The sequence below is a fragment of the Nicotiana sylvestris genome, chromosome 7 (assembly GCF_000393655.2).
Source record: "Nicotiana sylvestris chromosome 7, ASM39365v2, whole genome shotgun sequence".
Taxonomy (NCBI): Eukaryota; Viridiplantae; Streptophyta; class Magnoliopsida; order Solanales; family Solanaceae; genus Nicotiana; species Nicotiana sylvestris.
In genome coordinates, this window is record NC_091063.1 from 1,128,592 (window position 1) to 1,200,680 (window position 72,089).

The 72,089-nt window shown below is 35.9% G+C and overlaps 2 protein-coding genes across 3 annotated transcripts; one reads left to right on the forward strand and one right to left on the reverse strand.

Annotated features, from left to right (window-relative positions):
- Positions 1-38,562: 38,562 nt before the first annotated feature.
- LOC138872508 (uncharacterized) lies at positions 38,563-40,274 on the forward strand. The gene is made up of 4 exons (XM_070150666.1): positions 38,563-38,849; positions 39,276-39,522; positions 39,572-39,721; positions 39,936-40,274. Exons 1-4 carry the CDS (start codon positions 38,563-38,565, stop codon positions 40,272-40,274), a joined length of 1,023 nt encoding a protein of 340 aa, XP_070006767.1.
- A 5,218-nt stretch (positions 40,275-45,492) lies between these two features.
- LOC104239171 (uncharacterized) lies at positions 45,493-60,457 on the reverse strand. 2 transcript variants are annotated; one of them, XR_011400829.1, is made up of 17 exons: positions 60,203-60,456; positions 60,069-60,118; positions 59,910-59,970; positions 55,590-55,685; positions 55,339-55,488; positions 53,262-53,393; positions 51,624-51,751; positions 50,587-50,629; positions 50,120-50,203; positions 49,306-49,347; positions 48,782-48,852; positions 47,404-47,457; positions 47,197-47,302; positions 47,023-47,091; positions 46,496-46,563; positions 46,028-46,171; positions 45,493-45,874 (listed from the first exon to the last, which is right to left on the reverse strand). XR_011400829.1 is itself a non-coding variant. In XM_009793728.2 (16 exons), exons 1-16 carry the CDS (start codon positions 60,356-60,358, stop codon positions 45,743-45,745), a joined length of 1,518 nt encoding a protein of 505 aa, XP_009792030.1. In that variant the 5' UTR covers positions 60,359-60,457; the 3' UTR covers positions 45,493-45,742. The 2 variants fall into 2 exon arrangements, 1 of the variants encoding a protein (XP_009792030.1); XM_009793728.2 differs by lacking the exon at positions 46,496-46,563 and having other exon boundaries at positions 60,203-60,457.
- Positions 60,458-72,089: the final 11,632 nt, after the last annotated feature.

The window sequence follows — 72,089 nt, forward strand, 5'->3', positions numbered from 1 at the left end:
GCTTCCTTAGTTACATCTATAACAAAAAATAAATATAATGTTAATTGTAAAGCACAACATACAATAACAATAAAACAAAAATTTGAGGAAAAATAAGTGACAACTTTAAATTAAAAGTAACATAAGTAGATAAGATGAAAGGAGATGTGTGTGGGTGTGTTAAGTATACCTTCTTGCTTCATGATCTCAAACATTAGATTGATCACAACTCAAGAGGAAAATATTTTTTCTTGAAGAACTGAAAAGTGAAATTCAACTTTATTTCTTTTTATAGTGAAATTTGTAGGAGACCAACAACTATTCTAATAGTTTGAACGCACGGTACGCCAAAACGAAAAACAAAAGAATGAAGTTGTCTCATATCATCCCTTAGCAATGGCAGACCACATAAGGTCATCGCAAAAGTGCCTGGCTTGACAAACAAATATTACTTATGCTATTTGCTAGCACAAAACTATAAAAAAATATAATTTGTTATTCTAACCAAAAAAGCTTTTCGAATACTGAATTAGTTTGAAAAAATTATAATTTTATTTACATAAATAATTCAAAGTAGAGAAAAAAAAGAAGAAAAATTGAGAGACTAACCTGAAGGTTCGTATAGTATTACAAGGTTAGAATCCGAATATATAGCATTCTATGTAGCCTTATATGGAATGGATCTTGATCACAATATTATTTTACCATATATGTCGATTGATTGTTAGTCAATTATTCACTTTCATGTATTAAACGTGAAACCTAAAATATGAATTAATTTTTCCATATTAATATTTGTCTTCAAAATCTAAACAAATTAAAAGTAATAAATGAAGTAAATAATACGAAAATTTAATTACCTTTACATCGAAGGCACGCATAATCTTAATATTCTTATGTAGCAATACTTATTATAATTTTCAAATTTCAATACGAATATACCAAAATGTTACCTTTGAATTCAAATAATTTACTAAAATGTTATACATGCACCACTAGATTATCTCAATCAAAATTTAGACTCATACATCTATATATTTTCATATATATAAGTTTTGAATGATATTTACCTTCCCATTTGAATTTAACTTTTCTATCTTTCAATTTTAATTTAAACTATAATAATTGGTTAAGAAACAATTATTTTCTTAAAAAGATATCATTGAGTTAGAATTGCCCTTTAATTACGCTATCGGTAAGGTTTAAAAGCCTGCTAAGTGCCAAATATGGATAAATATTTAGCTTTTAAATCAAAATTTAAACTTTATTTTCATGTTAAGAAATTAATATATCAATTATGAAATCTGATAAAAACCATGAATATTGTTTGGCATATAATATTATCTTTTATATGGTAACATATTTGAATTGCAATATTCTAATTTCCATATAAGGAATAATATAATTTGAATATTCTTTGTCATATAATATTATTTCGTTATGATCAATGTAGACTCATATATCCATATATAGTATGTACAAATTTTAAATGATATTTACCTTTCCATTCTAATTTAAATAAACGGTTAAGAAATAATTATTTTAAAAAGAGATATATCATTGTATTTGAATTACCCTATAATTATGGTATTGCTAGTGTTTAAAAAGCCTACTTAAATGATAATTACAAATAAGTATGATTAGCTTTAGATTCAAAATAAATTTATTTTTAGTTAAGAATTTAATATATTAATCTGATAAAAATCAGGAACATTGCTTGGCACATAATATTATCCCTTATATGGTAATATTTAAGTTGTAAATATCCTAACTATTTCTATAAAAGAAATAATATATATATATATTGAATGATAATTACGTTCCCATTCGAATTCAAATTCAAATTAAATGGGATATTTGGTTAAGAAACAATTCTTTTCCAAAACGATATCAGTGAGTTTAAATTACTCTATAGTTACGGTAATGTTATGATTTAAAAGCCTGCTACGAGCTAAATATGGATAAATACATTTAGCTTTTCAATTGCTCCGTAATTATGGTATAGGTAAGGTTATTTTTGTTATGAAATTAATGTATCAATTATAGAATCTAATAAAAATTATCAATATTATTGGTCATAAATATCAATAATCATTCCTTTGAACGTGGAATTTTTGTTTATTTCTCCAATCAAATCAACCACCAAGATATCATTGAGTTTGAATTGTCTTTTAATTACGCTATTGGTAAGGTTTAAAAGCATGCCAAGAGCTAAATATAGATAAATATAATTAGCTTTTAAATCAAAATTTAAACTTTATTTTTTTGCTAAGAAATTAATATATCAATTATAAAATCTGATAAAAACCATGAATATTGTTTGGCATATAATATTATCTTTTATATGGTAATATATTTGGATTGCAATATTTATCTTTCCATTATAATTTAAATATTCGGTTAAGAAATAATTCTTAAAAAAAGAAGAAGATATCATTACGTCTGAATTACACTATAATAGTATAGTTACGGTATTGCTAGTGTTTAAAGGCCTACTAAATGCTAACTACAAATAAGTATGATTAGCTTTAGATTCAAAATATAAATCTCAATAATATATATATATATATATTAGACTTGTCTAAGATGTAATTAGTTATGTCTAAGATCTATTTTATCCAACTACTTTAATTAATTATGTTTCCATTTATAATTCCAAATTATCATTGTTGTCTTAAAATTGTCATGTGGCTTTATTTTAGCTTGCCACTTGGCTTAACCACATTGCAAACTACCCTCCTTTTAATATAATTAGTATAGTATTAGTACCCGCGCGATGCGCGGACACAAATCATGTTAAATTTTGATGTTGGTTAGTTGAATCATGTGCAAATAACCTTAAAATATAAACCTCTCAGATAAAATTATATAACATTAGATATTAATTATGAAGTAGGATATGAAATTATTGTTCAAATCTCGTAGTGCATAACCTATTTTATTTTTTATTTATAGCAACCTAACTACTTGATTTTAGTACTTGCACTTCGTTTTGCTGTCAGTATCAAAGAATACTAAACTTATCATATTGCGATCTGTCTTGTTTGAGCACATTAGATCATATTATTTTAACAAACTTCTTATTATCACTTTGTTTTTATCTAAAAGTTAAATATGTCTTGTTCATCACATTATTTTTACGCAAATACTTTTTTCTTTTATTTTTTTGTTATAGTTATTGTATTATTTATTATTTAATATTATTTTACTATCATATAATTTTTTATTATCTTAATTAATATCTTGCTTATTATTCTTTTAATAGTCTTTAATAATTATAAATGTTTTATTCTTGAAATTTGTATATTTTCATGCATTGATTTTTTTTAATCATTTAAATTTATTGTAATATTTTTAAATATAATTTAATTTTTTAATTTATTTATTTTTAAATTAATTTAATGTATAAGTATCCTCACACTATCTCTATTTTTTTAATACATTCTCTTCCCTACTATAAATTTTAATTATTTTTATATTAATTTTTCACCTTTAACCAAAATAATATCATATTTTATTTTAATACATATATTTGATGATTATGTTACAAATATATTGAGTTCTCTTACAATTATTTTTGTATTAGATGCAGTTAAATTTTTTTTTTAGCTTTAAGATACAAATTTAATTTTTAATTTTCATTAGTAAAATTACCTATATTAGAAAGTTATTTATATTTTTAAAATTTTATTTTAATCATAGAAAAATAAGTTCTTAATTGTTTGAACATATTATATATATATATATATATATATATATGTTGTAATATGTTTATTGTCATTTTATTTCTTTACGTAATGTTTTTAAAAATAAAAACTTATGAAATAAAAAAAATCTCATCTCAAATTCAAATAATTCTTATTATTCTATTTTCTAAATTGGACCGCATTTTTAAAATATTATGTTATATATTCAAACTTAAACTAACTGCACTCAATTCAGATATTAATCATAGGAAAATATTTTCTTTATTGTTTGAACACATTAGATGTTAATGTTGTAGTAATATTTTCATTATTATTTTATTTCTTACATAAATTTTCTTTCTTTTTTAGATTTAATACAAATTTAATCTTTAATTTTTATTAGTAAAATTACCTATATTAGAAATTTATTTTCTATTTTAATATTTTTTCATAAATAAGACTTCAATTTCGTGATATTATCCATAGTTTGGACATTCTAATCGTAGTTTTAGCAAATTTCTAATTTCAAATTCAAATAGCCTTTCCCTTTCATTTCTAATAGTAATTTCTTAATAATTTTTCTAATTTTTAATCTAATATATAGTCTTATTACGTTTTATATGGCTTTTCATTCACTTGTAACTATTTTTAATATCATTATAAACTATTATTCTTTAATATAATATAGATAAATATATAATTTTCTAATCATAAAATTAATATTTATTTTATTTTAAAAATATTGCTCGAAAATTTTAAAATTATTTAAATTTTAATAAGATTTTAAGCATTGTATATTTAATTTATTTTATTTTCTAAGCTTATAATTTATAAATATCTCATATTATCTCTAATTTATTTCTATTATTCAATATTTTTAGTTTTTGATTTTATCTATTAGACTTGAGTTACGTGGACTTATCCATATTATGAATTTTCTTATCATAATATAAAAAACTTTCTCATCTCAAATTTAAATAAGTTTTACCCTTCCTCTCTATGATAAAAAATCTGAATTTTTATTTTTTCTATATTTATTATTTATTTTTAATATTATATTATTCAATACCTAATATTATTACATTGTCATGTGGATTTTTATTAGTTTGTTTGAATTTAATATCTATTTCTACCACATTCATTCTAATATAATATAGATAAAACATAAAAAACTTTCTCAAATTCAAATAAGTTTTATTATTCTATTTTCTATATTTGACTACATTTTCAAAAAATTATGTTATACTTTCAAACTTAAACTTACTACACTTAATTCAAATATTAATACAAAAAATATTTTCTTAATTATTTGAACACATTATATCTGAATGTTGTAGTAATATTTATGTATAAAATATTTATTTGCCCGATTTATCAATATTAATATGACTTTATTATTCTTATTTTTAAAATATTTTTTTACTGATTATTTAAGTTTTTTCTTACCTTATAAACAATTTATATACTTTATGTAAGATCTTATTTTGCTGCTTGAATTTATTTAATTTTAAAACTCCATATATCTTTAATAACTTAAGTAAATTTTAATTTTATTCATATTTTAACTTACTCCAATGTATAAATAGTCATAGGTTATCTCAATTACATATTTCTATATTTTTTCCGATTAAAATTTTTAATTAATTTTTACCTCCATATCTCTAGCTAAATATAGAAAAAAATCTATGGGTGAATCAATATAGATATAAATATACTTATAAATATAAATTTAAATGTAGATATATAGATTAAATTTGTCTAAGATCTATTTAGATTAAGTATAAGATTCATTAAACTACTTCCATCAATTATGTTTCCATTTATAATTCAAATTTTTAATGTTGTCTTAAAATTGCTAAGTGACTTCTTTTTAGCTTGCCACTTGGCTTAACCACATGCTTCACTACTCTCCTTTTATAATTTATATACTTTATGTAAGATCTTATTTTGCTGCTTGAATTTATTTTTAATTTTTAAACTCAATATATCTTTAATAACTTAAGTAAATTTTAATTTTATTTATATTTTAACTTACTCCAATGTATAAATAGTCATAGATTATCTCAATTACATCTTTCTATATTTTTTTATTTTTTCCGATTAGAATTTTAATTGATTTTTACCTCTATATCTCTAGCTAAATATAGAAAAAATCTATGGGTGAATCAATATAGATATAAATATACTTATAAATATAAATTTAAATGTAGATATATAGATTAAATTTGTCTAAGATCTATTTAGATTAAGTATAAGATTCATTAAACTACTTCCATCAATTATGTTTCCATTTATAATTCAAATTTTTAATGTTGTCTTAAAATTGCCAAGTGGCTTCTTTTTAGCTTGCCACTTGGCTTAACCACATGCTTCACTACTCTCCTTTTATAATTTATATACTTTATGTAAGATCTTATTTTACTGCTTGAATTTTTTTTAATTTTTAAACTCAATATATCTTTAATAACTTAAGTAAATTTTAATTTTATTTATATTTTAACTTACTCCAATGTATAAATAGTCATAGGTTATCTCAATTACATCTTTCTATATTTTTTAATTTTTTCCGATTAGAATATTTAATTAATTTTTACCTCTATATCTCTAGCTAAATATAGAAAAAATCTATGGGTGAATCAATATAGATATAAATATACTTATAAATATAAATTTAAATGTAGATATATAGATTAAATTTGTCTAATATATATTTAGATTAAGTATAAGATTCATTAAACTACTTTCATTAATTATGTTTCCATTTATAATTCAAATTTTTAATGTTGTCTTAAAATTGTCAAGTGGCTTCTTTTTAGCTTGCCACTTGGATTAACCACATGTTTCACTACTCTCCTTTTAATATAATAAGACTCTAGCTAAATATAGAAAAAAATCTATGGGTGAATCAATATAGATATAAATATAATTATAAATATAAATTTAAATGTAGATATATAGATTAAATTTGTCTAAGATCTATTTAGATTAAGTATAAGATTCATTAAACTACTTCCATTAATTATGTTTCCATTTATATTTTAAATTTTTAATGTTGTCTTAAAATTGCCAAGTGGTTTCTTTTTAGCTTGCCACTTGGCTTAACCACATGCTTCACTACTCTCCTTTTAATATAATAGATATATCTTTAATAACTTAAGTAAATTTTAATTTTACTTTATATTTTAACTTACTCCAATGTATAAATAGTCATAGGTTATCTCAATTACGTCTTTCTATATATTTTTTTTCCGATTAGAATTTTTAATTAATTTTTACTTCCATATATCTAGCTAAATATATAAAAGTATCTATGGGTGAATCAATATATATATAAATATACTTATAAATCAGAATTCAGAATGAATTAAAAAAAAACAGTCTCAGATGAAAGCTTTGAATTTGAAAGGTTGACCAAGAGTTGACTTATTTGTATACGAGTTTGGAACGGAATTCTTATGATATGGTTAGCTTCGTTGAGTGATTTATGACTTAGGAGCGTGATCGAAATTGGTTTTGGAGGTCCGGTGTAGAATTAGGCTTGAATTGGCGAAGTTAGTATTTTGGCGAATTCCGGTTGATAGGTGAGATTTCAATTCGAGGGTCGGAATGGAATTCTGAGAGTTGTTGTAGCTTCGTTATGTCATTTGTGATGAGTGTGCAAAATTTCAGGTCATTCGGACGTGGTTTGGTTGGATTTTTAATCGAAAACGTATTTCGGAAGTTTTAGAAAACTTATTCTTGAATTCGATGTGAATTGATGGATTTGGCGTTGTTGGAGGTGTTTTGATTATTGGAACAAGTTCGAATAAGGTATTGGGTCATGTTGGTGTTTTTGGTTGAGGTCCCGGGGGCCTCGGGGTGATGTCAGATGGTTAACGGGAAGATTTTTGGATTTAGAGGTTTCAGGAAAATTTGCTGCTTCTAGTGTTTTCGCACCTGCGGTTTGGGAACCGCAGGTGCGGTGCCGCACGTGCGAGGGGAAGAGCCGTAGATGCGAAGTTTGGGCTGGGGAGAAGTTTCCGCAGAAGCGGTCGAGGTGGCCGCATCTGCGAAGCCGCAGATGCGGAAGTTCAGTCGCAGAAACGACTTTTGAAATTTTAATGAGAAACCGCAGAAGCGGTTGGTTGGACCGCAAATGCGGTACCGCAGGTGCAGTAATGGGGTCACAGATGCGAAAACCCTTGGGCAGAATGTACATATGTTTTCCTTCGCGATTTTTGAAGGGTTTAGCCATTTTTGCACTCGGAATTTGGAGCTTTGGGCGATTTTGAAGAGAGGAATCAAAGAGACTTCGTGGAGGTAAGGATTTTGGACTTAAAACACATTCCTATGGTAGAATTTCATGAATTAAGGCTGTAATTAATGGGTTTAAAGGGCTAAAAATGGAGGATTAGGGCTTGAGTTTAAGAGACATTTAATGGAGGATTTGAGGGGTCATTTGAACTCCGATTTTGATGTTGTTGATATGTATGAACTCGTGGGGAGACGAGGAATCTAATGATGTAAAAATTTCTGAGTTTCGAAAAGTGGTCCCGGGGCTCGGGTTTTGCTAATTTTGGGATTTTTGATATTTTTCGATTGTTTTCGCTTGGGCTTTGTTCCCTTAGCATATTGTGACGTATTCGTTCTGGTTTTGGTCAGATTCGACGCGTGAGGAGGCCAATTTGAGGGGCAAAGGCATCGCGAGCTAGAGATTTCGCCGGTTCGAGGTGAGTAATGATTGTAAATGATATCCTGAGGGTTTGAAACCCCGGATTCGCACATCGTAGTGCTATATTGAGGCGATACACGCGCTTGATGATGAGCGTGGGGTCGTTTACTATTGGGGATTGCGACTTGGTCCGTCCCGATTGACGCTTTTATCGCGTATTTGATTGAAACTTATTTGTTATCATCGTTATTTGGACTGATTGCCATATTTGGGCTTCGAACCAACTATTTGAACCCTCCGGGGATTTTTATCACTTTTTCCTTACTGTTTTGACCTACTAATTGAACTCAGTCATACTGTTTTCCACTGTTTTACAACTCAGCCATTTTTACTCAGTTTTGAAACTAAAATGATATAGTAAATGATGTTTTGGGTTGAGAACTACTGTTTTTACTAATGCTTGAAGGGCTTATATGATTTTTGGACTGAGTATGGTCGAGGGCCAGATTTGAGGATACTAAGGGATCGGGCTACGCGCCGCAGTAGTGTTATACTGATACTGATATGAGGCCGAGAGCTTAGATTTTGATGCCACGATATGGCTTGATATTGTGCTTGGGCTGTAAGGGCCCCTCCCGGAGTCTGCACACCCCCAGTGAGCGTCGTCGATAAGATATATGGATCGGGCTGCACGCCGCAACGATATATGGATCGAGCTGCATGCCGCAGCGGTGCTGGTACTGTTCTATGTGTTTACTTTATTTCATTTGTCTGCCATTATCTATTGTTTGTGCTACTTCATGGGATATTTTTCTGATTGCCTAGCATTATCTGTTAATTGAGTGTTGTGCCCGAGGGGTGAATTTTCGTGCTTATCTGCACTATTTGTTTTGCACTCATTTGCGTAACCGTTGAAAAAGGTCATTTTTAAAAAAGGATTAAACTGAGCTAAGATGTTTTTCCAAGGATTTCACAGTTTCACTGCTTTTACTCAAAGGGTTTTAGACTGCTCTATACAGCATAATGGTTTGCTTTACTTGATTTCTTACTGCTCAGTTATTATTTACCTTTATTACTCACTGAGTTGGAGTACTCACTTTACTCCCTGCACCTCGTGTGCAGATGCAGGTATTTGTTCACCCGGTAGCGGGTTTTGAGCTAGTCGGATGCTATGTTATCGGAGTTTAGTGAGGTGACTGCCAGCGTTCGCAGAACCGCATTTCGTCCTTTTGTTTATCAGTCCTATTTTATATGTTTTAGGCCTTACAGTTGTATTTATACTCTAATAGATGCTCGTGACTTGTGACACCCCGGTTTGAGCTGTGTTTGAGTTGTATTCCGCACTTAATAAAGAAAACTTTTGTTTAGATTGTGGTTATTTAATTATGCTAAAACTGTTTATTAATATTAACTATTCTGAAGAGGCTAAATGGGTTGGTTGACTGGCCTTGTCTTCACGAGAGGCGCCATCACAATCGGATCGGGGTCTGGGTCGTGACAATTAATTTTTACCTCCATATCTCTAGCTAAATATAGAAAAAAATTTATGGGTGAATCAATATAGATATAAATATACTTATAAATATAAATTTAAATATGGATATATAGATTAAATTTGTCTAAGATCTATTTAGATTAAGTATAAGATTCATTAAATTTTTAATGTTGTCTTAAAATTGCCAAGTGACTTCGTTTTAGCTTGCCACTTGGCTTAACCACATGCTTCACTACTCTCCTTTTATATATATATATATATATATATATATATATATATATATATATATATATATATATATATATATATTAGACTTGTCTAAGATCTATTTTATCCAACTACTTTAATTAATTATGTTTCCATTTATAATTCTGAATTATCATTGTTGTCTAAAAATTGCTATGTGACTTCATTTTAGCTTGCCACTTGGCTTAACCATATTGCAAACTACCCTCCTTTTAATATAACTACTATTAGTACCCGCGCGATGCGCAGACACAAATCATGTCGGATTGTGATTTGGATTATTTGAATTATGTATAAATAACTTTAAAATACAAACCTTCTAGATAAAATTTATAGATAATCATTAGATATTAATTAAGAAGCAAGACATGAAACCATTTCGCAAATCTCATATTGGATAACCTGTTTTCTTTTTCTATATTTATATAATCCAATAGGTTAATTTTAGTACTTAAATTTCATTTCATTATCAATATTAAAAATTACTAACTATGTCATGTGGTGATTTGTCTCGTTTAAACATATTAAATTATATTATTTTAATAAAATTCTCAGTATTAGTTTATTTTTTTTGTCTAAAGCTTAAATAAGTCTTATTCTTTTAAATTTTACACAATTGTTTTTGTTCTTTGCTTATAATTATTAAATTATTTATTATTTAATATTATTATACTTTCATTTGAGTTTTTCGGCTTATTAATTGACTTAATATTTTGCTTATTATCCTTTTAATAATTATCGATAAATATTATTTTTTATTCTTGAAATTTAAAATATTTTACGCTTTTATCCTCTTACTCGAAACTATTTTACTATTTAAATCTATAAATAATATTTTGGAATATTATTCAATTATTTAATTTATTTTATTTTAAATTAATTTAATATATTCTCACGTTATATCTATTTTATTTTCTTTATACAATCTCTTCCCTACTAAGAAATTTTTAATTAATATTTTACCTGTAATCAAAATAATATCATATTTGACTTTAAGTTGTAACTTTGATTAGTATAAAATATTAATATATAAGTTCCTTGATTATTATATTCCAAATCTATTAAGTTTTTTTATATTTATTTTTTGTATTACATGCAATAAAAAAATCTCTTTTAGTTTCAAGATACAAAATTTGACTTTTAATTTTAGTCAATAAAATTACTTATATTAGATATTTATTTTATATTTTTAAAATTTTAATTCTTATCTAGTAAGACTTTAATTTTTGGTGGTCATATCCATAGTTTGAGCATTCTCATCATCAATTTAAGAACTTTCTAATATTAAGCAAAATAGTCTTTTCCTTTCATTTCTAATATTTAATTTTTAATTATTTTTTTACTTTTGCTATTATGTTATCAAATATATGATATTATCACAGTTTTATACGACTTTTAATTAATTTGCCACTTTATTTAGTATTATTATCAATTACTATCCTTTAATATAATATAGATAAATTTAGAAATATTTTAATCTTAAAATAAATATCTATTTTATTTTAAAAATATTGCTTGAATTCTTAATTTTTTTAAATTTATCAATAGTATTTTTAAGTATTTTATTTCACTTTATTTTATTTTCTAAACTAATTCTTAGCATAAATATTCTCACACTATTTTTAATATTTTTAAGTTCTTATTTTATCTGTTAGACATAAGTTGTGTGGTATTATCCACAATATCATCTTTCTTATCTTAATAGATAAATAACAACTTTCTCATCTCAAATTTAAATAATTTTTATCATTTTTCTTTATGATGAAAGTTTTGATTAATTTCTCTCTATTTATTCCTTATTTTTGCTATTCTATTATTCAATACATAATATTATTACATTGTTATGTGGCTTTCATTAGCTTGTTTAATTTAATATCTATTTCTACCACACTTATTTTATTATTAATCATAAAAGTTAATTTCTTATTTGTTTGAACACATTATATCTAATGATAATATTTTCACTATCATTTTATTTCTCTATGTACTATTTCTAAAAATAATAAAATTATGAAATGAAAGAAAGCAGATCAAGTGGTTAGTTAATAATTATATTTGGAAAGCTATCAAAATTTATTTAGTATAAGAATGTGAGTCAATTTTAATTGATTTCTACCATAAATTAAATTTGATCAAATCTAAGTTGTTTTAATCCTTATTAAATTTGTCTAAAAATCTATTTAGATTATGTCTTAAAAATACTAAGTAAAAATATTTCTATTTAGATTATTTCTCTATGTACTATTTCTAAGTGACATTTTCTGAATATGCCACTTGGCTTAATGTCATGCCTCACGATATTCCTTTTAATATAATATATATATATATATATATATATATATAATATTTAAGTTTTTTCTTATCTTATAAATAAATTTATACTTTATGTAAGATCTTATTTTACTGCTAGAATTTTTTTAATTTTTGAAGTCAATTAATCTTTAATATCTTAAGTAAGTTTTATTTTATATTTAAACTTGCTTCAAAGTATAAATAGTCATAGGTTATCTCAATTTACGTCTTTCTATATTTTTTATTTTTTTCTATTTTAGTTTTTTAATTAATTTTTTACCTCCATATTTCTAGCTAATTTAGAAGAAAATCTATGAGTGGATCAATATATATATATATATATATATATATATATATATATATATATATATATGTATGTATGTATGTATGTATGTATGTATGTATGTATGTATAAAGAGAGAGAGATTAGATTTGTCTAAGATATATTTGGATTATGTATAAGATTCATTAAACTACTTCCTTTAATTATGTTTCCATTTATAATTTCTAATAATTAATGTTGTCCTACAATTGCCAAGTGGCTTCATTTTAACTTGCCACTTGGCTTAACCACAATGCATACTACTCTCCTTTTAATATAATATAGATATTGATATAGATATAGATTTGTGAGCCAACTTTTCTTTTGGATTGTTTATCTTGTCCCGAACTCTTCTGCCGTCAAAATTTGAATTAAAAAATGGAACAAAAATCTCTTGAATTTTTTTTATAGTTTTTTGTGTTATTTTATGACTAAAATAACAGACGTAATAAACCATAGAAGGAGATCTCCCGAAAGATTTTGTACCACTAGTGATCTCGTAATATCTTTTGTTGGTAATTAAAATAATATTATTAATCACCAGTAATACGTACAAAACAAAGGCAACCTACAATGTTACACTTATCGTGACTATCCTATGACGCCAACAACCTTATCTACTAAAAACATCAAAACTCCTACAAAGAACAAATAAACTCAAACAACTTTCTGTTACCCCTAACTCTAACGCACATAGAGATTTTCAGATCATGCATCATTGTTTCCATGTTTGTAGCTCTATTCTGAAACACTTGAGTATTCCTTTCGATCCAAATGTCATACATTACAACAACAAAGCAGGCTTTAACTAAAGTTCCTTGAGAGGTCCTCCTTCTTGCTTTCTTTTTGAACCCACTGCCCCTCTAATTCCTATGGCATAATGTTCCTTTGCCATTTCAACCATCTTAATATTTTGCCTAAAAGTTCTTGAAAAAGTACACTCAAAGAATAAGTGTAGAGAAATTTCAGTCTGGAACTTGCACAGAACACAATCACCATCAAGCCTCATGCCTCATCTAAGTAGGACATTCTTAGTTCTCAATTTTTCCAGTAAAGTCAACCATAATATAAAGACATGTTTAGGATATGCATCATTGTGACAAACTGGGTTCTTCTAAGGGACATTATCAACCTCCCCTCAGAGTGCACTATAAGCAGCTTTTATATGAAATTTTCCTTTTCGTCAGTTGAGGGCATGCTCCTAGAGTTTGATAGTTCTTTCTCTTGTTCAATATTTTCCTCACCATTCAAGAAGCTTGTTTCGGTACCTCCATATATAGTAGATATGGTTTGCTTCTTTATATAATACGTATGTGCCCAGGTAATCCATAACTTCTCTTTATTCTGACTCAAAGCTCATAGAAGTTTACACACAACAACTTGATTCCATATTGCAAACTAAAAAGATTAAGCCCTTGCTGCTCCTCTAGGTAAACAAACCTTCTTCCATACGACTAGGGCCCTCCTGGATATGGTAGCCTGACCTGTCCACAAATGGCTTTTACAAGTTGCTTCAATTAATTTGATAACCTTTTGTTGAAGCAGAAATAGTTGAGACCAATATGCTTGGATGCCAAATACTACAACTCTAATCAACTGCAATCTCCCATCATATGACAACCATTTGCCCATCCATGAAGAAATTTTGGTTGTTATCTTATCTACCAAGGATTTACACTGGATGATTATCAGTCTTTTTGTTGACAAAGGGACTCCAAGATACTTAAAAGGAAGCTCCCCAAGTTCATATCCCAACAAATTCAGTATGCTTTCTTTGGTATCCACATCTACTCCACCAAAGTAAATTTAACTCTTCCTTAGATTAGCTTTCAATCCTGAAGCCTTAGAAAAGAATCCAAACCTATCTCTAAAAAGCTGCACAGATTTAGTTTCATCCCAAGCAAACATTAGCAAATCATCTGCGAAGCAAAGATGAGTAATCCCTAGTTTTTGGCATCTAGGGTGAAAATTAAACTCAAATTCGTCTTTTAAAGTTCCAAACACCTATTGAAAATATTTCATAAGCAGAACAAAAATATACGGAGACATCGGTTCACCTTGTATGGGTCACTCTCTTGGCCTTTATTGTATTAGACAGTCCTCCATTAATCAATTAAAAATAACATAAAATGCTGATGATGATGACCACAATATATTAATAAATATAAAAATAGTGTACCACCATTCTTAATAGAAGTAAGTGTGACATAGCTTAATTGTTAAAAGAAGAAAAGGTGTAATGACATCATATGTGATTTACATTTTGTAATGCATGTAGATTTATAAGGAAATTCGATTCACGCCTTAGTTCGTTTAAAAGTAGTTGATAACAATTAAGTAATCAATCTATGTTCATACAAAAGTTAAAAGAAAAGCTACAAACATCATCTTCACACAATAAGCTGCTTAAGATAATAATCTCCTATCCTAATTGTAATTGTCTACTTCTGACTTGACATGGTTATTAAGAACCTTCTCTCGTTATCCTATCATTATTTGCAGGACCACTGAAAACTTAAATGAGACTGATAAGGTACCGTCCAAAATGCAAAGTCACGACGTTCCATGGCAAAGACGATGAGCTTATCCTCACCAAATCGCAACTTTAATATACAATCTAGAATTCCTCACTTTAATAAAAAAATTCTCCAAGAGGTTTTCACTATAATTTTAAATATTGTATATATGACTGCCCTACTCCACAATGGTTTGTGTTTTGGATTCTCTTTTTGCTATGGGGTAGCAAATTGTAAAGTGTTACTTCACTTGCATAGATGCTGAAATGGTCATATTGCAGGAGTGAAAAGACGAGAGAAAGGGTCAAGGTTTGACGGTACCAAATTATGTTGAGTTTAGTTTTTCTGAAAAGACTAAAAAGCCTCACATTCTAAGGTTATAATACATTGTTAGAGCGTGTAGGAAAAATAATAAGTGGAACAACAGTAAGCTAAGCAAAAATATATGTGTGTATAGGAGAAGAATACTGCAATTTTTATTTTTGCGACGATTTATTTAGACATTGAAAAATAAAGAACCAGAGGGGATAATGTTCTACAGATAAACTTCAATTATTTCTTCTGCAAGAGTTAAAGATCTTCACCTAGCAGTCGACTGATGTGCTATGAACTAAGGCAGATATCTCATACATTAGACATTACCAAGGATAAACGTCCTTAATTAGTAATATGAGTCCTCGTTAATTCTGGAAAAGTAATTAAGCAAGCCCAACTATTATTTCAAAAACTAGAGGTATGTTTGGTATGAAGGAAAATAATTTTCCAGAAAATGAGTGATTTTATCACTTATTTTTGTAACGACCCGATTGGTCATTTTAAGTATCGCAGTCCTGTTTTCCCATTTACTGAATATTTTATGCTCAGTTATAATTATGTGACTTGTCGGGGAGGTTTCAGAATGAATTGAAATACTTAGTTTTAAGATTTTAAATCTTAAGCTGGAATAATTGACTGAATAAAGAATTATGTGTAATCGACCCAAAATAGAATTTTGATGGTTTCAATAGCTCTGTATGGTGATTTTAGACTTAAACGTGTGTCCGAATAATTATTTTGAGATTCGTAGTTAAAATTGACTTGAAATGGCGAATATAGGAAATGAAAGGTTTGGAAGTTTGACCGGGAGTTGACTTTATTGATAACGGGCTCGAAATTCAGTTATGGAAATTTTGTAAGTCTATAATATCATTTATGACTTGTGTGCAAAATTTTATGACTTGTATGCAAAATTTGAGGTCAATCGGACTTGATTTGATAGGTTTCGGTATCTAAGGTAGAAGTTGAAATTCGTTAGTATTCGTTAAGCTTGAATTGGGGTGCGATTCATGTTTTGAGTTTTGTTTAATATGATTTGAGGCATCAAATAAGTTCGTATGATGTTTTTAGACTTATTGGTATTTTTAGTTAAGGTCCCGAAGGCCTCGGGTGGATTCCGGATGGTTAACAGATCAAAATTTGGACTTAAACAACTGCTAAATTTTTTGCCTTTTGGTGCAATCGCACATGCAGAATTTGGCTCGCAGGTGCGAGCTCGCAGAAGCGAGATGGACATCGGAGAAGCGGGCTGGAGCAGTATGGGCAGTGGTCGCAGGTGCGAGGAAAATTCCGCACCTAAATGAGTGTAGATACGGACGAGAGATCGCAGAAACGCATGTGTCCGCAGAAGCGGAAGAGTGATCGCAGAAGCAGAGGCAGGACCTCGTGGGTGAACCACAAAAGCAGGAAATGGCTCACACCTACGAGACCGCATATGCGATCAATTTTGTCTCATATGCGAAACCACTGAGCAGAGTACAAAACAGAGGGGTTCCGACATTTTTATCATTTTTGGACTTTCAACACGGGTTGGGGCGATTTTTAGCGAAAATTCACGGGAAAACTTGAGGTAAGTCACTTATGATCATTGTTAGTCAATAATATTGAATTATCATTGAGTATTCCGACTAGATTGCGCATTTTTGAGGTGTAATTAGAAAATTTGTGCCTAGGGATTTGAAAATAAGATTTGAGGATTTGAAGGTCGAGTTGATGTCGGAATTTTGTAAAATTGGTATGGTTAGACTCGCGGTTGAATGGACGTTCATATTTTATAACTTTTATCGGGTTTCAAGACGTGGGACCTACTATTAATTTTTGAGTTGAATACGGCGGCTACTAGATTTTGGAGATTTGTGTGTTGGAGACTATTGAGGTAGCTGCTTTGACATCCGCAGACCTTGAATCTCTTTTCTTTCAGTTATTTATACTGTTCTATATTTTCAGACAATGTTTTTATTAATCAGACTACGTTATCATTTAGATACTCATGTACTCAGTGACACCGAATTTTGGAAGTGTAATTGTATCAGTATTTGTGGAATTTTTTATTAAATCTAATTATTATGTTTTCAAACTTAAAAGATTATTGTGATTTATTGAGGTTATCAGCTTACCTAGTATTGAGATAGGCGTCATCACAACATACGAATTTTGGGTTGTGATAAGTTGGTATCAGAGCCTAGATTACATATTCTCACGATTCATGGGCAGGTTTAGTAGAATCTTGCGGATCGGTACGAAGACGTCTGTACTTATCTTCGAGAGGCTGTCGAATCCTTAGGAAAATTTCTCTTTCTTGTATTATTACCGTGCAAATTTGTTGTTTTCGGAAACTAAAATTTTGATATTCTATTCTCTCATAAATGGTGAGGACACGTACTTCTGGATCGGACGACCACCCACCAGTACCACTAGTTAGGGCCACGAGAGGCCGAGTGTCACGACCCAAACCGATGGGCCGCAATGGGCACCCGGTACCTTACCCAATCGAGTACCAACGTAACATATTTTCTTATCATACCATCATGGGTAAATGGGCCAAAAGGACCGTCATGAGATAACAAGAATAAAACATAAGGGAATACTAGACATATGACGACCCAACATGATATAGAAACTTATACAGGTGACATACAAGCCAATAAGGTCGACATGATCTTTTGTAAACTCAAAACATAGGCCGACAAGGCCATACAAGTGTCCATATACATGACATAAGTCTACAAGCCTCTAAGATTACATAAACGTCATAAAGGCCGGGACATAGGCCTGCTATACTAATCAATACATGTCCAAAGTATACTGACCACATAGGCAACTCCGGAGCTAGTGGAGTGCATCAACACCTTCCGCTGAGCTAATAGCCTGCTAGGAGGATTCTCAACCTATCTATCGAGACCTGCGGGCATGAAACGCAACGTCCCCGGGTAAAAGGAACATCAGTACAAATAAAGTACCGAGTATGTAAAGCATGAAAGAAGTATATAAAGACATAAAAGAAACATGGAATAAAGAACTCAACCTGACTGTCTGAATAGGTCTGTGAATCATGAAACATATATAATGTCATGCATATGTATATAAATGTAATATCATGCATAGATATCTGTGTACATAGCATCATCAAGTCTCTAAGGGCATCCCATCATATCATATCGGCCTCTGTGGGCGAAATCATCAACGTATACCAGCTGATCAGATGGCGGTGCGTATATAACGCCATAAACTTTCTCCATACCCCATATATATATACTATACACATATATAATGCTATCTAGTCGTGAGTTAATGTACATGTATAAATGAATAAAATTCATAATAAAGTAAGTCAATAAGATCTCGGAATGTCATGAGACCCATGAACAGACGATATGTTAGTAGGACACATGGGAAATCAAGAACATAGGCAACCCTACTACTTCAAAGAATAGAATCATTTGTGAAAGTTGCATACTTTCTCATTTCGTTGTATCATATGGATCATGCCAAAAGGAAAGAAGGGATAACCTTAACATACCTCAAGTCTTCAATGCAACTTAACAACAAGATTACACAACAACTAGCGCGCCAACCCTATAACAAAGAAAAACATGTACAACTTAGATGGCGCTAGTATATCACATATCTTAAACGATAACATGATTCTAATATAAAACGGGCAACATTTCCCCTGATTTTACTTCTCCCTCAAGCCTACTTGTAACGACTCGACCGGTCGTTTTAAGCTCTAGTGCGCCATTCAGCAGTTTGAGACTATGAGCAGCTTCATTTCAGGTATTATGACTTGTACGCTGCCAGAATTGAATTTCGGGTAGTTCAGAGTTGATTTGGAAAGAGAATTCTCATTTCGGAAGCTTTAAGTTGAAAGAATTAGCTAAGATTGGATTTTTGAGTAAACGACCTTGGAATTGGGATTTGAAGGTTCCAGCAGGTTTGTATGATGATTTCGGACTTGGGCGTATGTCCGGATCGGGTTTTGAAAGACTCGAGAACGTTTTGGCGCCTATTGTGGAAGTTAGCATTTTGGAGTAATTTCATAAGTTTGGGTTGAAGTGCATTTCAGGGTTATTAATGTTCGTTTGGGATTCCGAGTCTGAGAATAGCTCTGTATGGTGATTCTGGAATTGGGAGTGCGATCGGAAGTGAATTCAGAGGTCCGTAGGTCATTTTGATGTCATTTGGCTAAAGATAGAAATTTGAAGAATTTTGAGAAGTTTGACCGAGAGTTTGACTTTTTGATATCAGGGCCAGATTCCAATTCTGAAAGTTGGAGCAGGTCCATAATATCGAATATGACTTATGTGCAAAATTTGAGGTCAATCGGACATGATTTGACGGGTTTCGGCATCGAATGTAAAAGTTTGAAATTTCAAAGTTCATAAAGTTTGGATTGGAGTACGATTCATGATTTCGGCGTTGTTTGATGTGATTTGAAGCCTCGAGCGAGTTCGTATCATGTTTTGGGACATGTTGGTATAATTGGTTAAAGTCCCAAGGGCCTCGGGTGGATTTCGGAAGGCTAACAGATTGATTTCGGAAATTTGAAGCTGCTGAAAATCTGCTGCTTTTTCTACTGAAGCTGCTGTTTTGGACAACAATGGTGCAATCGAGGAAGCTACTTTGGAAGCTTATATCTTGAAATCTATAAGGAATATGAAAATTTGCAAAACATAAAAGAAGTTGCCCTTGCATTCTAGTTTCCAGAAAGTTAAACCATTCATGATTTGAATATTTTATCAGAAAGTTATGATCGATTGAAGATGGTTGGTGGAGCAGTTTCGACAGAATTTTCTGATGCATGGAGCCGATTTTAGAAGCTCATATCTCGGAATATATAAAGATTTATATGGTGTACAACCTATCAAATAAAAGATCTTCGAATCTAGTTTCTAAATCTTCAAACCGTTTATCATTTGGATATTTTCACAAGGAGTTATGGGCGTTTTAACAGAAGGTGTACAGCAGGGGAAAATGGTAATAAAATGTACAACCTGCACTGCGCAAGGTACAACTCAACGAAGCCTGGGCAGATTGTTTTAAACACGAGTTTTGGCCCATTTCTTTCATTTGGCTTGGACGATTTTGGAGAGCTCAAGGAGGGATTTTCATCAAGTAACACTAGGTAAGTGATTTCTTCCTATTTTTGAGTTAAATATGTGATCTTACATGGATATAGACATGGAAAATTAGTATAAATTTTGAATTTTTGGGGAAGACCTAGAATTTGAAATTTTGGTCTTTTACCTTGAATTTGAGCATGAAAATTTGAGCAAATTATATATTTGAGTTAGTAAAGCTATGGGTAGAATTTATCTTCGAGAAATTTTGGAATTCGGGCACGTGGGCCCGAGGGCATTTTGGTCAACTTTTCGAGCGGAGTTGGAAACTTATATAATTTGACTTGTTACAAGTATTAGAGTGAATTTTTATTGGTTTGCACGTTATTTGAATAGTTTTGGGGCGTTGTGCATCAATTGGAGTTGTTGGAAGTGCTTGGAAGCCGGTTATTGAAATTTCGGAGCAAGGTGAGTCTCCTTTCTAACCTTGTAAGAGGGAATTATCCCCATGGGTGAAATAATTGGTTATGTGCTCCTATTTGACTACGCCACATGTATGATTCGCGAGCGGGGTAATAGATACATCTATGGTTCGCGCCGTTCGACCCTCGGTAGTGCACATTTTACATTTATGTTGGATCGGGCCGTACGACCTCGGCATGATTTGCATATGCTTGTATTGCTTGCCTTGAGAGTTATTGATATTGATATTTTCTCTCCCCGACTTGAGATAATTGTTAATTAATAGATTATGAATACAGAGATTTTTAATAAAAAGGAACTCTTACCTGTTTCGTGACTTATTTGAATTTACTGTTGTTCTTAATAAATACATGATTCATCGCATTAATAATATTATTATTGGACTACTAGCAAGAGTCGAAGTCGACCTCTCGTCTCTACTTCTTCGAGATTAGACGGGATACTCATTGGGTACACGTTGTTTTCGTACTCATATTACACTTGTTGTGCATTGTTGTTGCACAGGTTCATATGTGGCTAGTGGCTTAGTGGCATAGCGGCATGGTTGATGTGGAGACTTAGGTGAGCTGCAATTATCAAAATGACCCGCAGCCAGCAGAGTCTCCTTCAGACTATTGTACTGTATTTTCATTTCTGTCCACTTTTATTCCGGACAGTTACTGTATTTTACATCATTCCCTAGTAAATGCTCATGCACTTGTGACATCGGGTTCTGGGATGCTTATGGGGTATCTTGTATTAACTGTTTAGCATTCATATTCGATTTGAAACGATTATCTTTTACTGGTAAAATTGAAGGAAAATCATAGTTTTCAAAATTATTAAAATGAGAATTTAATTAAGTATTTTGGTTGGCTTGCCTGACAGTGGTGTCCGGCGCCATCACGACCCTTAGTGGATTTTGGGTCGTGACAACATGGTATCAGAGCACTAGGTTCCCTTAGGTCTCACGAGTCATGAGCGAGTCTAGTAGAGTCTTACGGATCGGTACGGAGACGTCTGTACTTATCTTTGAGAGGCTACAGGGCTGTTAGGAGCACTTCCCTTCTTGATTCCTCATTGTGCGATTTGATTCCTTGGGGCTTATGCCCTTGTTTTCTTCCTACTCAATCTTATGCGACGTGAACCGCTTGTTATAAATCGAGAATAGAAGAATTGTAATGGTACTACCGATGTGGAGCGGGATGTTTCTCCCGGTATAGTTGATTTGGGCTATTGTTGTCGCCTTGTGGAAGGCTATCTTGTCATTTCAGTAAGTAATAGTATTCCCGAGAGCTTTGAGTCTATGCGCAGATTTCTACGATTGCTCATGATCGGTTGTCGCACAGTATGGGCGTGTTGGTAAAGTTTTTGCCTATATGTTAGGGCAATGAAAGATTTGGAAGGGAGTTCTCTCAGTGCATGATTCTGAGGTTCGATATTTCATTTCCGGTGGGGAAAAATCAATTGGCCTATGAATGTCTTGATTTGGATCGATGGAGTAACGAGACTTGGTGTTTTCAAGTATGGTGGAATTTTCATCTGCGACATGGTATCGTCATCCTCGATTGAATATGTTAAGTTTGCCGGTGTTATGGTCTTCTGCAATTCGCATTTGGGGTAAGATATTGTGAAATAATATTGGAAAAAACGACTATTAAATATTGTGGGGTGCGGTGGTTCAGTGTTTAATGTGTATTTCTAATGTTGACGGCTCGAGAACAATGATCTTCAGAATGGTTTAAAGTTAGTAGCGATTGGTGGGTTCAAGTGTTACGAAGATAGATTTTATTTAAGGCAATAACCGAGCAACAAAGGATGAGGAAGGACGTGTGGAAAGTGTCATGCGATGATTAAACCTCTAGAAGACCAGGTGCAAGAAGTGGAGGTCGAGTAGTTACTTAAGGAAGTGAGTCTGCCCAAAGTGGGAGAGAGGCAAAGCAGTATGTGGATTCAGTGGCTGGGTCTACCGACTTGATTTGAAATATCGGCTATTATACGGTAGGAGATTTGATATGGCGGAAAGGAGTTGCTTGATATGAAGGAGGTTACAACATAACTTTGAATTGGAGGATATTGTCGCACATTTAGTTGATTTCCACGAGGAGTGAATGGACTTATGCAGCTGGTGAATGAGCACGGGCTTAGGTGGGTCATCTCCTGTAAGCATATCAGCAGTCGCATGGGTGGCGAAGCCTCTACGAAGAATCCTACTGGCTATCTGGTAAAGGTGTCGGACATGTGAACATGGTTAATGATTCAAAGTATTCATAAATGGTGTTATAGAAAGATTTCAAGAACTCGACAGGATGGTTGTGCTAGATCTATGTCAATATGAGATAAAGAATACTGGTGAATTCTAGATATTGTGTATCAGTGGCTTCAAGCTAAGTGGGAGAGTCCCACCGTCTATGATTGGGTTGCATGGTTAACTACTTGCGAGATTTTTGGTTATTAGCATATTGATTGGTTATTTCAGCTACGGTAAAGGAACATAAGAAATTGTTAAATGTATGCTATGATTGGCCTTATTGGCTCATGTTCAGACTTGGGAAAGGATTCAGGAATTATGCCTTGAATAAATGCAGGTTTCAAGGGAAGTGATTCTGCCGGGTACTTCGCCGAGAGGGTATTCATATGCTAGAAGATTCATAGAGTTGATTATATTCGGGGCCAAGTCAGAGTGGGTGGCTCTCAACAACAGTCCTAGTGGATTCAAAGGGTAAAACGTGGTGCCTAATGATTTCGAGCCTATAGGTACGATTAAGAATCAAGCGTGTGTAGTAGCTTATGAGAAGAGGCCCAGAATGTTCTATGATGTTTTACTTGCAACTTAGCATTTGGAAGGTACGAAATGGTTCGTGGGATTTGAGACAGCATGGTCTCATGATTCAAGGTCACTCAGGATGAGTGCAAATGGAGTATGTTATGTGTTGAATGGAGTTATTGTTATTTCTAATGCAATCAAGGATAAATTGGGAGAAGATAGATTGGTTAGCCATAGTTGAATTGGCATATTGGTGGTAGTGATCAGTTCCTTCAGCGTAATCAAGTTATGCGAATGATTTGTGATGGTACGTGCGAGGCTTGTCGGCCGCCGTAATTGATGTTACTTAGAAGAATTCTACTGTTATGGTCTGTTATGTGTAGGCAGATCCCGGAATGGCCATGGTGGTTTAGGCCACTACTTGGAGATTTGCATATTCTACGGTTATGAGAATTCACCTGAGTGTTGCTATGGTTCTCCTGAAGTGAGTGAAGTAAAAAGTTTTTACATGATGAAGTATTAATCTATTAGTGGTATGGAATTTGAAGTGAGGATCAAGGTTGCAGTTCGGTGATGACGAGGATGTCACGAGCTCGGATGAGCAGGAAAGAAGTTTCGACGTTTAAAGTAAGTTGGTATTTCTTCAGCGTCACCTGAGATCAGTGTTTTGTGAAAAGGGCTTTGCATCATGGCTAAGGATTCTTGATCGCTTTTCAGCATTAGTGCGGATGATGTTACGGAAGGTTGTGGGAGTGTGCCCCACATGAAGGTTGTATAAGTGTGGCGTGTAGTCACTTGATTGATTGAAGAGTTAAACCAAGTATGAAGATTGTGGTGATGTTGTTAAATTGAGAATTGATGCTTGGAGGGCACTCGGTTTATTGGGTTGTGGATTGTGGAGGATTACTCCAGTTATGATGGTTGTTCTTATGTGTTATGAGAAAAAGGGGAGTTATTATGGACCTTTGAAAGGTTATTAACCTAGTTCAGTGCGATCAGAACCAGCTTGAGGTCTTTGGATGGATTTAAATGTGAATATGGGCCTTATATCAGGCCGAATATGTTCATTTTAGCATAGCGCTCCTTATGGAGGAGTATTTAGACATGGGGTGTTATTTCGTCGTCGGCTTTTTCATGTAATGCTACATTGTGCCGTGTGAGTTGTGAACGACTCGATAATTTTCTTATGTATTGAGGTTCCGCGTAGCGATGGTTATACGTGAGCAGGATGTCTCTTTAGTTTTAGAACATATATCGCACCTCAGTTGTGCTTGAGTTTTGTAGCCTATGTCACTATATGTCTCCCTAGAGGTGTATTATGCACTTAGCGTGCTTGTGACCGATATTCGGTATTTTGTTGTAATGAGCAATTTAGCTCGATGTATATCTCCTTATGTGAATTCTAAGTGTGGATCGGGTGGCACGCCGCCATGGGTATGTTATTTAGATCGGGTTGCACGTCGCAACAGTGTGATGTTGAGTACAATTTTCTATATGCTATTTTTGTATGCCTTGTTTCCTATTTTCTAAGGAAAGTCCATATTAGTGTGTGAGTTGAGCAGTTCCTTCCAAAGTTCGTTTTCCTTTTGTCACATTCGAGTTCATAGCCTATTGGCACATTGTGGCATCATATGAGACTTTTGATCATGTCTAGGGTGGCTTATTGCCTGAGCGGTTCATACTGGGTGAGACGAGATCATTGGATTTAGGATCAGTGCAATCTGATTATATGAAGTATATTAAGGAGCTAAGACCATTATTTGGTTCAGAATGAGGTAATGGTTCTTGTCAGGAGTATAGACCCAATGATTTGTTGATTCGACAGTTGGGTATGAATTTCTACACACCTCTTCCGTCTTGGCGGTATTGTAAGAGTTAGAGCAAAACCTATGTAGGTCATGAGGTGCAATGGGAGCATCAGATTCGTGGAATTTCGACTAATTAAATCAGAGAATGTTATTGTGGTCCTATGAGTAAAGTGGTGCAAGGTGTGAATTCAGCTAAGGTATGCAGTCATGTTTTGGTGTTGCGGGTAGTTATTGATACGGTAAGCGTATGTGGGAACAGGCCTGGCAGAGAATTCTGAATGTATGAATCAGGCTCTAAGGCTTATTTGCTTAAGTGAAAAAGGATATCTTCAGATTGATCGAGCTAGGGTGCCCAACTAAGTTGTGGTAGCACGGGTAGGTGCTCGAGGTGTTAAACAGTGATTTCGGACAACCCCAACACAATTCTTAGCACGTTCGAGGACGAACATATGTTTAAGTGGGAGAGAATGTAACGACCCGACCGATCGTTTTAAGCTCTAGCGCACCATTCAGCAATTTGAGGCCATGAGTAGCTTCATTTCAGGTATTATGACTTGTATGCGTTGTCGGAATTGAATTTCGGGGAGTTCGGAGTTGATTTGGAAAGAGAATTCTCATTTCGGAAGCTTTAAGTTGAAAGAATTAGCTAAGTTTGGATTTTTGAGCAAACGACCTCGGAATCAGGATTCGAAGGTTCTAGCAGGTTCGTATGATGATTTCGGACTTGGTCGTATGTCCGTATCGAGTTTTGGAAGACCCAGGAACGTTTTTGCGCCTATTGTGGAAGTTAGCATTTTGGAGTAATTTCATAAGTTTAGGTTGAACTGAATTTCAGGGTTATCAATGTCCGTTTGGGATTCTGAGTCTGAGAATAGCTCCGAATGGTGATTCTGGAGTTGAGAGCGCGATCGGAAGTGAATTCAGAGGTCCGTAGGTCATTTTGATGTCATTTGACTAAAGATAGAAATTTGAAGGTTTTTGAGAAGTTTGACCGAGAGTTTGACCTTTCGATATCGGGGTCGGATTCCAATTCCAAAAGTTGGTGCAGGTCCGTAATATCGAATATGACTTATGTGCAAAATTTGAGGTCAATCGGACATGATTTGACGGGTTTCGGCATCTAATGTAGAAGTTTGAAATTTCAAAGTTCATAAAGTTTGGATTGGAGTACGATTCATGATTTCGACGTTGTTTGATGTGATTTGAGGCCTCGAATGAGTTCGTATCATGTTTTGGGACATGTTGGTATAATATGTTGAAGTCCCAAGGGTCTCGGGTGGATTTCGGAAGGCTAACGGATCGATTTCAGAAATTTGAAGCTGCTGAAAATCTGTTGCTTTTTCTGCTGCAGCTGCTGTTTTGGACAGCAATGGTGCAATCGAGGAGGCTACTTTGGAAGCTTATATCTTGAAATCTATAAGGAATATGAGATTTTGCAAAACATATATGTTGTTGCTCTTACATTCTAGTTTCTAGAAAGTTAAACCATTCATGATTTGGACATTTTATCAGAAAGTTATGATCGATTGAAGATGGTTGGTGGAGCAATTTTGACAGAATTTTCTGATGCATGGAGCCAATTTTAGAAGCTCATATCTCGGAATATATAAAGAGTTATATGGTGTACAACCTATCAAATGAAAGATCTTCGAGTCTAGTTTCTAAATCTTCAAACTGTTTGTCATTTGAATATTTCCACAAGGGGTTATGGGCATTTTAATAGAAGTTGTACAGTAGGGGAAAATGGTAATAGGATGTAAAACCTGCACAACGCAAAGTACAACTCGACGAAGCCTGGGCAAACTGTTTTAAACACGAGTTTTGGCCCATTGCTTTCATTTCTTTCATTTGGCTTGGACGATTTTGGAGATCTCAAGGAGGGTTTTTCACCAAGCAACACTAGGTAAGTGATTTCTTCCTATTTTTGAGTTAAAAAAATGTGATCTTACATGGATTTAGACATGAAAAATTAGTATAAATTTGGGATTTTCGGGGAAGACCTAGAATTTGAAATTTTGGACTTTTACCTTGAATTTGAGCATGAAAATTTGAGCAAATTGTATATTTGAGTTAGTAAAGCTGTGGGTAGAATTTATCTTCGAGAAATTTCGGAATTCGGGCACGTGGGCCCGAGGGCATTTTGGTCAACTTTTCGAGCGGAGTTGGGAACTTATATAATTTGAATTGTTACAAGTATTAGAGTGAATTTTTATTGGTTTGCCCGTTGTTTGAATAGTTTTGGGGCGTTGTGAATCAATTGGAGTCGTTGGAACGACTTGGATGCCGGTTATGGAAATTTCGGAGCAAGATGAGTCTCCTTTCTAACCTTGTAAGAGGGAATTGTCCCCATAGTTAAAATAATTGGTTATGTGCTCCTATTTGTGGGGGCTACGTACACACGAGGTGATGAGAGTCCGTGCGTAGCTACTAATATGTGTAAGTCCGGGTAGTCTAGGACCCAAAAACATGCTACACTTGGAATATCTGAAATCTTATTGGCAGTTGAATTGCTTAAATCCAATCGAATTGGTAAATGAATTTCTAAAAGGATTAAACTTCATTTTCTTAAAAAATTAAAAAAGAATTGGCTTTTATTTGGATAAATGTTCCCCGATAAATTCTTAATTGGCTGTTTGAGTATGTATTTCTATGTGTACCTGCGTCACATGTATAATTTGCGAGCGGGGTAATAGATGCATCTATGGTTCACGTCGTTCGACCGTCAGCAATGCACATTTTATATTTATGTTGGATCGGGCCGTACGACCTAGGCATGATTTGTGCATGCTTGTATTGCTTGCCTTGAGAGTTATTGTTATTGATATTTGCTCTCCCCGACTTGAGATAATTGTTAATTAATGGATTATGGATTCAGAGATTTTTAATAAAAAGAAACTCTTACATGTTTCGTGACTTATTTGGATTTACTGTTGTTCTTAATAAATCCTTGATTCATCGCATTAATAATATTACTATTGGACTACTAGCAAGTGTCGAAGTCGACATCTCGTCTCTACTTATTCGAGATTAGATGTGATACTCATTGAGTACACGTTGTTTTCATACTCATACTACACTTGTTGTGCATTTTTGTTGCACAGGTTCATATGTGGCTAGTGGCTTAGTGGCATAGCGGCATTGTTGATGTGGAGACTTAGGTGAGCTACAATTATCGAGATGACCCGCAGCCAGCAGAGTCTCCTTCAGAGTATTGTACTGTATTTTCATTTCTATCCACTTGTATTCCAAACAATTATTGTATTTTACATCATTCCCTAGTAAATGCTCATGCACTTATGACATCGGGTTCTGGATGATTATGGGTATCTTGTATTAACTGCTTAACATTCATATTCGATTTGAAACGATTATCTTTTACTGGTAAAATTGAAGGAAAATCATAGTTTTCAAAATTATTAAAACGAGAATTTAATTAAGTATTTTGGTTGGCTTGCCTGACAACGGTGTCCGGCGCCATCACGACTCTTAGTGGATTTTGGGTCGTGACACTACTATAGGTAAGATACAAACATAATATAATCTGCAACTCAGAAACAACCCAACTACAATTTGGGACCTTCAATACAATAAAAACCCCAAATATACCATAACACAACCAATCAACAAGTAGTCAATAGCCTGAAATTGCAACGACGAGCGACCAACCTACTACCCTACCACATGTGGAATTTCTCCATGCCCTTAATCCTTCCAAACTCCATAAATTATCAGCACAATAGTCCAACACGAGTGGACTACAAAACATCCCATTAAAAGTGAAATAAATCAAACTCACGGCTTTCGATCACCGTCCAATGAGTTCTAACTATTAGGAAACAAATTTATCAACCTTCTTTGATATTCAAAAGCTTAAATACAAAAAGTAGGAATTTTTTGAACTATGAAGTATCTTCCAAAACTCAAACTACATAGAAAAAGAGAGGCAGTATAATGATACTTACGTTGTAGGGATCGTTCTAATGTTATCGCTTCTTGATTTCGTGAAAGGGATGTTGATCTTGCTTGGAATTTCTTGGAAAAGACTTAGATAGCTTAAGAGTATTTTTGTGTAAGTTTTCTGTGTGTAATTACGAGATATATAAGGGAAAAGAACACTTATAAGCCCACCGCCTCAATTCTCCAAGCGGGTGGGTAAGTTGCCTGCTTGGCAGCTTGAGCGGTGCAAATTTAGACATTTGTATCTCTCTACTCCAACTTCGTATTGACAAACGGTTTGCAACATTGGAAACAAGACACATGGGGCTTTAATTCCATATAAATATCTCCGTGTAAATCTCAATATATTGTGAGAAAAACGGCCTCACAACCTGGCCTATAAACCTGCAAGTTTCTCCGAAGTGCGGCGATATGACTTGGCAACCCTACTTTAAACATACATATTTCTCTACCCCGATGTCATATGAATAAATGGCTTGGACCATTGAAAACTAGGTTTTAGGACCTTCATTTTATTTAAGATATTTCCCAAAATAACATCATAAAGCTTACGAATTTAATTTCTCAAAACGACTCGTTACCAGGCAAATCTTAACTCAATTTTTCCCGTAAATTAAATCCGATTTTTTCCAAACTTTATATTTATATATAAAAATCATATATATGTATAAAATAAAAGCAATGCAGTAAAATGTAAACAAGAAGATATAGAGAGAATGGAGAAGTATTTTCTTCTTTCACTTTGGTGTAATTTTTTATTGCAATTACATGGCCTTTTATAGGCATAAAAAGTAAAGATGATGGACATAAAATATGAAATTTAATCTTTAAGTTATTCACAACATAGGCATCCAATGTAGTATCCAAAGTAGTATCCAATGTACAAACTATTCATAACACTCCCCGTTGGATGTCCATGTAAGATAATGTGCCTCATTTAAAACTTACAAAAAAAATATTGGGATGTACATAGTTATTTATAATATGCATTGCTTGCTGCCTCATTAAAAACCTTACCTGGAAAACCCAGTGGGACAAAACCTTGGTTAAGGAAAAGAGTGCAGCGTTTAGTTACTCCCTATGATGAAAAATCACTTAATGTCTCGAAGACGACGCATTCCAATCTTATATATCAGCTTTTCAAATATTGAGGTTGGTAATGCCTTAGTGAACAGATCAACCAAATTATCACTTGAACGAACTTGTTGTACATCTATTTCACCATTCTTCTGAAGATCATGAGTGAAAAAGAATTTCGGTGAAATGTGTTTTGTTCTATCTCCTTTGATATATCCTCCTTTCAATTGAGCTATGCATGCAGCATTGTCTTCATACAATATTGTTGGAATATTCTCTTTCGAAGAAAGACCACATGTTTGCTGAATGTGTTGAGTTATAGATCTTAACCAAATGCATTCTCGACTTGCTTCGTGAATGGCTATTATCTCTGCATGATTTGAAGAAGTAGCAACCATAGTTTGTTTTGTCGAACGCCATGATATGGCTGTACCTCCACTTGTAAATAAATAGCCTGTCTGAGATCGACCTTTGTGTGGATCAGACAAATATCCTGCATCTGCATAACCAATCAATGATGGCTTGGATTCATTTGAATAAAATAAACCCATATCAATGGTCCCTTGGAGGTATCTGAATATATGTTTAATACCATTCCAGTGTCTTTGTGTTGGCGAAGTACTAAATCTTGCCAATAAGCTTACTGAGAAAGCTATATCTGGTCGGAAATTATTGGCAAGATACATTAATGCCCCAATTGCACTAAGATATGGTACTTCGGCACCAAGAAGCTCTTCATCATTTTCATGAGGTCGGAATGGATCTTTCTTTATATCAAGTGATCTCACAACCATCGGGGTACTCAATGGATGTGCTTTATCCATATAGAATCGCTTTAAAATCTTTTCGGTGTATGTCGATTGATGGACAAATATTCCATCTTTCATATACTCAATTTGTAGACCAAGACAAAATTTTGTCTTTCCAAGATCTTTCATTTCAAATTCTTTCTTCAAACAGTCTACTGTTTTTGGAAGCTCCCCAGGAGTTCCAATGATATTTAAATCATAAACATACACAACGATTATAACAAATTCAGATCCATACCTTTTTATAAAGACACAGGGACAAATTGGATCATTCTTGTACCATTCTTTCAACAGGTATTCACTCAGGCGATTGTACCACATACGTCCTGATTGTTTCAATCCGTATAAAGATTTCTGAAGCTTTATTGAACAAGTTTCTCGAAAATTTTTATATGCTTCTGGCACTTTAAATCCCTCAGGTACTTTCATAAAAATTTCGTTGTCTAATGATCCATACAAATAGGCTGTAACAACATCCATTAGATGCATATCAAGTTTTTCTTGTACTGCCATATTTATGAGATACCTGAAGGTGATAGCATCCACTACAGGAGAATATGTCTCCATATAATCAATTCCAGGCCTTTGGGAAAACCCTTGTGCCACAAGTCGTGCTTTATATCTAACGACTTCATTTTTATCATTTCGTTTTCGCACAAAAACCCATTTATACCCTACTGGCTTTATGCCTTCAGGTGTTCGAACTATGGGTTCGAAGACTTCACGTTTTCCAAGTGAAGTTAACTCTGCCTAGATAGCGTCTTTCCATTTTGGCCAATCATTTCTCTGTCTACATTCATTGACAGATTTTGGTTCAAGATCCTCATCTTGTTGCATTATTTCAACAACAACATTATAAGCAAAAATGTTATCGATAACAATATTATTTCGGTTCCATCTTTTCCCGGTTGAGACGTAACTTATTGATATCTCTTCATTTTCATTATTTTTAGGTACCTGGACCTCCCCTAAGGTCTTATCATTTGTTACGTCTTGGGGCTCTTCTTGAGCCACTACCTCTGTGTTATGTTCACTTTGATCACTTGCTCCTTTTCTTCTTCGAGGATTTTTATCTTTAGAACCGATTGGTCTACCACGTTTCAAGCATGGCTTAGACTCATTTGCTTTAATTAATTGTTCTGTCGGGATATCAACTCGAATTGGAGCATTAGCAGCTGGAATATGTGACTTAGTCACCCTTGGTAGGTTAGTGAATGCATCTGGCAATTGATTTGCAATATTTTGTAAATGAATAATCTTTTGAACCTCTTGTTCACATTGATTTGTTCGAGGATCTAAATGAGACAGTGATAATGCATTCCAATCTATCTTCTTTTTCAGCTGCTTATTTTCTCCCCCTAATGTTGGATATACTGATTCATTAAAATGGCAATCAGAAAATCTTGCCGTAAATAAATCTCCAGTCATCGGCTCTAGATATTTTATAATAGAAGGAGATTCATATCCAACATATATCCCCAACCTTCTTTGAGGACCCATCTTTGTGCATTGTGGTGGAGCAATTGGAACATATATCGCACAACCAAAGATCCTAAGATGGGAAATATTTGTCTCCTGACCAAAAGCCAATTGCAATGGGGAGACTTTATGATAACTTGTGGGACTTATCCGCACAAGTGCTGCTGCGTGCAAAATCGCATGGCCCCATACTGAAATGGGAAGTTTTGTTCTCATAAGCATTGGTCTAGCAATTAATTGGAGGCTTTTGATTAATGATTCTGCTAGACCATTTTGTGTATGAACATGAGCAACCGGATGCTCAATTGTTATCCCAGTTGAAATACAATAATCATTAAAGGCTTGGGATGTAAACTCACCAGCATTATCAAGACGAATTGTCTTAATTGCATAATCTGGAAATTGTGCTCTTAGCTTTATTATTTGAGCCAACAATCTCGCAAATGCCATATTGCGAGTTGATAGTAAGCACACATGTGACCATCTTGTAGATGCATCTACCAAAACCATATAATATTTGAATGGTCCACATGGAGGGTGAATGGGCCCACATATATCACCCTGTATACGTTCCAGAAATGCAGGGGATTCCATCCTAACTTTAATAGTTGATGGTCTAATAATTAATTTTCCTTGAGAACACGCAGCACAAGAGAATTCCTTAAATTGAAGAATCTTCTGATTCTTCATTGCATGTCCATGTGAATTCTCAATTATTTTACGCATCATATTAGAACCAGGATGGCCCAACCGGTCATGCCAAATAATAAAATTATCTTGATTAGTAAACTTCTCGTTTACTACGGCATGTGTTTCAATCCTGCTAATACTTGTGTAGTATAAGCAGGAGGAAAGAGCAGGTAACATTTCAAGCACATATTTCTTACCGGACATTATTGTAGTAATATAAAGATATTCAATCTTTTCATCATTTGTAGTCTCAATATGATAGCCATTTTGGCGAATATCTTTGAAACTTAATAAGTTTCTTTGAGATTTACTACAATATAGTGCTTCATCAATAGCCAAATTTGTTCCTCCTGGTAGTAATAAATTGGCTCTTCCAGAACCTTCAATTAATCTTGTACTACCGGATATTGTATTAACATTCGCTTCTTTCATTACCAAATAAGAGAAATATCTCTTATCTTTTAAAATAGTGTGTGTTGTAGCACTATCCAGAAGACATATATCATCTTTATTAATCTTGAGTCCAACTGAAGACTGAGAAATTTTCATATTCTTCATAAAAAAGATAAATAATACATCATAAAAAATATGAAAGACAAGCAGGAAAAAAACATTAAGAAATACATTAGAAATGTAGAAACTAGCAACACATGATGCATTAGGAAAATACACTCAAGAAAAATAAACTAGTTGCAAACATAAACATAACAACTTTTATAGCTTCATTCCCCAGTAAGATGATTAGTTCTTCAGTCAATATCCTCAAAGAAGTCCCCAACTTCTAAATGAGTAATATTTGTTAGGCCTTCAAAATCATCATCTTTATATGCAAGATGTGCCTTAGAATCATATTTATTTGAGGGACCTGCTTCATCATCATTATTTTGAAAGGTCAAGTGTGCCTCCACATTATTTTCTTTTTTCTTGAGGGAGGCTTGATAAAGTTTGACAAAATGTTCTGGCGTACGACAAATGCGTGCCCAATGACCTCTCATACCACATCGGTGACACATACTAGCTTTACCCTTTGAATGATTAATTTGAGAACCCTTATTATTCTCCAATTTATTTCCACCATAATGACGATAATTGTTTCGCCCCCTGCCACGTCCACGTTTACGACCATGTCCACAACCACGGTAATTATTTTGTTTTCTTTCAAACTTATCATATGTTGCTACAACATTCACTTCCGAAAATGGAGCTGACCCAGTGGGACGGGTTTCATGATTTTTCATTAATAGAGTATTATTCTGCTCAGCCACAAGTAGGCATGTGATTAACTCAGAATATTTCTTAAAACCTTTTTCACGGTATTGTTGTTGTAGCACCACATTTGAAGCGTGAAAAGTAGAAAATGTTTTTTCCAATAAGTCCTCATCTGTGATAGTGTCTCCACATAATTTTAATAGAGAACTTACTTTAAAGATAGCAGAATTATACTCACTTACGGTTTTAAAGTCTTGCAACCTTAAATGTATCCACTCATACCGAGCTTTCGGTAATACCGTAAGTTTTAGGTGGTCATATCGATCCTTCAAATTAATCCATAATTCAAGTGGATCTTTTACGGTTAAATATTCAGTTTTTAACCCTTCATGTAGATGATGACGAAGAAAAATCATGGCCTTCGCTTTATCCTGATTTGATGCTTCATTTCCTTGTATAATAGTATTTCCAAGACCTTTAGCGTCAAGGTGAATTTCAGCATCAAGAACCCATGATAAATAGTTCCTCCCGGTGATGTCAAGTGCCACAAATTCAAGTTTTGATAAATTTGACATAGTGAAAACTATCATAAAAGATGAATAAGTTAGAGAAATAATTATAATAATAAACAATTAATGAAAACAAAACGATTAAGGTAAAAGAAATGAAAATAGAGCTATATCATGTTAACAATCTACTATTTCATTTTATTCTTGCCATAAAGTAGAAATTACATACTTGTTTCATTTCACTTTATATTATTGATATATATGTGTTAATAGAACTGAACGTGACTAACATTATTTATATGTTCCAATAAATATAAAGTAATTAAACTATAAAATTATTGCTTGTCAATTTATTTCTCATAGTTCTTCAAAATGCCTTAAAGATATGTTTTGATCTAGGGAGTCCATGAATATTATAAGTATAACATTAGTGCATAGCTAGTTTGATGACTTTGAGGTCCTCTAAGAGTTGATCACGGAAGGAAATAGTTATTTTATCACTGCAATGTACTTAAACTATTTAAGATGCCCAAGCGCACAAGTAATCTGTAAACAATGAGCATATGATATGTACTGCTATAAATAAAATGATTATAATGATACATACCTTAATAAAATATGGCTCAACTTAGCGGGAGTTAAGAATAAAATTAGAGCTTCGTGCTGATAACGTGTTATAAAATAAAAGCAATGCAGTAAAATGTAAACAAGAAGAGATAGAGAGAATGGAGAAGTGTTTTCTTCTTTCACTTTGGTGTAATTTTTCATTGCAATTACATGGCCTTTTATAGGCATAAAAAGTAAAGATGATGGACATAAAATAGGAAATTTAATCTTTAAGTTATTCACAACATGGGCATCCAATGTAGCATCCAATGTAGTATCCAATGTAATATCCAAAGTAGTATCCAATGTACAAACTATTCATAACAATATAGTCTTATTATGACTTTAAACTCATTCAAACCATGATTAAAATGTCTCATATTTATTATACATCACCTTAGGACGCAGAGGGTGTAACACCAAACTTGTCGACTTTCGACAAAACTTATTTTCTTCAATTCGTTTAGCTTCTAAGCTTTTCAACCCTCTTGGTACTTGTTATTCATGATATTTAATATTTGTAATTTCCAAGGTAACATGATTAACTTGTTTTATTTACTCTCAAAGATGATCTCACTTCTGAGCTTACATCAATTGACTTACGACGTACTTTTACGTACGAAAATATGAGGTGTAACACCGAGGTTGTGGTAGAGGCTGAGGCCACGATAGAGGCCAAGGTACAGTTAGTACAACAGCTAGAGCATCATCTGTTGATCGACCAGTTGCTTTATCTTAGCAGCATGTTCTAGATATAGTTGAGTTGGTGGGACTAGCTCAGGCACCAACTATCCTATTGTGATTCCAAGCCTTTAGGAGGCTTTGGACCATATATTGACTGTTTGTACTGGCCTTGCTCAAGTGGTTTCGGCTCAGGCTGCACCAACCACTTCTCAGGCCGGGGGAGGTACTCATACTAGCGTCGCCTGTACTCTAGAGCAGGTAATGCAGGGACTTCAGATACCAGGGGTACTACTAGTCCAGCCATTGCAACTGCTAAGGCCCAGGTGGGTCCTATTATGAATGACGATGAGTAGAAGAGACTAGAGAGATTTGGGAGACTCCATCCTCTATTATTCAGTGGAACTGAGTTAGAGGATACTCAAGATTTCTTGGACAGATGCCAATGGATTCTTCGTATATCAGGTATTCTAGAGACCATTAGGGTCTTATTTACTACTTTCCAGCTGACCGGGGTAGCCTTTAGATGGTGGGAGACTTATGAGAGGAGCAAATCAGTTGGTGTAGCACCACTTTCATGAAATGAGTTCTCCGTATTATTCTTGGAGAGGTTTGTGCCACAGACCTGTAGAGAGGAACTACGCAGACAGTTCGAGCAGCTTTGTCAGGAAGACATGTCTGTGACCCAGTACGAGATGAGATTTTTAGAATTGGCTCGTCATGCAGTTTTGTTGGTTCCCACTGAGAGTGTGTGGGTTAAGAGGTTCATTAATGTCCTCAATCAGTAGTTTCATTTTGTTATGACTCTGGGGAATGTAGTAGGTACTAAGTTCGAAGAGGTAGTTGATAGTGCACGACAGCTAGAGATGGTCCGTGTTAAGGAGCGTGAGGAGAGGGAGGTCAAAAAGCCTCGTGGTTCGAGTAATTCCAATGGTGTTCCTTCAGGGGTCAGCCCTATCACAGCACATGTCATCCTTATAGGCCCGCTCAGATGGTTCGTCCAGTTCATCATGGCACATCAGCTAGCCATGGGACATACAGTGCTCGACCAAGTCAGCTTTCTCTCAGTGCACTTCTAGCTCAGAATTCATCTCGTGCACTATCAATTTAGGGTTCGTCTGTACCAGGTTCTTCTGGTAGTCATTCTAGTTCTTAGGGTCTGCCTCAGTCTTTATCGACATTTTCACAGATGGGTTGTTTTGAGTGTGGAGATTTGGGTCATATAAAGAGACATTGTCCCTGCCTTTTGGGAGGTCCAACTTAGTAGAGAAGTCAGGCTGCGGCTCCCGCATCAGTTATTTCACCACCTGCCTAGCTAGAACGAGGTGGGGCACAAGCAGCTAGAGGTCGCCCTAGAGGGGGAAGACGATCAGGTGGCGGTCAGACTCGATTTTATGATATTCCTGCCAGGCCAGATGTTGTTACTTCAGACACAGTGATCACATGTATTGTCTCAGTATGCCACATAAAAGCTTCTATATTATTTGACCCTGGTTCCAAACATTCCTATGTCTCGTCATATTTTACTCATTGTCTGGATACGCCCCGTGAGTCCTTATTTTCACCTGTTCACGTATCTACGCCGGTGGGCGATACTATTATTGTGGATTGCGTATATCAGTCGTGTGCGGTGACTATTGGCGAATGAGATACTAGAGTTGATCTCTTATTGCTTAATATGGTTGATTTCGATGTAATTTTAGATATGGATTGGTTGTCTCCATGTCATGCTATTTTGGATTGTCACGCTAAGACCACGACATTGGCAATGCCGGGGTTGCCGAGGATCGAATGGAGAGGTTCTCTAGATTATGTTCCCATTAGAGTAATTTCTTATTTGAAGGCTCAACAAATGTATGGGAATGGGTGTTTGTCATACTTGGCCTTTATGAAAGATATTGATGTAGACACTCATACTATTGATTTTACTAGTAGTGCGAGACTTTATGGATGTATTTCTTGTAGACCTGCCGGGTATGCCAACCGATAGGGATATTGACTTTGGTATTGACTTGGTATCAGGCACTCATCCCATTTCTATTCCTCTGTATCGTATGACACCAGTTGAATTAAAAGAAATGAAAGAGAAACTTCGGGAACTTCTTGATAAGGGGTTTATTAAGCCTAGTGTGTTGCCTTGGGGTGCACTGATTCTGTTTGGGAAAAATAAAGATGGTACTATGCGGTTGTGTATCGACTATAGGCAGTTGAACAAAGTTACAATCAAGAACAAGTATCATTTACCACGTATTGATGATTTATTTTACCAGCTTCAAGGAGCGAGGGTATTCTCCAAAATTGATTTGAGATCTGGGTATCACCAGTTGAAAATATGGGATTCAGATATTCTAAAGACAACATTCAGGACCCACTATCGTCACTATGAATTTCTCGGGATGTCCTTTGGGATGACCAATGCCCCAGTAGCATTCATGCACTTGATGAATAGTGTATTCCGGCCGTATCTTGATTCGTTTGTCATAGTATTTATTGATGACATCCTGGTATACTCACGCAGCTAGGAGGAGCATGCACAACATTTGTGTATTGTACTACAGAGGCTGAGGGAGGAGAAACTTTATGCTAAATTCTCCAAGTGTGGGGACACTTTATGCTAAATTCTCCAATTCGGTGGCATTTTTGGGGACACATTGTCCAGTGGTGGAATTAAAGTGGATCTGAAGAAGATTGAGGCAGTTCAAAGTTGTCCCAGGCCATCTTCAACTACTGATTTTTGGAGTTTTCTCGGCTTGGTCGGATATTATCGTCGCTTTATAGAGGGTTTCTCGTCCATTGCAGCCCTTATGACCAAATTGACCCAGAAAGGTGCTCCATTCAGGTGGTTGGATGAGTGTGAAGAGAGCTTTCAGAAGCTCAAGACTGCCTCGACCACAACTCCAGTTCCCGTTTGCTTCATCGTTGGATTCTTATACTGTATATTGTGATGCTTCTCAGATTGGTATTGGATGTGTCTTAATGCAGGAGGGTAGTGTGATTGCTTATGCTTCGCACCAGTTGAAGCCACATGAAAAGAACTACGTTGTTCATGATTTAGAGTTGGCAACTATTGTTCATGCATTAAAGATTTGGAGGCCCTTTTGTGAGGTATTTATAGATCACCAAAGTCAACATCACTTATTCAAATAGAAGTATCAAAATTTGAGACAACGCAAATGATTAGAGTTGCTAAAGGACTATAATATTACCATTTTGTATCATCCTGGGAAGGCCAATGTGGTGGCCGATGCCCTGAGTAGAAAGGTAGTGAGTATAGATAGTCTTGCATTTATTCCTGTTGGTGAGAGATCACTTGCATCAGATGCCTAGTCAGATTCTAGCTTGTGTGGTTTCCCGGTCTTCCCTATATAACCGCATCAGAGAGTGCCAATATGATAATCCCTATTTGCTTGTCCTAAAGGACACAGTACAGCACGGCGATGCCAAAGAGGTTACTATTGGAGATGATAGGATGTTGAGAATGCAGAGTCAGATTTGTTTGCCAAATATAGATAGGCTGCATGAGTTGATTCTTGAAGAAGCCCACGGTTTGCGGTATTCCACTCATCCGGGTGCTGCTAAGATGTACCAGGACTTGAGGCAGCATTATTGGCGGAGAAGGATGAAAAAAGATATAGTTGGGTTTGAGCCTGGTGTTTAAATTGTCAACAGGTGAAATACGAGCATCAGATACCGGCGGATTGTTCCATAGGCTTGAAATTCCGGAGTGGAAGTGGGAGTGTATCACCACGGACTTCGTAGTTGGACTCCCACGAACTTCGACGAGATTTGATGCTATTTGGGTGATTGTGGATCAGTTGACCAAGTCTGCGCATTTTATTCCAATCGATACTACTTATGCTTCGGAGCGGTTGGCTGAAATTTATATCCGCGAGATTGTTCGCATACATGGTGTGACAGTATCCATCATTGCAGGTCGGGGCACACAGTTTACATTACAGTTTTGAAGAGCAGTGCAGCAAGAGTTAGGAACACATGTACAGTTGAGTACAACGTTTCACCCTCAGACGGACGGACAGTTCGAACGTACTATTCAGATATTGGAAGATATGTTACGCGGTTGTGTTATAGATTTTGGGGGTTCTTGGGATCAGTTCCTACCGCTTGCAGAGTTTGCCTACAATAATAGTTACCAATCGAGCATTCAAATGGCTCTGTATGAGGCTTTGTATGGGAGACGGTATCGGTCTCCGGTGGGTTGGTTTGAGCCGGGTGAGGCTAGGCTATTGGGTACTAATTTAGTTCAGGATGCTTTGGAAAAGGTTAATTTTATTTAGGATTGACTTCGCACGGCACAATCTAGATTGAAGAGTTATGCCGACCGGAAGGTTCGCGATGTTGCTTACATGGTGGGAGAGAAGGTACTACTCAGAGTTTCGCCTATGAAAGGTGTTATGAGGTACAGGAAGAAGGGAAAGTTAAGTCCTTGATTTATTAGGCCTTTTTGAAATACTTAAGAGGATTGGAGAGGTGGCTTATGAACTTGCATTGTCGCCTAGTCTATCGGGTGTTCATCCAGTATTTCATGTATCCATGCTCCAAAAGTATGTCGGAGATCCGTCTCATGTTTTGGATTTCAGTATAGTTCAGTTGGATGGTAATTTGACTTATGATGTGGAGCCGATGGTCATTCTAGACCGACATGTTTGAAAGTTGAGGTCAAAGAACATAGCTTTAGTGAAAGTGTAGTGGAGAGGCCAACCAATCGGAGAAGCTACTTGGGAGACTGAGCGGGAGATATGGAGTAGATATCCACACCTATTTGAGACTTCAGGTATGATTCTAAATCCGTTCGAGGACGAACGTTTATTTAAGAGGGAGAGAATGTAATGACCCGGCCGGTCGTTTTAAGTATCACAACCCTATTTTCCCATTTACTGAATATTTAATGCTCAGTTGTAATTATGCACTTGTCGGGAGGTTTTAGAATGAATTGGAACACTTAGTTCCAAGATTTTAAATCTTAAGTTGAAATAATTGGTCGGATGATGAATTATGTGTAAACGACCCCGGAGTGGAATTTTGATGGTTCCAATAGTTCCATATGGTGATTTTGGACTAAGGAGTGTGTCCGGATAATTATTTTGAAGTCCATAGTTAAATTTGGCTTGAAATGGCGAATATAAGAAATGGAAGGTTTGGAAGTTTGACCGGGAGTTGACTTTATTGATAACGGGCTCGAAATTCAGTTCTAGAAATATTCATAGGTTTGTTATGTCATTTATGACTTGTGTGCAAAATTTGAGGTCAATCAGACTTGATTTGATAAGTTTCGGCATCAAAGGTAGAAGTTGAAATTTTTTAGTTTTCGTTAAGCTTGAATTGGGGTGCGATTCGTGTTTTGAGTGTTGTTTAATGTGATTTGAGGCATCGACTAAGTTTGTATGATGTTTTGGGACTCATTGGTATTTTTAGTTGAGGTCCCGAGGGCCTTAGGTGGATTCCGGATGGTTAACGGATCAAAATTTATACTTAAGCAGCTGCTGGAAATTTTTGCCTTCTGGTGCAATCGCACCTGCGGAATTTGGCTAGCAGGTGCTAGCTCGCAGAAGTGAGATGGACATCGTAGAAGCGGGCTGGAGCAGTATGGGTAGTGATTGCATGTGCGAGGGAAATTTCGCACCTGCGTGAATGTAGATGTGGACGAGGGATTGCAGAAGCGCATGTGTCCACAGAAGCAGACTGCTTCTCGTAGAAGTGAGTCCGCAAAAGCGGACTAGTGATCGCAGAAGCGGAGGCAGGGCCTCGTGGGTGAACCGAAGAAGCAGAAAATGGCTCGCACCTGTGAGACCGCAGATGAGATCAATTTTGTCGCAGATGCGAAACCACTGGGCAGAGTACAATACATAGGGGTTCAGACATTTTTGTCATTTTTGAACTTTTAACACGGGTTGGGGCGATTGTTGAGCGAGAATCACGGGAAAACTTGAGGTAAGTCACTTTTGATCATTGTTAGTCAATAATATTGAATTATCATTAAGTATTCCGACTAGATTACGTATTTTGAAGGTGTAATTAGAGAATTTGGGCCTAGAGATTTAAAAATAAGGTTTGAGGATTTGAAAGTCGAGTTGATGTCGAATTTGGTAAAATTGGTAAGGTTGGACTCGTGGTTGAATGGACGTTCATATTTTGTAATTTTTGTCGGGTTCCGAGACGTGGTCCCCACTGTTGATTTTTGGGTTGAATTTCGGATTTTTATTGGAAATATTTAGTATTTTCTTATGGAATTGATTCCTATAAATTGTGTTGACTATATCGAATTAATTGTGACTAGATTTGAGGCGTTCAGAGGCTAATTCGCGAGGCAAAGGCTTATTGAAATAGAAAATTTACACGGTTAAGGTAAGTAACACTTCTAAACTTGGTTCTGAGAGTATTAATCCCTAAATCACGTGTTATATGATTTGTTTGGAGGTGACGCGCGTTTGGCCATGCACCATTGAACTTGTGACTTAATTGATTCTGTTGAGTTGCATAATCAAATAACCATGTCATTTTCCACATATCCTCCACGTGTTAGAGAGAATTGAGCTAAGACTCATGTTAAAGATTATGTTAGGCTACGTGCCGATATTTTTTGGGACCTACAGAGATCGTAATGCTGTTGAATTAATTATTTAAATTGTAATTTGTACTCAATCACATCTATTATTTGCATATCATATCTCACTCTCTGTTGTCATTCATTGATACATCATATCATCATATCGGGTTGATTTTTATGTCATTGAAAGCCCGGGAGACTGGGAATTTTGAGTGATATTTATGAGATCGGGTTGCACGCAACAACATATTTTATTTATTCATGCCTGGATCTGGCTTATTATAGCACTTGGGCTGAAGGAGCCTCTCTAGAGTCTGCACCCCACACAGTGAGGACAATTGATATTTTATTGAGGGATAGATCTTTCCTGGGCATGGATCTTGACCGAATTATCACATTTTTAGGATAGATTTTCCCTGGCATGGATCTTGCCTAATTATTTATATTGAGGGATGGTTCTTCCCTGGGCAAGGATCTCGCCTGAATCATTTATATTTGGGGATGGATCTTCCCTGGGCTGGATTGACCTTATACAGTATTGAGTGACTGACTGTCATTTGATATATATATATATGGGATGGATCTTCGATGGGCTGGTTGGCCATATACAGTACTGAGTGATTGAGTGTTCTGAGAGTGTGAGTGCACGAGGCTTCCATTGAGGTGCATCACATACAATATGTACATTGACATGTAGATATAGAGATGTTATATTCCTCATATCATTCAGATTTGATCTATTTTACTTGTATTGAGTTTAATTGTTGAACTTGAAAGCATGCCTACATTTTTGTACTATTATTTCTATACTAGACTATACATGTTGAACTCGTCACTACTTTCAGCCCAAAGGTTAGTCTTATTATTTATTGAGTACATTAGGTCGGTTGTACTCATACTACACTCTGCACTTCGTGTGCAGACGCAAGTACCTCCAGATACGCCGACTGTTAGATTTTGGAGATTTGTCTGTTGGAGACTATCGAGGTAGCCACTTTGGCGTCCGCAAACCTTGACTCTCTTTCCTTTCAGTTATTCGTATTGTTCTATATTTCGAGATAGTGTATTTATCAGTCAGACTACGTTATCATTTAGATGCTCATGTACTTAGTGACATCGAATTTTGGGAGTGTAATTATATCAGTATTTGTGGGATTTCTATTAAATTTAATTATTATGTTTTCAAACTTAAAAGATTATTGTGATTTATTGAGGTTATTGGCTTGCCTAGTATTGAGATAAGTGTCATCACGACATGCGAATTTTGGGTCGTGATAATTTTCCCTTGTTTGGTTGGTGGGTGAAAAACTTTTTTCGAAAAATATTTCGCTCACCCCCTTTTCCCCAAATCGTTTCATGTGCCCCCCCCCCCCCAAACCAAAATCCCAAATACCCAACGTTTTTAGGACTCTATTTTCTTCAAAAATTTAATTAATCTTTTGAAAATTCACACAAACCCAAGTGGACTAATGTGTTTTACTTTTTCACGCAAAAGCAATGTTGAAATTCGTGCTACATAACTAAAAAGAAAATACTCTTTTTTTGGTTGAAAAAAAGTACCGATTTTGTTAAAATGAAAGAAAATATTTTCTACTACATCATTTAGTTGAAATGAAAGAAAATATATTTCTACATCATGAAAAGAAAATATTTTCTTTTCTTTAAATGAATGAAAAGACTTTTTTTCACAACATGAAAAAAAAAACTCATTGAAATGAAAAAGAAAGTACTCTATTTACAAAATGAAAAGAAAGTACTCTTAACAATATTTCTATTTAGGGGCAAGGTGGGGCAGGGTTGGGGGAGAGTGGGTGGGTGTGGTGGGGGTGGGGGGTAAGGGTGAGTGGGTATGAAGGAGTTGGTGGGGATGGGGAATAGGGTTGGAAAGGTTGAAGAAGACTTTTGGAAAATATTTTTCCTTCTCTTAATAGGGAAAATATTTTCCTCCAATTTGAAGAAAATGAGTTCATGAGAAAAATATTTTCCACGACATTTAAGCAAACCAAATATAAAAAAATTGGAAATATTTCCCGAAAAATATTTTCCTTCGTACCAATCACACCCTAGTTGCCCTAGTTAAATGATGTGTTTAACGCTGCAATCGTACGTAAATCTAAATGCTTTAAGGCTCATTAAGGACTTGATGAGAAACAAAATTCTAGTGCGAACCAACCGCGCACGGGAGGCGCGCGCGTAGAAAAGGCCCAGCTAGGATTTGGACTTGGGCACTTCAGTTCTAATTGCAGCTTTTTTGACACTCGACTGTCCATCCGCCATGGTCATTACACTTGCTAGTTTACTTGTCAGTGCATAATGATCAAGACAATTATTATATGCAATCCATACATAAGCAGATGTGGCATACATGCAAAACTTAATGTAGAAAAAGCAATCTGTGGAGAATATTTCATGGATACAGAGGAAGCTAACATAACACCAATTAGCTCATCGAGAACACTAGTCCATAAAGGAAGCAATTTTCTTCAGAGGTCCATACACGGAGGAAAACAAGGTTACTGGAACCCTCTCTGTTTCTCGATGTCATGCAGTAATTGAAAGAATTACACTTGTCCATTTCCGGAAGGCAAGGCCGTCTTTTTGATCGGCCAAGGAACCCCTGCCATCACTGCCTCGATCTCTTCAATCTTCCGGGGACATTTGGTCATGTTAATGCATCCATTGGCAGTAACACACTTCAAGGACAAAAATAAACTTTTACCAACAAATAGGTACAACTTGACAAAGGTGAAGACATAATAAAAGAATCAAATCCAAGTTAATATGCACATTACGTAGAATTTATTCCAACAACACCAAAGAACTTAAATAAAGTAAAGCAAACACACCACATCACTTTCAATTCTGACTCCACCAAAAGCTCTAAATCTGTTGATCTCTCCATGATTGAAAAACTCAGACACCGACGGACTCTCCAAGGCAGGAAGTAGTAAGGCATCAATGAAGTAACAACCCGGCTCTACAGTGATCACCTAAGAATAATCCACAAGATTAGCATAATAAATTAACCAATATAATCATACAAAATGTAAGGCAACAATCTAAAGAGCGTAAGTACATTTTCTAGTGTCAGTGAGGATAAGAAACTTTATCCTAGGTTGAGGCCTAGAAGATACACTAAAAGTGGCCCAGCAACGTCTACATTCCATGAATTACTTTGATATGGACTATTTCAGTTCCCAAGCATGTTTTTTTAATATTTCTTCATGTTATTTCACAAAAAACATAGAAAGTCCACTAGGACAATAATCACTTGAATTTATCATTTTTAATTGCAGCAATAAGCTTAGACTTGCCAAGTAAATTAAGACCAACAACTAATGTGGATGCTGTTGAAGAGGTCATTTCCTTAGATAAGCCGCACCTGAAAAGATACACTAAAGCATAGTTCAATTCAACTTTAGCTGAAAAAACATTGCTCCTTGATTCAGATCTACTAAAAAACAAGTCATCGAAAAAGCATGAGCATGCTGCCTTTATTTAGAGATAATTCATTTTGGAAGGGGAGCTTTGGCATAACTGGTAAAGTTACTGCCATGTGACCAGGAGGTCATGGGTTCAAGCCGTGGAAACAACCTCTTGCAGAAATGCAGGGTAAAGATGCGTATTATAGACCCTTGTGGTTCGATCCTTCCCGGGACCCCGCGCATAGCGGGAGCTTAGTGCACCGGGCTGCCCTTTTGCCCTTTTCATTGATTGCTTCCAAGATGGTGAATTATCAAGAACCACATTAGTTGTTATTCAGTGAGAATTTACGAAATAGTAATTTTTACCTAGAAGTTTAAATCTAATATGTAATGTCACTCAAATATAGACTACTGACCATTCCCTCTAACAGCTTTCTGCTAGTACGTAGAGAGCTCAATCCAGGTTCTTTTGGTCTTTCAGCTCCCTGAAATTGTAAGCCAGTTATTCACTTCTCAATTATATCCAGAGAAGATATGAAGAACTGCATGCTACTTATCAATGGAAGGCATTTATCTAAGAAAAAACAAACCTTCAAGTAACCCCCAGGATCATGAGTATCTATTCCAAGTAGGTGCCCCAACCCATGAGGCATGAAAACAGCACCAAGTCGCTCGGTCATCATTTTATCAACATCCCTTAAATCAAAGTAAAGAATGCCCTTTTCCATGTTAGTTATTCCAGACTCTACAGGAAAGGCTCGTTAGAGAGAATAAGTCAATAAGGGAATAGAAGATACCCAACAAGTAGCTGCCCTTTCTTCAGTGATTCCAAGATGATCTTTTCAGCTAATCTGCAATTCACGGTGAAATATAAGTGAGAAACAAGCTAAAGTAACTTCAAGAAAAGGAAGATATTCATTCCATGAGGTAACCTACAGTTAGAACCCCATGTCACCTAATTTGTGGCCGTAATAAACACCAATAGATGCAGATACGCCTTCATGTTTCTACAGAATAATTTTCCTCTGTAGCTTTCAATTATAGCTTAAACTGCAACATGTTTGAACTTGTCATAGCATCTCATTGTTTCCAACAAAAGGTAACTTCAAATTGATCATTCAGGGGGCAGTTTCACCAATTTTCACGGTAAGATAGGACACATATTAATTCATCTTTCAAGAAAAAGTTCAAGACTTAGAAATTACATGGAAAAAGAAAAGCTGTAAGGTTGCAGCTTTCACGCTCAAATAGTGAAGAATATTGGAAAAAGTTAAACAAAACAGCTAGGAGAAACTTCAGCAATTTTCAGTGTTAGCTTTTCCTTAATAATAGTTCTGAAACTCGCACTATAAACTTATTGACGGACATTGATCCAAAAGGTTGCTTTTCTTTGTGGGTGGGTGGGTGGGTGGGGTGGGGAGGGGGAAGAGAAATATATAGAGTATGCACTTGTTTACAGAGCTACAAACTGCAAATATTCATTCTTCAGGCCAAGCAGCACCTTTTACTCTTTAAAATGAAACAAACATGCACGGAAATGTGTGATGTAGTTTGTTTGTTTACATAGGAAGAAAGAAACCTAATTTTCTGAGGTTTGTGGTAAGGGGTGTGTATTATTACACCCTCCATTCTGATTTTGATGTCTAGCGAAGTTCACATGACTCTCAAAGATAAAAACATTACATCAACAATTTATCAAGTCAGAATGTTAATGGTGGAACACTTTATGACAAGTGAAGCCAAATGTGTGTACATAGGTTACTCTTTTTGTTTATCTGGATATTTATCTATTTCTTCTCCTTGACAAAAGTTTTTTCCATTTATGGAGCTATTGGGAAGGTGGGACAAACGATCTTCTGATTTGCGTGTAATAAGTAATGAGATATTCCACCTTATAAAAGTGAGCATTGTTTTGACATCCTCAAAAAGAAACAACATTCAATTTGAAGTTGATGGGACAAACTCTAAATTGTTAGTTTAGTGACCTAAGCAAATATAGAATCAACTGATTTTGTGAAGGGATTAGGAAGAGCATATCACGATTCATGTCTATTTACTAAGTGATCCATGTTCTGCCATTAGCTTTTCTAGTAATTCTACGTATTGATTTTGACGTCAGAAAGGGGAAAACGAAAAGATGATCCCAACAACTTAAATTCAAACTCAAAGTCGTACTTATGCATATCGACCCAGCTCACTCCAGGGCTCATGACAGAAATGACAGCATCGTGAGCGTCGAGGACAGCCTGCAAATAATAGTGATTTTATCATATAATGAAACAATAGTTATATGATCTCAAAGCACATGAACCATGGAAAATCACATTCAGAGGTCCTATAAGCTTCATATTCTGTCATAATACAGGCCTTACCAATGAGACAAATGAAGGTAGAAGGCTCAGAGAGGTACATAGTTTGCATCAGGAGTTCAGGAATGCTTCCAAGGTGGGGTTTCAGTCAAATTAGGGGAACTCTAGAGACTAAAATCTGTAGTTTGATCCTAAACCAAATAATGCATTTTCTTAATAGAAGGAAATCTAACCAGTTCACAAGCATATCTTATGCACCAATTACATTTACTCAGAAACTGCACAATGCAAAACATCAACTGGAGGTAATACAAATGAGATGCACATTATATTCCCATCTCAAGGAGGTATGTAAGCATTATCCTATTCTGCGCAAAAGAGGATACTCACAGTATATACAAGTGACTGGTCACGAGTAAATTTCCCATTTACCTGCAAATCCACAAGTGGAAATCATAAGGGATATAAGCTGCAACTATAAGCTGCACTTAAGGGTTTCAAGACGGAGGAGGACCAATTTCAGGTTACAGCCAAAACACACAGGAAGCTGCATCTAGTATATATGGTCACTACTATATAGTAAAATAATTGATATTTGAGCAATTTTTAAGTGATCACAAGAAGAGGGGCAGCGATGTGGAGAGGGTATCCAAGCACACATATTCAATGCTGAGTAAGAGCTTTCTAAAGATTAAAGACCAATATTTACATTTAAGCATCAATTTCCAATTCTAAAGTCTAAACCAATACTGTCTGCTAGCAATAAGTACTTACTGGCACATACACATAAAATGCAAGAGCCGGTCATGCAATGGCTACTCAAATAACAGCTAAAATTGGAATAAAAGCTTAGTGCTTAACATGAAAGATCCTCACTATCTAAACTTTGGATAAGCAATAAGCAAAAGAAACATGAACAGACTGAAAGACATCCAAACAAATGCAAAGCAGAATAGTGAACCAGCAAATTATCACAAGATAATTAATGTGGAATGGTAAACAATATTACAGTGTGCTTATTATGTTCAGGGTATATGTTGGTCCACATTTCCTCCAGGAGAGTGAAGTGCATATAATTTTCATGTGAATGTTTATTGTTATTATACTTCTATATGGCACTCGATATAAGAACTTTAACAAGCACGTTGCAACATGATGGTATACTTCAATGTGCCCACAAAATGTTAAGGACACGTGCACTCACTGGAAAGGAACAAGTTATGTCAGACCCATAAAAGTGGTATTCAGCTCCCATATCAAGAAGAGCCATATCTCCCTCTCGCAATGTCTGCAGAAAAGGAAAAGTGTAATGTTAGTGTGGATAGTGTATATCAATTAGTTGAACCCTTATATAACTCAGAGTAGTGGAAGCCTGTTATAGGAGATCATATTGACGCAATGTCTGACTATCAGCATACAGCAACAGACAGATAACTGGGTTCCAGGTTGATGACCTTTCCAGACATTCAAGGTAATCATCTATACCACACCAAAAGGTAAAGATGGATACAACATCAATATCAACCATAGTTGATATAGATAAAAATGAAGCACTTGATTTATGTTTATCCCAGAAAAGAGACGAGTTTTTTTACAACTTCCATGCAGATCGGAAGACCAGCAGTAAAGGAGGGATACAACATATTAAAAAGAAGAACACAAATAACATACCTTGTCATTTGGAGCTGCTGCATGACCATAATGGAGTACAGCACTGCAATAGAATATGGTAGCATTAGCTGATAATTTGAAAATTGATCTCAAATCTAGCTTTGGCTCTTTACAGAAAAAACTCTACCTCAACCCCAAAGCTAGTTGGTGTTGACTCTTAACCATTCACATATAAGATAAATTGATTTCTAATTTGGTCGATAAAACGTAGTTGCCATAGTTTAACAATGGTTACTTGTATTTCTAACGGTAGTATTTGGACAGCTACAAGATCAAATCTAAGTGACATCCCTGATCTTGAGACACCATCTAGAATTGGGAGAGAGAAACTAAAAAAATGCTTCCTACTTTTCTTTCTTTCCAAATGACCCACTACCCTATTTTAAAATTTACTTCGCTTCTCAAATAAGGTGAGATGTGAGAACCGCCCCACCTAAAAGCATAAATTTTAGAGGACGGGAAAATTTACTTAGTTATTCATCCCTCGAGCATGTTCTATGATGGCAGCAGCCTAAAGCACACATAATGTATTAAGCTCATTCCAAAGTCAAATCAAAATGCTTATAAGAAGGTAGTTACATCATTCTTTATAAATAAAAAAAGAAGAAAGAACTTCATCTACAGAATTACAATCGGCTGAAAATTTGACCCATCGCGTCAGTCTCATTGGTCGCCCGGAAGGAGGTGTTCTGAAAGAAGCCACTCAGCTTCCTTAAAAGCCTACATATACTAGATAATGTACTTCCAGCTCTCCTCCACAACAATGCAGCCTAGAGCACGTCTTTTGAGTCAATGTAGGACACACACACACACACACACACAAAAAAAAAAAAACACATATATATATATATTTCATAGACACCAAAGACTAGCTCATTCCGCGATCTTTAGGTTATATAGAAGTTAGTGAGCCAGATACCAGGTCTACCACCCATTAAACAGTCAACATTCTGAAAAATCTGCTCGATGGTTTACAATTTTTATATTTACAGTGCATCACTGCTTGAGATGGAAGATACAAGGAAAAGCAAACTTACCTATTGTCGCCAGTAGCACATATGCATGTGTATGAACAATGCCTACAACCACCATACATGTAGGTGTGGTGAAGAAACATGCTTTCTAACTGATACTCTTTCATCCCCACTTTTGTTTTCCTCATAACCTACACAAAAGAATGCAACTGGTAATAAAAAGCTAAGCGAAGAGTTGGAGAGCAGATATTATACTAGGACACCCCATAGCTAAGAAACATAAAAAGGAAGACATTGAAAGAAAATTACATTAAAGATAATCCACAGAAAATGATGGAAAGAGTAAGTGATACACTAGGAATGAGCTATGTCTACAATAGCCAGATTAACTATAACTGGAGTGTGGAAAGCATTACTAAAGCAAGGATATTACTAAGATCATTCAAATGCTTTCACACCATTATATAGTATAAGTCTTTCCTTTATAGAGAAAAAGAAAAACTGAGAGCCTTCTAACACTTGGAGATTGGTTTCTTATTTGATCAATATTCCAACACATTAGTGCTTGACTGCCACCAATCAAGGTCAACCTAATCTCAACCAATTGAAGCATCACTCTCTTACTAGTTACTAAAGAGCCAACTGACTCGACAACTCAAAATAAGAATCAAAGAAAAATACCCCAAGAATACAAAACATTTACGTTTTTCCCCAGATAAGTAATGCGAAAAAGCATAGATTTGCTCATTCCTCAAAAGATTAGGGCATGCTTCTGTTTATTTACCCCTAATTATCAACATAAATATGTTTGCATCTTACGGGTTCTTTTTTTTGGGGGGGGGGGGGGATTACCCTTTTGGACATAAGAATATTTTCACTTTTTTTCGAAATCAGTGTTTGGCCATAAAATTTTCAATTTTCACTTGAAGATAAATTTTGGAATTTTTCGAAAATTTGAAAAACTCCAAAAAACTGTTTTTCAAAATTTTCACCACTCACAAAAATTCAAAAACAACCCAAAATTATATTCATGTCCAAACACAACTCTAATTTTCAAATACCATTTTCACTTGAAATTTTTTCACTTTTTTTTGGAATTTTACAATTCTTATGTCCAAACGCCACTATAATTTGATGAATGTTTTGCACTCCAGAAAGAATCAAAGTCAGCAACCTTCATGGTGTGCTGACTTGCAAGTTAATATATCTCAACATTTGACTCTCAAAAGCATAAAAAATATGTATAAGAAAACATAAAGGCCTTAGCCAAAAACTTTGTAAGCTTTTCTTTGAAACAACATGTCTCAACTTCCACTGTGTCTTGGCAAAATATTTTTTTGATAACTGAGAAATCACTGAGGGCTAGCTAGCGCATGGTTCGAAACTTTGTGGATAATGGGCCTGCAGATTCGAACCACTACACTTAAATATCAGGTGACTTTTGGTCCATAGGAAGATTCGACCTCTTGGTATGCACATAATCAAAATAGCACGCGCTATGCTCTGCTGAACCAAAGCCTTGGGAGGTGTGTTTTGACAAAAAAAATTCTACACTATGTTGCAGGTAGCCAATAAGAAAAATGCCGGATCTACTTTATCAAAGAAAAGTACAAGATCTAACTAGCAAAAAGTGCAGGACACTATAATAAATTGAAGTATGGTAAGTGAAATTTCCCATTGAAAAGGTAGAACAATGCTTACCTCAACATGAGCTTCAGTGCTTATGTCATTGGCAAATTGAATGAGAGCAAGTTCTAAGTTGGACTTTGTAACACGGCATTCAGTCAGGATAGGATGCAACGTGTTTAAATCTGTCTGGAACTTCTTAATACCCTACAGACCACAGGCATAATGAGTCAACAACCATTGTACAAGTTGGAACTCCAGCTACTACTTGCTTCAGACATATATATCAGCTGAATTTCATCATTCTGATTTTGAGAAAGCAATTGATAAAAAGATACAATTGGGCGGGGAAATGACAAGACAGCTAAACACAAGGATAGCTTGCAAAAACCATCATGATTCACTAAATGACTGATAGCATACAGAAATGCTATAAAAATATGGTATTCATTATAGTGGTGAAAATAATGATTTACAACTGAAATAATCCGCCGACAAAAGCTCCAATAAGATATCTTAAATTAGAGGAATTGATCAAGATTCCAGCGTTCATGATAAGTAAAACTGTGTTTGTGACCACATTGTCATCTGCGCCAAACAAAGGTTGTGCTCTCTAATGAAATTTTCTAAAGAAAGAACAAGGCTCCTTATAAAGTGGGTGCTTTCTTGGCTGGTTCAGAAGGGGGATGTCTGACTTAACACAACCTTCAGAAAAGGGGGTTTCACAATTGCAGCAGGTGTTCGTTGTTTCGGGAGCAATATGAAGGTGTAAATCATTTATTTCTCCATTGCAATGTCACTTCACCAAGTTGGGATACCTACAGTCATGTGCTTGATAAATTGGAAGGAATATAATCGCGGAATCTTTGAGGGAAAAAAGAAAAAGTTACTGGTTTCAAGTACAAAAGTATTTTTTTGCTCGCCTTTTGTTGTAACATTTCTGTTGAATGGTGTAAATAATGATGTTACCGCCATGATAATTTTACTTAGCTCATCACACAACTTGTAAATAGAACAAGTTTTGCCTGTAATATCTCCTAACACCTTCTTGCTGTTGGGGTCTATCAACGAAATTACCTTCCATAAAAGTATCTCACAAGACATTGAATTCTCGATAAGCATGCCAACAAACTGTCCAGTAGATGCATTTATCCCCAATGTGTCCCCCATCTTCCTTCTGAGTTTCAGACCTTTACCCTCTACTAATTTCAGTTATTCCTAGGAGGAATAAATGGAAAGTCTACCCTCATCAGTTCACTAAATCTGTCTTAAGGCGTGGATAGACGGGAAGAATCACCTAGTGTTTTTTGCCACAGATGGGATTTGAGCCTGAGACCTCATGGTTCTCAACCCAGTTTTGACTAGGGATGGGCATAAAATCCAAAAAACCGAAAAACCGGACCGCACCAAATTAATTCGGTATTTCGGTTTCAGTTCTTCCAATAGCATCATGTTTGTAAGATCTAAATGTCTTATCAGTTATCCCTAAAGAGAAAATTAATTCAACAGACTCTGTTTTTGCTTATGTGTTGATGCTTTATTTCTTTGAACTATTTGTCATTTTGTCGTTTCACTAATGTTTTGTTTTTGTGTATAGGATCAGTCTGTAAATGATGTATCTATCATACTGCTAAAAGTTTATATTTGACTCTACTACTCTAGTCTCAATTTGTGTTTATGTCTCTTTTAATTTTTCATAGATGGCAGATGAAAGTAGATAAAATGATGCCGGTTCAGCTGAAAGCTTACCTAATACCGAAGATAGTACTGCCAACACGATTATCACGCACTATGGGATGCCCTAAAATGCAAAAACTGTCGTGACTTTGGGATGAAAGGAGCGACCTTAAGCAATTTTTTTTGATAAACTACAAATTTCGATCTCGCATATTTTAGAATCCTTGGCAAGTCATTGTAGCCCTCAGCCATTCCTAAAAGGTGTGGTAATTACTCAGCACTATCATATCTGGATTAATTATTGTGAATTTACTGGGAAAAAACATGGTAAATCTTATATCATTCCTTGCAAGCCCTCGCAAACAATAGGATGAGACATAAACTTGAAATACTGCCAGTTTAGAATCCTTGTTGCTATCAGTACCAAGCCCATGCAAGAGACATAATAATGGTGTTCATGGGATGAGACATAAACCTGAAATTCTGCTGGTTTAGAGTACTTATTGCTATCTGTATTAAGCCCATGCAAGAGAAATAGCAACGGTGTTCCCATCTCTTGGTACTGATTAGACAAAACTTCCTTAATCTCATCAGTATAGAAGACCTGGGTAACCTTGTACTTTTCCTGAAAAAGACCAATGTAAGAGTAAATCAAATCCTTGCATTGCCTTCCACTTGATGAACAGGATCACCCATGAAATACAAGTTCGAAAAATGAATAGTTACCTGGAAGTGAGTAAGTGGTTTTATTTCTCCCATCCAAACAGCATAGTCAGCCGGTAACCTAGGAGCAAAGAGCATAGATTTCCTACTTGCAATATCCTTCATTAAGAAAGCAATATTCAAGGATGCTTCAAATTTATAAGCACTAGAAAGTTTAGATAATAAGGTTCATCGGCCACTCTCTCCATTAAATTTCCTTACGTTAAAACATTAACACACTTAAGAAAGGAAGAATAATGCATACTCCTTGAAGTTTCGACTCATAGCACATCACTCTCGTGGACTTTTACTCATGATTTGTGTAACAAAACTATATCCTAATCTACATGGAAAAGTTTTGACCCCATATGTACTGAGATTTTAACTTTTTTCCTTCTATTTATGTAAGAAAATTTACTTATAGTATTTGAACATTTTTTAAAAAATTACTGGATGAATCACATCCACATTCCACATGTTTAAACTATATCCTCATTAAAAGACTGAAAAACTACATAAATAAAATTTCTACTGACTTTTAAGCTCGTTTTTTTTAATTTGTTCATTCTTCTTTAGATTTATAAGCATTTAACTTTATTATCCGCTTAAGTGCGTGATAATAATTCGAACAGTTGATTGGAGGAAAGTAAGCTTAGATTTTTTTTTTTTATAATCCTAGGTAATGGGAAGATTGACGAACATGTCACACATTGTATTGGAGCGGGATGGATGAAATGGAGGCTCGCATCCGAGGTCGTAGGGTACCACTGAGTCTTAAAGGTAAGTTCTACAGAGTGGTGGTTAGACCAACTATGTTGTATAGGGCGGAGTGTTGGCCAATCAAAATCTCTTACATCCAAAAGATGAAAGTAGCGAAAATGAGAATGTTGATGTGTGGGCATACTAGGAAAGATAAGATTAGGAATGAAGATATTTGGGATAAGGTTGAAGTGGCCTCAATAGTGGACAAGATGCGAGAAACGAGGCTGAGATGGTATAGGCATGTGAAGAGGAGGTGCACTGATGCACCAATAAGGAGGTGTGAGACATTGGCCATAGTGGGTCTGAGGAGAGGTAGAAGCAGACCGAAGAAATATTGAGGAGAGGTAATTAGAAAGGAAATGGCATAGTTGCAGCTTGCCGAGGATATGACCTTTGATAGGAGGGTGTGGATGTCGAGAATTAGGGTAGAGGGTTAGTAGGTAGACACACGGTTTCCTTTTCATATAAGTAGTATTAGTATTACGCACGCCTTCTCTTATTCTTAGATTTCTAGTATTAAATGTTGTTTGCTTTCTGTTGTTGCTGCTTCTTTTCCATGACTTTGCCACTATTATATTTCTTTATATTTCTTTTCAGCCGAAGGTCTATCGGAAACAGTCTCTCTAACTTCACAAAGTAGGGGTAAATTCTGTGTACACACTACCCTCTCCAAACCCCACTCGTGAGATTTCAATGGGTATGTTGTTGTTGTTGTTGTATTTTATTCTTTTTCTTTCAATGAAAGCTAAGAAAATTTTCATTGCAGTTGGCACTCAGAGACTGCTGGTTAAAAGAATATGTACAAGGGCAAAAGTTTCCATGATAAGCCATATCGGGGATCTAAAAAGTCTTATCATCTTCTATTATTATTTACGAAGGCAAATTTACACCAAGAAGACAAGAAATATAAACATTTTTCCTCTAATACTATGTGAAATAGCAACTTTGCTCTCCTCGAAGCATCTCATTTCTTTACTTCCATAGGACCCAAAGGATGCATAAGGGGATTGAATTCCACAGCTTCATGCTACATCTCTGCACCTCAGTCTTCTCTAACTGTATAAAGCTTCTATATATTGGCAGGATAACTCATCTTATATTGACATGCGACTGGACAGTGAATAAGTTGCAGCCCTTTTCCTTTTCTTTTTCATGTAAATAGCATCTACTCTACAGCACAGAACATTTCAATAGCAAATTTGCTAGTGTTAAATAGGCAGTGTTAACAGCAATAGATCTAAAACACGCCTCTGTAGCAGATACTTTAACTTTCTAAATCAGCTTCCAGGATGTTCTTCATTTTTTTTCGCAGATAAAGTTTTGTACTCTGGCCTTACAGAATACTGCCTCTGCTATCGTGCAGCCATTATAGAGAATCTTTTCCTCCAGACGACCATTTCTTCTCTTCCAGTTTTTTAACATATTCAAAAAAGCTGTTTCTTTCCAAGTCATGACATTTTTTTCTCAGGGATTGTTCCATTGTTCCCAATTCTGAAAGTAGGGATAAGGTCTGTGTACATACTACCCTCCCCAGACCGCACTTGTGGGATTCAACTGGGTTCTTGTTGTTTGTTACATGATCCAAATCAAGCTCACTAATTAGGTGAAATTTCTTCTGTTAACTATTTACTGCCAATATAAGTTTCTTTCAATCCATCAAGTTGCCTCTCCAACTTTTTCTGCAAAGGAGATAAGGACACAATATAGGTGGGAAGATTGTATAAGGCACCTCCAAAAGACAAATATTGTTGTTTCCATGTGGAAAGTCTTTCTCAAGCTTCTCTACTATTCCCTGCTATACTGCAAATGATTTATGCTTGGAACCAAAAGGGAGACAAAAATATGTGGAAAGAAGCAACTTTGCAACCCAAAATGTAACACCAGTAGCAAGTTCTCAACCTCATTATCTCCATACGCAGCTTTTGCAAGCCTGAGACAGCATCAAAAGCTAATAAACCCCTTTAAGACGCATCAACTTACTTTCCTCCGCACCACAAAAAGCTATGCATCATCATCAGAGAAAATATAATCTACTATAAAATATGTGACATATTAAAGTTGTTCTTACTTTCAAATCAGAACTCCTTGATCCAGCCACCTGCCAAGTTCCAGCATTCTACTGAATACCTTCATTACCAAAATGAATAGAAAGGTGAAAGGTATCACCTTGACAGAACCCTCTTTGGGAGCTTAAGAATTCTGTTGGTTCACCATTTACTAGGGAAGTGTACTTCACTCACAACTATTTCTCTCCAAATTCCATCTTCCTCAAAGGGCAACTAGAAATGTCTAGTTTACATGGTCATACACCTTGTCCACATCTAGCTTACGGAGGAGCCTAATTTCTTTTGTTTTATTCTCTCATCCAAGCACTCATTTGCCACCAAAGCAGCATATGTTATCTGTCTGCCTGTGACAAAGGTCATCCGTAGCTTAGAAATCAATTTAATTAACTTTTTTAGCCTTTCTGCCAATGCTTTGGATACGATCGTAAAAATTCCTATCACCAAACTTATGCTCTATAATCAGTAAAACATAATATAGTTTTAATAAAAAATATAATAAAGCAAATCTGTCTGTATGTAGATTAAGTGTAGCTTTTGTTACACAAAATTAAGAGAAAGGAGCTTTGGATAAAGGGGAGATATGTGATACATGATGAAACCTCAAAAAAAATGATTGCATAAAAAGGTTCACTGAGGATGACTAGAATTAAACAATAAGTAGAATGGGGTTATCTATGTGCCTTAAACCTCTTTGTAAAAAAAATCTGATATCTGGTACATGTTCCTTGCTATTTTTGGCATCAGTTGGGTTATGCCACAGAGCATCAAAGAAGCCTATAAATGCTGGTCTCTTTGGAAAGTTGATAAGTCCGTCAGGAAAATCTGGCAGATGGTTCCTGCCTGCATCTTTTGGTGTGTCTGGTCAGAAAGGAATCACAGGTGTTTTGACGGGATATCAACTCCTCCTATGGTGTTTAAGGCTAGATGTCTTCTATGGTTGTATAGTTGGCATAATTTAGTTCCTACTTCCTAATGACTGTCATATGAAGTTTTTTGATTTTGTCAGCTCTTTAGCTCTTGCTTATCTCCTTTTTGTTCATAGCTGACTGTTTTTTTTTATGTACTCTCTTTTGTAAGCCCAACTATTGAATCTTTAAGTAGCTCATCTTTCCCTTCTTACCCCTTTTTTTTTTGAATAAGGTGAAGTACCCTAAAAGAATCAGTACCAAGGAGCTACGACAAAGTTGACAAATTTTAAGAATATTTCTTATCCACACTCCTTCATTGACTTTAAGAATCCAACAGAAAAAGTACCACAAAACAAAACAGGAAATTTCGCAATTGATCATTCTGGAATGGGAGAATATGGGTCTCTCCGTCCCAACAACCAAACATACAATTAAATTTAGGGAAAGCGCCAATCTGTCAAGAAAAGGTTGATAAAACATTTTCATAGCTCTGCAACATCAGTTAACACATCATAAGCTACTTCTCGACATGGAATTACTCATTTGAGCACCATCCAAGAATCTTTAAGAAAGAAAAAAATTCAACATTTATTGATATCATATCTTACAATAGCTCCATAAAATCCAGGCTCTTGTACTCCAAACAAGTAAGCGAAATAGCTCTCCTGTCTACAAACAAGCCAGAAGTTAGTAACTAGTCCAATCATCCACCTCAGATGAGGAGATAATTGCTATAATACAACACTTAGATAGATGGCCATTAATACCTGAACAATTCGAGGTGATCGGTGCAATGACGAGTTTGCTCCTCGCCACCCTAATTCAAATTTTAAAATCGAGATAAGTCAGAAGAGAAAGCTGAAGTGAGTGAAGGTAAAGACAAAAAGCAAGTAATGAGAACCTGAAGGAGAACAAAGCCTTGGAGAGGACGAGAGGAAGAAGATAGGTGCTCGCGCAGAGAGTTGAGAAGCTTCTCTCGATTGAGTGAGTGGAGTTCCATGGGAATCATCGGAGGAGACAGAGATGATGATGAAGAAGAAGGAGAAGAAGAAGCCATTAGAGCGATCAGGCCGTGGCCCTAATCGATGAGTTGGGAAAAACAGCAGATTACACTTCCGACTGTTTATAATATGGCCGTGAGCCTGCAAGTTTTTCCCAACCTGGGAATACTTACAGCCTCCGTTTTACACAAAATAATCAAGTTACCTAATAAATCAAAATTTAATTTAACAGCGGACTAAAATTGAAGTTACATACTTCACCATTTAATCTTAATGAAGTGACAAATGTGTCACTAAAAGTTAATTATCTTATATGTATTGTTTGGTGTAAACATGGGAATGAATTTTTGCTCTAACTTTTACTCCAAACATAGTTAATGATTCGGTAGGAACATGATGCATATTTCGAATTAAATCAAAATAAATTAACTTCTAATAAATTTTGGTATTTCAAAACTACCTGAAAAATTACAATTAGCAGTCTTTCTCGTGTTAAAATGACTAAAATGATCCATTTTAGAATAGTATGACAAATTCACGGAATCCTCTTCATATTGTTATCAGTACATTACACTTCACTATGAAATTTGCCCATATTTCCTATTCAGTTTTTTCTTTATTGGTACTCAATTATGATATTTTTTGGGATAAGTTCCACATAACTTAAGAATTTTTCCTCCATTAGTAGTTCAAATCTTACATGAATACAACTTGATTTTGCAAAGATTTCCTGCGTTACTTATCAGTTTCCCCAAAAAATGCTTATAGATGTATTTGTGAGCACATATCTAACTTTGATGTCATTTTGTACCTTTTTAGATGTCCAAGATGACTTTTAAACTTCAAATGGACTCATTTGTGGGATCTATTGAATTAAATTGCTTCCAATTTAGATCATAATAGTAGGTACTTATCAAACTTTGGCTGCAAAGACAATGTTCTGAATAATTTGATGGTTAAATCTCATTATTTGATGTGTGAAAGCTCAATACAACAACCTATTTGGAAGAGAGAGTAAATTTCTGGACTCACATGAGATTATTCAAATGGTTCACAACCACTCTGAAGTGTACTTGCAGGACAACAGATCCTATTAACTGTCGTATTGACATAATATCTCAGCTAACTATAAAATAAAAATCCAATATCAAAATATGCACAACCAAACTTTCCGTCAGTGTTTTGAAAAAGCATAGGAACCCTTGCTAACTCCATATCTATTCTATTAGAATAGTTGGGATCCAATATAGTCAGTCGCATTAAATCTCCAAAGAAAATTTATTTTCAGATTTACTCTCATGGATAATGGATGGAACTATATTACAAACAAGAATTGAATGTATCTGCCATTTAGTACATCGTTTGCATGTGCCCTGATGCCAGTCCAGAGCACACGACTAGTTGTCATAGCCCCCCTCAGAAAACTTGTTCTCTTAATAAAAGACAACGATAACTTGATTTTCACCAAATTTTCTGTCGTTCAACCCTTGTTGAGCTCTTGAAGCATTCTTCACATCAGCATACTCCAAAAAGACCAAAAATGAGCAACGAACATACACAAATCAATAATCCGACTAAAACTATCAACGCGAGTGTTTACACTGATAAAACATCATCACATGTTGCTGAAGAGAAAAACAAATATATATTAAAAATATAACTTTGAAATTTGAATTATTCTTCCAACATAATAAATGTTCCTCAGATAAAACGCCATTTTCTACTTCAATCACCAGGGATCTAGCTAGTAATTAATGGCAGAATTAATATTGGTTTTAAACTAAAATTTTTTGACTCTATGTATATCTATTGTAATGTGAGTAAACTGATCCATCCCACTAGAATTTTGTGTTTTTATATTCCTTTCTGATTATTTAGTATATATTTGTTGATCTTATTCATGTGACGTTCAAACATATCAATACTAGTATCATAAGTTATTTTATAAAATTAGTTTAAAATTAATTAATAGTAGTAACCTATAGCATTCGCCTAAAACTCATGAATATTGAGATTACAATGTCACATACTTATAAGAGGGGATTTTGACGGCTTATTAACGCCTTTTAGCTTTTATTTTAGTTTAAAAGCATTGAATTATATTCTTGAAACTAATAAAATTGTGCAAAATTGCAGGAATGATGGAAGTTGATCTCCTGAGATGAAATCCGACTCAAAAAGGAGTAGTCCAAGGCACATGGCAATAAAGGGTGCAAGAGCACAACTGTGTGGTCTGTAGAAGGATATTTCAGCTGCCCTAAGGTGTATCAATCATTCATCAATTGGGACTAACAATTACCCTTAACATAAATGGATTATCAACAACACAAAACCTTTTGAGTGCCATAGTTCTATTGCGATACTAGAGCATCAAGAGTTGACTTAATTTCACCAAGGAAGCTTGCTCTATTACGTAGGTCATAGTGGAACCCAAACTCCTTCTCCTCTACTCTCCATAAGCAAATCTCACTTTAAAATTGTAACACTCAATACAAGGATTGTGAAGAAGTATGCTCTTCTCTCTCAAGGGAATGTCACAAGTTCGGCTCTAAGTACCATAAGCTTGCCCTTTATGTAAATTACCACTAATGTAAGCTCACTCAACTCGAAATCATATAGGGCTTTTGCGGGAATGTAATGAAGGCTTTTGGATCGAGGTAGGATTTATCGGCATATGAAGATTTTATCTTTCCTTAAGCACTCCATTTTCTCATTTCGGCTCATACTTTCTTGATTCTTTGAGTCATTTTCTTCTTCCTTAGGGGAACTAGAGAGACATACTGTCACTCTTTCTTTTTCATGATAATAATTTTTCTCCATTTTTAATCATTCCATGCCTTTCATCATTACTTTGTTTGAATCCCTTCACTTTTCTATCTTATTCACTTTCTTTTTATTTTTTTTGGCTTTTCTTTCTTTTCTTTTGCCTTCCCTTTTCTTCATTTATTTTTGTTCTTTATACCTTTTACCACTTTCAAATTCTTCGTCTCTTCCCCAAACTTATGCTTTTGCTACTTGTCTATCAAGAATGCCAAGAAAAGATCGGGTGCTAAGAAAGGGTCATCATAGAATGGATAAAGGCTTGTAATGTGGTTATTAAAAGAAAAAGGGCTTCGGCTCAAAGGGGTTGACTAGGGATATCATATTGGTAGACTAAGGAAGCTTTCCAGTTTCAAATTGGATCAAGGAGATCCTACAATCATTTTTCAAGTCGAGCTACACTTAGAATTTCGTCTAGACAAATATTCAGGGCAAGTTCTAGACTTATTGGCACACGATTTGGATTTGCAATTCAATACCTCACCTCTCAAGCTGCTGGATCGTTAAAGAGATAGAGTCGAGGGCCCACAACAACCCTAGCTAATATTGAACATCACAAATGACTCAAAGAAACCACTCGATGATTGTTTTAGTCAACACAAGAGTCTAAATGTCACAACTAGCAATATTCTTTGCCAATCATCTTGTTTCTAACCATAAGGTCGAAGGTAAATGCGTTAGTACCAAGTGAAGCTTGCTTGAGACACTTTTATTCATTACTACTATTCACACCAAAACATAAATAAAACGGACTCAATCCCTTAAGAAGGTTGTCACGCCATCCATCATCGGGAAGAGCCACCCGGTTCATACAACATCCACATCTGGAAAGAATCATGGCGTTAAGAAAATCAAAGGCTTATTGTTCACATAAAACGTAAAAAGAAGCTAACAACTTAAAAAGAAACTACTAAAGGAAACAAGAAGCTATGAAGTAAAATTACGAAAGAAGTTATGAAGTAAACTACGAAAATCAAACTGAATATATACAAACTTGAAGTAAAACGAATATATACATAAATGAAAATGAATATATATACATCAAATGGTAAAAACATATGCATACCAAATGTTAAAGTAACGAATATATACATACCAAAAGTAAAAATAACGAATATATACATACCAAAAGTGAAAATAAAGAGAAGTAAAGTTAAAGAAAAATAGTATCATAGTTATTACATGCCAATGTCATCAAATTATCACCAAAATGGACCATCCCCCCAAATAACGGATAGCATTGTCCTCAATGCTAATATCAAAATAAGGTCAGGGAAAGGATTAGAGAGTAAAGAAAACTCCCTATACGGTCTCTGTCTGCATCGGGTCAGACATATAATTGGGGTCCTCGGACTGCATAGGATCATAAGCTCCCTCTAGGTCCTCTAACTAGATCTCCACATCCTCTGACTGGGGGACCATGGGGTTGCAGAGCATCTGGATCATCTCCTCAGCAATATGTGTAGTGGCAGCTGGCTCCTCAAACTGGCCAGCTGTTGCAACTGGTGCCTCTTGCTCTGCTGCCTGTGCTTTTAGGGCTCACTCATCTATGAGCAAGTCCAATGGGATGTATCCAGTAGATGTAAACTTCTCTAGTTCCTTCTTCAGCAGCTCTACTAACTCCTTTGAGGCCTGAGTTTTCTTCATCTTCTTCACTTGCTTGCCCAGATCCTTGATAACCTTTCAATGTGTATCCAAAGTCTGCAGGATCTTCTTCTGGTTGTCCAGGAGCTTCTTCTAGTTGTCCAAAAACTCCTTCAATGAATCCTCCACTGATGGAGGTACCTGAAGTTGGGCTAGGGCTGACTGTGCTGTTACTGCACTAGATAAGACATACAACTTTGATGTAGCTGCCTGCCTCCAGTTGTTGATGCTGGATAATGTCTGAGAAACCCACAGTACAGTCTGAGGGTAAGTGGAAGACGAGGGCACAGATAATGGCATGGTGATGGATGGTCTGCATGAAGGAGGAGGCATGGCAGCTGAAGATCCCTCTGCTATGGCCACTACCCTTGGCTCTTCAGACTGGACAGTGGAGGTAGTGGCTTTTCCCTTTGCTTTAGAGTTGTCCAGTCCTTGGAGGCTATACCAAGAGAAAGGCTTTTTAGGCTTCACCTTTGTGTAATAGTGCCTCTTCTCGACCCCTTCGTCCTCGAGATACATGGTGATGAAATTGGGGTAGGGATATGACCTTTATTCTTTTCCAACTACCTTGGAGATGTGGTAGGACATGAGGTTCCCCATATTGATTGGATACCCCGCCATGATGGAAGCTATCAAGATCGCCCGAGAGAGTGGGAGGACATTATCATGGTGGCATGGGTCCAGCTGGCTAAACACAAATGTGGACCACCCTTTGGCTTCAAAACTGAGGGTGTTTCTGGCTATTGGGACTCCAGTTGTGAGCCATGCCGGTGTCGTCCCTGGAATGACTAATATCTCTGCTAGCCATGGATGGGCTGCTTCATCTAGGGCCAGCTTCTCCGAGTATTGCACGGCTTCAACATCCTCAAAACCGGCATAGTTGTTCAAAGTGTGGCCATCAACCCAGATCTTCAAGTTCTGGACCTTTGTCACAGTGGTGCCCTTTTTGATGTGGGCAACATTTGCGTAGAAATCTTTGACAAGGTACTCATTTGCATCCACTATTTTGCTGGTGAAGTACTTCCATCCTTTTCTCTTCTCAAACTATTTCTTGACATTTGGATTGTGGGGAAGAAGGTCTCTCTCTATGAACTGTCGCTCAAGGGTGAGCGATCTTTGGGGACACCATCCCAGAATTTCAAATATGTTTTCTCGCTCATGAATCTATCAGCCCGTACCTCGAGTTTTCTTGACCTGACCAACCCCCCACATTGGTATCACCCCCTCTCCTCTCATCCAGGACCTCATCGTCATCATCAATATTAATAGGGGCAGCTATTGAGGCCGATGTTGTAGCAGGTGGGGAAGATGGTGTCGAAGCCTCACTACCTCCCTCTGACCATTAGAAGACCCAGAAGAGGAGGTAGGCTCGTCAACTAAATGAAGTCTCCTCAAGATTTGTTGGGACTGAACTTCTGGCTGTGCTTGCCCAGAGTTTCCTTCAGACGCCTCCCCGGATGGGACATACTCACTAGTCTCAGAAGTGTTCGGGGGAGGAGGTTTAGAAGTCTTTTTCTTGCTGATGATCTTTTGGACTGATAGTGGAATGTTGGGTTTTCCGCGACCCCGGCCTCGAGAGGGTTCTACCCTCCCTTTGGAAGTGTCACCTCTAACTCGGGAATGCACCATCGTCTGCAACATATAAGCAGTGAAATATAGTTAGAATAGGGCTTCAAGCATGTGTTAAAACAGTAGAGATGAAATGCAAACACTTCTTCTCAGAACAGGGCACCGCGGACCGCATAAAAGTGAGCGCGACCGCGATATGCCCATTATGGACCGCGTAAATGTTAATGCGGCCGCGAAGAGATCAGGCTCAGACTACTGACTCTCTGAAGTTTAAAAGCGCGAACTGCGAAAAGTTGGAAACGGCCGCGAAAGCTAAACAGTTCTTAGTGCTTTAAAGTTGGGGTCTCGCAGGCCGCGTAGTTTTGGACATGGCCGCATACCCTATTGCCGACCGCGAAAAATTGACCGCGGTCGTGAAGTCAAATAAAATCGGTACTGAAGGACACTGATAACTAGGGTTTTCACTAATTGTGCAAAAATTATAGCAATTAACCATGCAAAGTTACTAACCCCAACCCCCATTAGGCATACAAACACTACCTACATGTATTTAAGCAACAATTAAGCATTAATTTGACAGTATGTCATGCATTTAACCCTAACTAAGAAGGAAAATTAAAACAAAGAGAAAAGAAAAGAAAAAAGATAAAATCAAATCATTGAAATGAATCATACAAGTTGTGAAAAGTAGCAAGAAATCACACTTGATGAATGAGATTTAAAGCAAGAAGAGTGCACTGTGTTTTAGGCGTGTGTGAGAAATTAGGGTCTGTAAAGTGTGAAATGTTCTAAGAAGTCATATTTTTACCCAGAACCAGGACCCCATTGACTTACCTGAGTGCGGCTGCGAACTTCTATCGCGGTCCGCACTCTTTACCTTTGTGTAGCTTAGTTGGATGTGGTCTGCGAAAAAGTGGTAGCGACCGCAGAAATTGTGCGGACCGCAGAATTATCAGCGCGGTCACGAAGTCTTAAGGATTTTCAATGGGCCAACTTTAGAGAGTTGGCAATTTCTATCAACCAGTTACGCGGTCTGAGTCAGATTTGTGCGGCCGCAAAGTGCTTGCGCGGTCCGCATATTTTTGAGCGTGGTCCATAAAATTTCATCACTTAGCCAAAATTTTCCTTGTCAATTTCCTGCACAACCAATTCCTACACACACTTCACAACCATTTAGTCCAAAACAATGGCTAGTCTAAAAAGAAAATCAAAAGAAAGAAAAACACATGGGTTGCCTCCCAAGAAACGCCTAATTTAACGTTGCGGCACGACACATGTTGCCATCATTCACTTGAAATGGATCAATGCCACAACGTGGCCATCATCAACCTTACCAAGGTAATGCTTCACTCGGTTCCCATTGACACTAAAGATCTCACCATTCTTGTTTTTCAATCTAGAGCACCAAAAGGAGTTACATGTACCACTTAAAAGGGACCACTCCATTTTGAATTTAGCTTTCCCGGAAACATCCGTAACCAAGAGTTGAATAATAGAACAAGGTCACCTTCTTTGAATTCTTTGTTCTGGATATACTTATCATGTAGGTACTTCATCTTGTCCTTATACAAGGACGAACTAGAGTAAGCATGGAACCGGAACTCATCAAGTTCATTCAATTGCTCCACCAGAAGATTGGTAGCTACATCCCACTCTAGGTTCAACTTCTTCAACGCGCACATGGACTTACGCTCTAATTCCATCGGGAGGTGACATGTTTTCCTAATACCAACTGATACGGAGAAATACCAATTGGAGTCTTGTAAGCTATTCTATAGGCCCATAAAGCATCGTCATGTTTCCTTGACCAATCAATCCGGTTTGCATTGACAGTCTTGGATAGAATACTCTTGATCTCCCTGTTGGAGACTTCAACCTATCCACTTGCCTGGGGGTGATAGGAGGTTGACACCTTGTGAGTGACACCATACTTGGAGAGCAAAGTGTCAAAGGCTTTGTTGCAAAAATGAGAACCCCATCACTAATGATGGCCCTTGGGGTGCCGAACCTTGTGAATATGATTTTCTTCAAGAAATCCACCACACTCCGTGCTTCATTGTTAAGCAAAGCCACAACTTTAACCTATTTGGAAACGTAATCCACAACAACAAGAATATAGGTGTTCTCACATGAACTCACAAATGGACCCATAAAGTCGATGCCCCATACATCAAAAATATCAATCTCAAGGATGGTAGTGAGAGGCATCTCATTCTTTTTGGAAATCCAACCGGCTTTTTGGAAATCATCACACCGCTTAACAAGCTCTCTAGCATCTTTGTACAAGGTAAGCTGATAAAATCCACAGGTTAGGACCTTTGTAGCAGTTCTCGCCCCACCATGGTGACCACCATAGGGCGAGGAATGGCAAGCTTCAAGAATACCCAATTGCTCTTCTTCTGGAACACATCTCCGGAAAACACCATCGGTGCAAATTTTGAAAAGATATGGATCGTCCCAATAATAATCCAAGCAGTCTCGTTTGAGCTTCTTTCTTTGGTTTGAAGAGAGCTCATTCAGGACAATTCCGCTCACAAGATAGTTAGCTACATCGGCAAACCAAGTCATCCCGGTCAAAGACATGGAAATGAGTTGTTCATCCGAAAATGAATCATTAATCTCAAGGCCATCATGGGGCCTCCCTTCCTTTTCCAAACGGGACAAGTGGTCCGCCACTTGATTCTCACTCCCTTTTCGGTGTATGATTTCAAGATCAAACTCTTGTAGAAGAAGTACCCACCTCATCAATCTAGCCTTTAAGTCCTTTTTATTCATCAAATAACGAAGCGCCGCGTGATCGGTATGAACAATCACTTTGGTACCCATGAGGTACGGGCAAAACTTTTCCATAGCAAAGACAATGGCTAAGAGTTCTTTCTCAGTCACCATATAGTTGACTTAGGCGTCGTTCATGGCCTTACTAGCTTAGTAGATCGGATGGACTATCTTGCTGATTCTTTGCTCCAACACCGCTCCTACTGCCACATCATTAGCATCACACATGAGCTCAAATGGTAAGCTCCAATTTGGTGCGGTAATGATGAGAGTGGTAGTCAACCTATACTTGAGTAGCTCAAATTCCTTCATACAATCATCATTGAACACAAATTTGGCATCTTTTTCCAACAACTTACACAAGAGGTTCACCACCTTTGAGAAATCCTTGATGAACTGACGGTAAAACCCTGCGTGGCCAAGAAAGCTCCTCACTCCTTTGACGGAAGTAGGAGGAGGGAGTTTTGATATCACTTCAATTTTTGATTTATCCACTTCAATACCATACTTGGAGATCTAATGGACGAGGAAAATGCCCTCATCAACCATAAAGTGACACTTCTCCCAATTAAGCACCAAGTTGGTCTCTTCACAACGTGCCAAGACTTTATGAAGATTGCCCAAACACTCTTCAAAAGAATCCCCCACAACAGAGAAATCATCCATGAAAACCTCAAGGAAGTCCTCCACCATATCCGCGAATATTGCCATCATACACCGCTGAAAAGTAGCAGATGCATTACATAGACCAAATGGCATCCTTGAGAATGCAAATGTGCCATACGAACAAGTGAAGGTGGTCTTATCTTGGTCTTCAGGTGCAATAAGAATCTGGTTATACTCAGAATACCCATCCAAGAAGCAATAATAAGCACGTCCGGCTAACCTATCCAACATTTTGATCAAGAAATGGAATCGGAAAATGGTCTTTCCAAGTCACTTTATTAAGCTTCATATAATCCATGCATACCTTCCAGCCAGTGACAGTTCTTGTGGGGATCAACTCATTTTTGTCATTTGTAATCACAGTCATGCCCCTTTCTTTGGGACACATTGTACCGGTGAAGTCCATGAACTATTAGAAATGAGGTAGACAACCCCAGCATCCAACCATTTGATGACCTCTTTCTTGACGACTTCTTGCATGGCCTCATTCAACCTTCATTAATATTCCATGAAGGGTTTGGCATCCTCCTCCAATATGATTTTGTGTATGCAAAAGGCGGGGCTTATACCTCTAATATCCGTCAATGTCCAACCTATTGCCTTCTTCCTCTTTTGGAGCACCACAAGGGTGGCATCTACTTGCATGTTAGTTAAGCACGAGGAAAGAATAACAGGTAAAGTGGAACAAAGGCCTAAGAACTCATACCTGAGGTGTGAAGGCAAAGGCTTCAACTTTAATATGGTAGGCTCCTCGATTGAGGGCTTTGGTGCTGGAGTTTTCCGGTTCTCAAGGTCCAAGGAAAGTTTTTGAGGCTCATATGTATATAAACCCATTCCTTGCAACGCAATGACATATTTCATCAAGCCTTCCTTCTCATCTACATCATGATTCAACAACACAACTTCTAATGGGTCTTCCACATTAATCACAACACTTGTGTCTTCAACAATAACTTCGGTCACAAGATCCACAAATGAACACACTTTGTTGCTATTAGGCTGCCTCATTGACTTGCAAACATGGAACACAACTTTCTCATCACCCACCCAGAAAGTGAGTTCCCCTGCTTCCATATCAACTAAGGTCATCCCTCTAGCTAGGAAAGGTCTCCCCAATATGATCGGCACCTTGTAGTCAACCTCATAGTCAAGTATCACAAATCTGTGGGAAGTATGAACTCGTCGACCCAAACTAGAACATCATCAATTGTCCCCAATGGCCTCTTCATGTCCTGTCCGCTATTTGCAACCTCATGGATGTGGGTCTTGGTTGCCCAATCCCCAATGTCTTGAACACAGAATATGATATCAAGTGATGCTTGCCCCCAAGTCACACAAAGCTTTGGCAAAATCGGCACTACTAATAGTGCATGGGATTGTAAAGGCCCCAGGGCCTTCTAATTTTGGAGCTATGGAGTGCATAATAGTACTCACTTGATGTGTCATTTTGATCATTTCACAGTTCATTGATCTCTTCTTTGTTGCCAAGTCCTTCATGAACTTGGCATATCCCGACATTTGTTCTAGAGCTTCAACCAAAGGCACATTTATGGACAAACTTTTCATCATATCAATGAATTTCTTGAATTGGTTCTCATTGTTTTGTTTTGCGAGCCTTTGAGGATATGGTGGAGGAGGCCTTGGCAAAAGGGCCTTGGCTTTGGGCGCTACCATTTTCAGTATGTCTATCACATGTTCCTTAGATGGGTTCACATTATTTTGTGTCTCCTCTATGTTGTCATCAATGTATATCCTCACTTCATCATTCACATTCTCATCATTCACTTGTACATCATTGCTTTGCTCATCATTATCTTGCACCAACACATCATCACTCACAATCTTTCTTGGATTAGAGGTACTAGCAACTCCACCTCTACCACTTATTGTAGTCACCGCCATAGTATGACCCGTATTATTCCCACCCTTTGGGTTTACTACCGTATCACTTGGTAGTGCTTCCTTAGGGCGAGTGTTCAAAGTTTGAGAAATTTGGCCAAGTTAAACTTCCAAGTTGTGGATAGAAGTGTTGTGGGAGGCTAATTGGGCATCGGAGTCTGCGTTTTTCTTTATCATTTGCTCGAACATGGATTCAATCTATCCCATCTAATTATTGGAAGAGCTAGGACCTTGTGACAGAAATGGAGGCGGGTTGTTCGATTATTGATACATTGGGGGCCTTTGAAAACCCGACCCCCGATTTCCATGATTATTGTTGTTCCAACCTCTTTGATTGTTGTTGCCTCCCCAATTACTATTATTGTTGCCACCCCAATTGTCTTGGTTTCCTTGGTTACCTCAATTTTTTTTGTT

Bases quoted from the DNA above. Each gene is read 5' to 3' on its own strand.
- LOC138872508 (XM_070150666.1), top strand. From the start codon at position 38,563: ATGGATGTATTTCTTGTAGACCTGCCGGGTATGCCAACCGATAGGGAT. The intron at 38,850-39,275 runs GTATCATTTACC...CACATTGTCCAG, and splicing joins AAAGTTACAATCAAGAACAA to TGGTGGAATTAAAGTGGATC. The intron at 39,523-39,571 runs GTTTGCTTCATC...GATGCTTCTCAG, and splicing joins CGACCACAACTCCAGTTCCC to ATTGGTATTGGATGTGTCTT.
- LOC104239171 (XM_009793728.2), bottom strand. From the start codon at position 60,358: ATGGCTTCTTCTTCTCCTTCTTCTTCATCATCATCTCTGTCTCCTCCG. The intron at 51,752-53,261 runs GTAAGCATTGTT...TCTTTTGTGTAG, and splicing joins GCACTGAAGCTCATGTTGAG to GTTATGAGGAAAACAAAAGT. The intron at 50,630-51,623 runs GTAAGTTTGCTT...ATTCTATTGCAG, and splicing joins TGTGCTACTGGCGACAATAG to TGCTGTACTCCATTATGGTC.